The sequence below is a fragment of the Carassius auratus genome, chromosome 4 (genome assembly GCF_003368295.1).
Source record: "Carassius auratus strain Wakin chromosome 4, ASM336829v1, whole genome shotgun sequence".
Taxonomy (NCBI): domain Eukaryota; kingdom Metazoa; phylum Chordata; class Actinopteri; order Cypriniformes; family Cyprinidae; genus Carassius; species Carassius auratus.
Window position 1 is genome coordinate 7412567 of NC_039246.1, and position 72089 is coordinate 7484655.

General features: G+C 38.6%; 4 protein-coding genes and 2 long non-coding RNA genes across 10 annotated transcripts; 2 read left to right on the forward strand and 4 right to left on the reverse strand.

The window, feature by feature from the left end:
- Positions 1–694: 694 nt before the first annotated feature.
- On the reverse strand, positions 695–12644 carry LOC113057554 (uncharacterized). Of its 2 annotated transcripts, XM_026224983.1 has the most exons (10): positions 12127–12644; positions 8564–8607; positions 5349–5536; positions 4930–5041; positions 4651–4769; positions 4193–4354; positions 3848–4071; positions 3552–3711; positions 1059–1077; positions 695–1028 (listed from the first exon to the last, which is right to left on the reverse strand). In XM_026224983.1, exons 1-10 carry the CDS (start codon positions 12397–12399, stop codon positions 929–931), a joined length of 1401 nt encoding a protein of 466 aa, XP_026080768.1. In that variant the 5' UTR covers positions 12400–12644; the 3' UTR covers positions 695–928. The 2 variants fall into 2 exon arrangements, with proteins under 2 accessions (XP_026080768.1, XP_026080762.1); XM_026224977.1 differs by having other exon boundaries at positions 695–1077.
- On the forward strand, positions 3629–9748 carry LOC113057709 (uncharacterized). Of its 3 annotated transcripts, XR_003277867.1 has the most exons (8): positions 3629–3717; positions 4659–4728; positions 4955–5033; positions 5655–5792; positions 5956–6060; positions 6180–6327; positions 6425–7784; positions 8573–9748. It is a non-coding gene; the product is annotated as an uncharacterized LOC113057709 (long non-coding RNA). The 3 variants fall into 3 exon arrangements; XR_003277866.1 differs by having other exon boundaries at positions 5655–6060; XR_003277869.1 differs by lacking the exon at positions 5655–5792 and having other exon boundaries at positions 8573–9747.
- On the reverse strand, positions 6054–8500 carry LOC113057474 (uncharacterized). The gene is made up of 2 exons (XM_026224905.1): positions 8302–8500; positions 6054–7941 (listed from the first exon to the last, which is right to left on the reverse strand). The coding sequence occupies exons 1-2, from the start codon at positions 8324–8326 to the stop codon at positions 6125–6127; spliced, it is 1842 nt and encodes a 613-aa protein (XP_026080690.1). The 5' UTR covers positions 8327–8500; the 3' UTR covers positions 6054–6124.
- Positions 12645–13051: 407 nt separating the features above from the next.
- LOC113057725 (uncharacterized) lies at positions 13052–17808 on the forward strand. The gene is made up of 4 exons (XR_003277871.1): positions 13052–13123; positions 15532–15692; positions 16623–16712; positions 16891–17808. It is a non-coding gene; the product is annotated as an uncharacterized LOC113057725 (long non-coding RNA).
- A 1119-nt stretch (positions 17809–18927) lies between these two features.
- slco1e1 (solute carrier organic anion transporter family, member 1E1) lies at positions 18928–46610 on the reverse strand. Its single transcript, XM_026225167.1, has 16 exons — positions 46415–46610; positions 46078–46153; positions 45679–45787; positions 42127–42268; positions 32969–33101; positions 32734–32861; positions 32354–32500; positions 27893–27991; positions 27121–27351; positions 22343–22507; positions 21686–21881; positions 20881–21046; positions 20292–20476; positions 19774–19838; positions 19572–19689; positions 18928–19336 (listed from the first exon to the last, which is right to left on the reverse strand). Exons 3-16 carry the CDS (start codon positions 45781–45783, stop codon positions 19102–19104), a joined length of 2115 nt encoding a protein of 704 aa, XP_026080952.1. The 5' UTR covers positions 45784–45787; positions 46078–46153; positions 46415–46610; the 3' UTR covers positions 18928–19101.
- A 4366-nt stretch (positions 46611–50976) lies between these two features.
- On the reverse strand, positions 50977–66839 carry slco1d1 (solute carrier organic anion transporter family, member 1D1). 2 transcript variants are annotated; one of them, XM_026225247.1, is made up of 15 exons: positions 66698–66839; positions 65521–65577; positions 64006–64147; positions 63548–63680; positions 63299–63420; positions 62521–62667; positions 61103–61201; positions 60231–60482; positions 59958–60122; positions 57208–57403; positions 55542–55707; positions 54764–54948; positions 54386–54450; positions 54177–54294; positions 50977–52171 (listed from the first exon to the last, which is right to left on the reverse strand). In XM_026225247.1, exons 2-15 carry the CDS (start codon positions 65569–65571, stop codon positions 51952–51954), a joined length of 2061 nt encoding a protein of 686 aa, XP_026081032.1. In that variant the 5' UTR covers positions 65572–65577; positions 66698–66839; the 3' UTR covers positions 50977–51951. The 2 variants fall into 2 exon arrangements, with proteins under 2 accessions (XP_026081032.1, XP_026081039.1); XM_026225254.1 differs by having other exon boundaries at positions 65521–65724; positions 66698–66828.
- Positions 66840–72089: the final 5250 nt, after the last annotated feature.

A 72089-nucleotide genomic window follows, 5' to 3' on the forward strand; every position in this document is an offset into this window, starting at 1 on the left:
GTACATCCGCCCCGGCTTCGCTTTGGATCCGCGAATGAGCCGCATATCCGCTCCGGGTCCGTTTTGGACCCGGTCATATGAGCATCGTATCCGGCCCGGGTCCGTTTTGGACCCGTTCATAAAATTCTGTCTGCAATGCCACTTTTTTCCACCACACTGCCTGATAACATCCTCCTCATCCAAAATTCATGCAGTGAATCCAGTGTGTGAACGTGATTGAACTGTGCCTTGTTAAAGATGTCAGGAGAAGAAATAGCTGTGAAATCCGAGGCTTGAAGTGTCTCTGGGTTTTGGTATGTGATACATTAGGCTGCATTACATTTGGCTGACGCATTTTTAACCAAAGCGACTAACATGCTAGCCTACACAGTTTTCTTTTTAAGGCAATTCTCTCAACAATTATATATATATATATATATATATATATATATATATATATATATATATATATATATATATATATAAAATGTAGAGTACAAAAAGAGCATCAGTGAGTGCTGTTTTTAAACAGAGTGTCAGTTCTAAGTGCTAGGATCAGGAAGACTAGTTGTAAGTACTACAAGAGGAGATGTTTTCTGATTATAATGAAATTCTGGGAAATGGGAATGTGTTTTATATCTGTTAAGTTGCATCTGTTAAGCATTTACAGTTGACATGAGACATAAGTAGCAAACATACGTTTTTTTAGTATTGGAATGCAAGTCGGATTATTGAAAAGGAGCAGTAAGTTGGTTGTATTCTATCTTGCAGTTGATCGTGGGTGGGGTTTAAACACACTGGGCTCCAGGCCAATGGAATTTGTAAAGGGCATGGTCTCTGAATTGGAAAACAACATGTAGCCTGCGACAGACTATTTAAATTAAAACTGAAACAATTTGAAACAAATAAAACATTTTATTTAACAAAAGAAAACATGACCATAAGTAGCCTAATCATCTGCCTCAGCCTGGTTAGACCGGTTGGTCAGGCGCCTCCTTGCCGCACCACGGTCTGCAGCCAAGTTAAACCATCTTATGGCATAACGTTGAATGTCTGTGTCTGTGGCTGTGCGACACAAACTATTTGCACGTACAGCACCTGTAGACACAAAATGAGGTTTTAAATTCAGCATGCATTTGGTAGGCTACTTATGACTTAAGGATGGGCTGCCCAGTTATTGGCTGGAATTAATCAGTGTTGCCAGATTGGGCATCTTTTGACTTCATCGGCTGGGGAAAATAAGCCGGTGTTACAATATATTCGGTTCCCGAAATATTTGGTTCCAATGGGTGGAGCTATCATGAATACTCACGAGACCATAGCATGGGCTGGGCGACAAATACAAGTGAGTGGAACAGAAATTATTAGCGTGAGCGCCTAGTTTTGTTTTATGGATTATTTATTTCAAACTGGTATTAAAGTTGAACGAAGTTAAGCTTAACTACTCAGACATCCCAAATCTCCCGGAAGTTCCGGGAGTCTCCCGCATATTGAAAGCGGCTCCCTGAGACCCGCAAATTAGTTAAAATCTCCCAGAATCTAGACCGAGCGAGCAAAAGCGCGCATGCGAAACAGATACTGTGTTTCAAACCGTGTAGCGCGCGCACGGCAGAGAGGGAGCGAGAGACCTTGCGTGTGTGTGCTAATGTGCGTGTGTGCGAAGCGCATGTCAGACAGAGAGCATCCTGATTGGCCTGTTTCTGCAAATCAACCAATCAATTGTCAGTGTGGGCGGGCTTTTATCTCTTCTCCCGAACAAAATTAATCAATTATGTCTATCTAGAAACAGGAGCACCATGGCAGAGGGAAAGTGCCACAAAAAAAAAAAAAAGTACCCGTCTTATAGATGTAAAACATAATTACAGTCTTGCTCTAGCATTGCCCATGGCAGGTTAAATGATTGCAAAAGGCATGTTGAGGTGAGTTGACAAGTTTCATTTCATCTGCATATTATTCAGGCTAGTTGCCAAGGCTACATGAAAACAAAAATACCTCCCTGAAATGACTTTTTGCAGGTTGGGATGTCTGAGTTTACCTGAAGAATTACAGACCTGATCCTGTAGGAAGCGTTGGAAGACCTACATTAGAGGTTTAAGGTTAAATTTCTCCAAATTTTCCAAATTAGTTGTTGCTGACATTCTATGATATAGAACTGTTCGTTTCTCATGAATGACAGATTAGTATTTTTAAAAGGTGTGTGATTGCTGTTTAAATAAATATTAAATTCTTGTGTCTTTATTCTGTCTCCCAAAGTTTTCTGCATATTATTAAAATAGCCTTTAAATTATAGGCTGATTGTTTAAGTCAACATAAGACCTTGGAGTTGCATGTTGCATGCTTTGGATGTTGCTTTATACTGACTCAACTGAAAATCTTTTTGATACACAACCTTTACTTTATCAAAGGTTGTCATAAATGTTAAGCTTTCAGATGCATTAACAGTTGTTTTCTCTAGCAATGCTTTAGAACGTTGGTCAAATTAATTGATAATAATGACTAACCATTAATCATAAAAATTAGGCCTACATCTTATCAGTTTAGTAATGTTATCATTCTTATGTAATCTTTTTGTAAACAAGTGAACACAAAAACACTGGTGTAGAAGGCATGGGTATACAAAAATTAAGGAAAGGTACATTTATAAATACATATTTGAATAATATAGTAAATATTTTATTGGTCCTGCTTTATTAATTTTGTCCTTGATCCCATGTTTTTCTCTTGTCTAACACTCTCGTTTTTACAGATGAATATGAAAAAAATATGTAATTTTAAGACACTGTATCTTACTTTAAAAGTAATTTCGAGTTAATGAATGAATGCTTTAAAAAAAATCAATTTTTACACAGAAATATGTTGAGGCAGATGTTTTTGTTTATCAATTTTAAACAATCTAGATCGTATTTAGGACAGGTATAACTTCATGCATATTGTTTTACATTATAAAAATTATATATATTATATTCTTTAAATGAGAATACTTTTTAATTTGTCTTGAGCTATCATCCTATTATATAAAAGCTATTTCAATAATAGCCTACAGACAACTTTGGGAGACAGAATCAAAACACAAGAACATATTTGTAAATATTTATTTAAACATGCAATAATAGACATTTAAAAAGCTTAATCTCAGTCATTCGTGAGAAACGAACAGTTAGAAGTAGTTTAGAACAAAACACCATCTGAAGTGCTAATAATGTGTTCCACTCGCTTGTATTTGTCGCCCCGCCACGCTATGGTGTTGTGAATATTCATGGTAGCTCCACCCATTGGAATCAGATATTCCAGGAACCGAATATATTGTAACACCGGCTTAGGCGGGCAGATAAAGTTAAATTGCAGGGCAGATTGGAGTTAAATTGTTTATCTGTGACAGAATCGTTGTTGGGGCGGATTTTTTGATGAAGGGGGCGGGTTTTCGATCATGATTGGGCGTAAATCACTCAACCCAATCTGGCAACACCGTTTACAGTTTCAGCCGACCCCAGCATTGCACCGCACGCAGCTGTGTGTGGGAGCCGTTACACTTCCCTTCCCTTCCCTGCAGCTGAATACTTAAAGTGACTTACGGTACATTAGTGTCTTTGATGACATGTGACTGAATGCCCTCTTGCCATTTGCTCCCTTCCAGCTTATGGTCTTGGCCACTTCTTCTGTGAACATCCGAGAGAGGATGTTCCACGCCACTCTCTTCACATCTTGGCCACCAATCGTGGCCAAAGAAGAAATCTAAAAGTAAGTCACAAAACATCTTAAAATACAGACAAGGTATAAAGCCCTGATGTAATAACTTGTACGACAATCTTTGCCCCACCTCCACCCCAGCACTTTACCAATTAGAGTTGAGTGACTGGCAGGAGCATACCATTCTTTGTTTGGCTGCTGCATTGGCAGCGTCTTTCAGGAATGCTTCAAGCTCATCCACCGCTCCCAGTGATTCGATGGGCAGCTGAATGCATTCAGGACACTCTGGCTCTTGAGGTGTTGAGGTGTTGAGCACCCTGCTGCTCAGGTGATTGACCTTGGCCACCAGCTGGTCCTGCTGCTGCTTAATGTGCTCCAGCAGGCTTAAAATGTGGACCTGAGCAGCTGTTGAATACATAGTATTATAGAATAGTTATTCCCCCTCCATTCCATGCACTTAAGTCCCCCCGTGTCCCCCGTGGTTAAAGCCAAGGTATTATAGCTTGTAGTTACAGTTATTTCTTACCAGAGCAGGGAATGGTTTCTGGGCCATGTCTCCCACCTCTCCAGGTAGGTCTGTAGACCTGGCTTGGCTCCTCTGGCCCCCGTTGTTGCTGGTTGCAATGTGCAGGTTGAGAGAGGAGTGTTTGTGGTGGTAGTGGTTGGGGAGGGGCAGTTCTGCCAAACACTGTGTTGTTGTTGGGGGGGGGGGGGTTATATTGGTGTCAATCTTATACAACATACACAACACAGTCACACAGACTTAAGAAACATTCACAGAGGACAACTGTAAGATGACTACATATTCAGTATGCATAGAGCAGATAAAGCTAAAAACTTGCTCTTCCGTGTAGTGAGTGGGGGTCATTTTGTGGTTTGTGTATTTGTTTTTTTGTTGTGGAGAAATAGAAACACATTTAATTTATATGTATATTTTTTTCTTATTTAAAAATTATTAGGACATGAATACTCTCTGACTCTTACTTTGACAGAGCTCTGGACTATTTGCAGGGAGTTGGTGACTTGTCCCAGCAGATGACCCGAATTTGGAAATCTTTGGGGGTCGGTAGTCCTCCTCTGTATCGGTGTCACCAAAGAAATGTCTGTTTAAATTGAAAAAAAAAAAGATCTTTATCTACATGCAAATCAACATTTAACGCAGACAGAGAATGTTTGAACATGGCATTGATCTCTGTTCTGTCTTTTTAATAAAAGTATATGGTGTTAGTGTTTGTATGTGTAACATGAAGGAAAAACACTGACTTCGCTGTTGTTCTCCTTCTCCCAGGCCGTTCCTGTTCATCCTCAGTTTGGAGGTCCGAGGTGCTACATGTCAGAGCCTTCTTCAGGATTTGACGTGCCTCAATGTAAGTATCTGAAAGGTAAACATGGAGCTTGACATGAGTCTTAAAGGAACATGCCACCATTTTATGAAATTAATTATTCATGGTCTCCTCTACAGTTAGATAAGTGCGCAAAAACATTTTTGTCTCCGTGCATGCATTGTCTTAGTCCGGCAGGTGACAAAAGTTTTTGCTCACTTATCTTACTCAAGGGGAGAGTGAATAACCCAATTCCATAAAACGGTGGCATATTCTTTTAAACAGTGGTGGCAGTGGATTTGTAGGTGTAGGATTTGTAAAAACCACTTTGCCAAGAAACAACTTTGAGATTTGGCATACCAGATGATTTGATGATTCTGACATCATGTGTCTGCCAGTCTTCCTGTGGCTCCTCTCCATGTTTTACTGCCCTATTTATTCTTTCGTCACTGTTATAAGTTGGCCACGATGCACAACCATCCTCGTACCAGCTTTGGGGCACCACTGCTACGGATTTATTGGTGACAAATTCAACTACATGGAACATCCTTAATGGAGAAGACAAGAAAAGAAACAGGTGTGAATGCGCAGTTATTGTGAGTCAGAGTAAGAAGATCTAGTGGAAAAAGCTTTGAAATTTTGTTTTTATTGATTTTGATAATATAGGGGCTCATATGAAGTGTCAACTTGCACAACACTGATACTGACAGTTGACACCTGAAAGATGATTAACTTCAGCAAAGTACTTACAGCAACTTATCAGCCCGTTTTCTGATGCAGCCACTGCCAGCAAGTCAAACTTTGGTCAGTCCTGAGACCCTGATCTAAACTAGTCATGCTATGATTATGATTGGTACTAAAACAATGAACAAAAACTATCAATTAATGTTAATGTAATGAAGTAATTAACTAATTAATGTCTGAACTAATAAACTGATTGAAATGCATTTTTTGCATGTTAATGCAGGAGAGGAAAGGCCACAAAACCTTCCCTGTGGGGCAGGGCGACACATTTCCCATCCAGCTCTGAAACATTGGCAGCCTTGATGATCTCAGATTTTTCTGAAATGATGTAAATATTCAGTGTATCCGAGCTAAATGGGTAGCTAAAGAACAATGACTTCCTTCTATATTCCTTATATATTGCATAAATGCCCCCCCCCAATGCATTCCACAATATTTTGGATGCAGACAATGTCATTTCCAAGCCTGAAGATGTTATCACCAGTCGATGTTCTGAGAGTCCACTTCTCAGTGGACATCTCGCCATACTGTGCCTTGATGGCCATCCCCCCAACAATAGGGCCCACAAAATGCTGCCGTCTTAAAGTGCTGCCAGGTAATGTAACCTCCCGAATTTTTACTTCTGACAGACGACGAATGATCTGTGCTAAAGGATATTCTGGTTTTCTAACCAGTTTTTTTATCTTCTGCAGATAATTTTCATATGGGAAGGCAGAGAAGGAGTCAAGGTGACCATGCTGCTGAACTTCACCTGCCAGATGGGTTATGCAGTGTACATTATACACAACGTTGTGTCTCCCATAAAGTGTAGCAAAGTGCTGCACAAACGACTTCAGTAAAGTGTCAGCGTAATCAGTGAGGTAGGAAAATGTTGGGCTTGCTAAGATGGAGATACCAGAGAAGAGAAGCATAAAATTCTGATACAGGTCTTTGTCCAGAAAACTGGCCAGCATTACAGGTCCAGTGTACAAAAGAAACTGCCTTAGCTCAGTAGCCTTCCAGCGATCCAATTCTCTAAGAGATCGCGGCTTTCTGGCAAACTCTACCGGAATATAAGGCCTCATGGATACCAATTTAGCGGACATTTGTTCAACTATAGTTGCAGGGACACGGACAGTCAGAGGACCACGAAGCCACATATTGAGCAAGCGCCTAACGATACCTAAGCACACAAGGTGCATGTAATCTAGGGGAAACTGTGACACCATGCCAACCCCAGTACCCTCAAATGCATGTGGCCCCTCATGGTGATGTATCTCATCTAACCTGTCATTGAAAGACTCATCCGTCCTTAGTGCATAATCTTTACATGGAAAACTCATTCGGCTCTGTTCATGTCTACCAGGGTTTGTGCATTTATCGCAGGCGTGGTAGGCATTGTGACTTTTGGTGTGTTTCACAAATGCTCTTGCCGGTGTGTCACAAATTACTGTATCAAGTTTAAGGGTCAAAGTCTTTCCCACGAAACAGAAACCCTTTTCCAGATGAACTAATTCTCTGGTGAAGTCTTCGAGGAATTCTTTTGCTGATGAAGGTTTTTTTTCTCCAGAGTATAATGCGATCACTACAGGCTCTTTCATAGGGACACTGAGCAGGAGACCCAGGATGGGCCACAGCTGAACACTTGAGCTTTTAAATAATGGTAGCCCATCTATGTTTATTTGTAGCCTCAAGGTTAAGCCATCAGTTAGCGTGTGTGCATACCCGCGGAGTGTAGCACTAAGTGAATGGATGATGCCAAAATAGTAGTATTTTCCCCCTGCCTTCTCTTGAATGGAATATTTAGTTGTTGTCCTAAGGAGGGTCCTGCCATCCTTTGGAAGATCAGGATGGGAGAGGCAAAGGATGCCTAGTAGGGCAGTCAGAGCAACCAATGAAATTCCAAAGTGTCTGGCCCAGTCCGCAATCTTGTCAGATAAGGACATCTCATAGATCTCATCTTCAGGTTCGGAACTATCACTGCCACTAGCTAAGAGACCCTCAGTATAGTCTGACTCAAACTCCATGCCACCTTCCTCTTCATGAAAGACTGTTCCTGCTTCAATACCTGAGGTATCATTTGCACAACTGAGACAATCTTCTAACAATTCTACACTGTCATTGTCATTTTCATGCCTGTCATTTAGCCCTGTATCTGTGTCCATGTCAGTCAGACTGAGATAGTCATTCTCATCCCTAATTTGTTCAAGTCGTTTTCCCACATCTACACGTGTCCTCCGTCTTATGGTGGAGCTGGAAACTGGCACAGTCTTTCTGTTCATTTCCTCTAAAGAAACATTTCATTCAGACAACAACCAGTGAGGGGTTAAACAACCAGATTTTTAAATGCTGCTTCAAGTAATTTGGAGTCCATCAGCCCATATCCCTGTTCTTTGAAGCTACCGAGTGCTGCCGGTAGATAGAAGAACAACAGCATTTGGTACAACGTAAACCGAATTTTGCAAACTGCCAGCTAACGCTAACAGATGGGGGCATAAGAAAACTTTACTTTCTTGCTCTACATTACTAGTCAGAGCATCATCAAACTGGTGTTGTCATTAACTAGACAAGACATGAGGATTCTGTAAAAAAAAAAAACCAGTCCAATAGACCATTTCAAGAGAGTTGCATTATCAGCATAGTTGTTCCCACAAGGCTTCTGTTTTAACATTCCATATGTTATCTTAATGCAGAGGAAGTAGATTGGGAACAAAATAGAACATTCAAGCATTGTTTTTGTTTATCTTGTTGAAAGGGTCTATATCAACACCTTAGCATTTAACCGTGATGTCACTATTTATGCTTCTACAATGAAACAATGCAACTGGTGATATATCCTAAATGTAACTTACTTCACACAGGTGGAACAGTCCTCAGCCCAAGATCCAATAACAAGCTGCAAAGAAAACAGAATTATGTTATGTCAATAAATAGAAAATAATAATAAAGGCTGCAAGTGACATCACTAGCGGAAGCACAAGTGTCTTGGAGTGCAAGTATGAGAATGCATTGGAATTTGGAGAAAGAAAATGTAATAACAAAATACTTGGAAGTGTGTTTAAAGAAAAATTATTCTATGATATCAAAAAGCCAACAAAAATAAAGATAACAGATAATCAAGTTACATTAACAAAGACTAGTTGTAGCTATCTTAAATGGCCAATTTTACCCAAGGTAAAAGAAATTCAGTTCAAATTAATAAATAATATTTATCCTGCTGCTGAAACCCTAAGGAAAAGGTTTAATTTTGAAGTTAATCTGTGTGTTTTTTGTATGACAGAACACGAAACAATTGAACACCTTTTTTTCTCTTGTTCAGTCACAATGGGGTTTTGGAAGGATGTTTATCGATGGTTAAATATTGGGATCAATAACTCTTTATTTAACAAATTTCGGATGGTTTGTCAAAAAAGGTATCTAAAATGGTGAACATTATTTCATGATGGGAAAGTATCATATACACAAAAATAAGTGGAATAACAGCAAGCCCAACATAAACTGTTTTAAGAACGAAATTAAAAATTATATAGCATCTCTAAAGGTGTTATTGGAAGAAAACCAGTCCATAAACGAGTTATATGAAACTATGTCAGAGTCTCTTGCTCTTTGAGTTTACAGTCCTATGTTCTTAAACACGCTTGGAGCATTTATGTTGTTTTGTCAGCCCCTATAATTATTTTTTATTTTATTTTTATTTGTATTTTTTATTTTTCTTACTTTATATGATGTGAGTTTGTACTGTTTTAAATACAGAAACACCGGCAATGGCGTTCGTGGTCGGGAAAAAAAACCTTGGGAATATTCCCAGACCCTTTCAGCGCACGATGACTGCTAGATAAACCCGACATTAGAAGAAATGCTAAATCCCATTTACATCGAGTGGAGAATATCATCACCTTCCTAAAATAATTGCCCAAGTCATTTTTTCAGGTTTCTCAGAAAACACAAAAAAACTGAACCTAACTTCAGAGGCCGAGTAGATTTTCGTTCTTCTTGATGCAACTGCCATCTTTGGTCCGTGTATCTTTTGGTCATTCGATTTTCTATTTAAAAATAAATAAAGATAAATGAGAAACGGTTTGATTTTCGTTTTTTGTTTTGTTTACGGAAAACTAACGGAAAACGAAAATTTAGCTGGATTTTTCGTATTTTTGTTTGTGGGTAAAAAATGAGATTATGCTTTAATATTTGTCTGAATGTGTGGGCGGCGCTGAAACGCCCCTTTCATCCCTTCTGTACTGCACCGACAAGCAGCAACCGCAAACTGAGAGAAGCAGCAGACAGCAGAGTTGATTAATCCTGCGAATTCTTTGCTAGTGGTGCTTGCAAGCTTATATATATATATATATATATATATATATATATATATATATATGAATGGTAAATGTTTTTTTTTTTTTTTTGACCAAACAGAAATTAATTTATTCAATGACATTTGAATTTTACTGTAAGATCTACAATGACATGAAATGTGCAGATTTTATTTAGCCTTCTAATTTTATTCTATGCCTGTTTTCATTTGCTATACAAACAACAGCAACTGAAGCTTTATCTTGTAGAGTGTAGTCTGCTGCACTTCTCCGATCGGCGGATCCTGATCCACAGCTTCCATCCCGATAACAAGAGAAAAGAGCTTCAGCTCCGTCAGTTTGGGTCGTAAGACACCCTAAATAACATGTAAACTCAACAGGATTTGCTTTCTGCCATCTCGGTCTACATTAACTTCTTTCTGAAACGTCAGAAATGAACCAGGCTCATGCATCAGACGAACCATGTCTAGCTGGACATGTCTACTTTTAAAATAAGCCATTTAAATAGAATAATAATAACAATAATTTTATATTTAGGCCTATGTAATTCAAATGAAACCAACCAGAGGTGCTGTGTTTCCCGTCTGAACTCATTATCTGTAATGATGTCACACCATATTCGGTCATCTACAGAATTGGTGAATTCAGTTCATAATTCTAAGTAGCCTGTAGCCTATAATTAAAACATTTAAAGTAGACTAATTACGGGGAAAACTTAACTTATTTTAATATACATTTTATTATAAATGTGGGGTTGGATTTTTCCCATTTAATTTATTTTTATGAATGGCCTAGAATAAAATAAGTAGGCAAAAAATTTGTAGTAGGCATATATTTTATTCCATGTCATTGTAGATCACAGGCTAAAGTAAAATTCAAATGGTGTTTTATGAATAAAGTTGTCAAGTCTGCTTTGTCAATAACATGCAGCAGCCGGAAAAATATAATATTATTTTATTATTAATTTAATTATTTATTTATTTATTTATTATTATTATTATTATTATTTTATCTTGCAAGCACCCCTAGCAAATAATTTGCAGGATTAATAAACTCTGCCGTCTGCCGCTTCTCTCCTGGTGAAAATGAACTGAGCTGCGGTTGCTGCTTGTCGGTGCAGTACAGAAGGGATGAAAGGGGCGTTTCAGCGCCGCCCACACATTCAAACACATATTAAAGCATAATCTCATTTTTTACCCACAAACAAAAATACGAAAAATCCAGCTAAATTTTCGTTTTCCGTTTCTTAAACAAAACGAAAAAAACGAAAATCAAACCGTTTCTCATTTATCTTTATTTATTTTTAAATAGAAAATCGAATGACCAAAAGATACACGGACCCATCTTGAAAAGCTTGTAAAATTGCTTAAGTCTCTGTCTTTTGACTTAGGCAAAATAAAACGGCACACAAAAGTCACACTTTTGACATAGGCGATTATACTACAGGGGTAGAATTGCACGATCTGTTCAACTGAGGATGTGGGCAATTTTACATCATGAGAAGATGTCTTATGCAAAAAAAAAAAAACATTTTTGTCAAAAAAATGACGTAGGCAATTATTTTAGGAAGGTGATGATATGTGTTTGTACACTAATAAACCACGAAAAAACACATGGAAGCTGCAAAACCATACGGAGAAGTAGTTGGTAAGCAGGAAAGAGTGCAAAATTTTGACAAACTAACATTAATAGCCTAACGTTATGTGGTAAAGATCCGAATGAGCTCTAGCTCTTACTGCAATTCTTCCTTCTATTTATTATCCCGATATAGGCTACGTTCAGATTGTCCGTCCAAAAGAACTAACGTTAGCACCAAGCTAGCACCAAGTTACTGCAATGAATTAGACTACATACTTTCCCAAATTAAAACAAATTAACATAGGACGCCGCGATAGAGCTCGAATATGGGTAATGGGAATTAAAATCAGGCATGGGCTACTTTATGCTACACAAGCTATTCTGAAGCCTACTGCAACGGTTTATAAAATGGCAACCAAAATCCACGAACATTTTACCAAACCCTTTGACAAAGCAGGTTACACCGATAGATTATATTTCAATGACAGATATAACATTAATAAAATATATCTTAACGTTACACTTACTTGGCAGCCGAACTTCACTAGAAGGAGATCCCGACTAATTCCCACACGGCGTACGTTATCGAAGGCGCGTCCGAAGTGCGGATCCGTATGTGATTCGTTCTGGGTCCGCTGATTAAAAGCGCAGGCGGGGCCGATCTTGGAGGCGGGGCCGATCCTGTTAGCGCAGCGAAAACGAATCTGACAGTCAGGCGGATCTGGCGGCTTGAGGGCGGGTCCGCCACGGACTCCTTTGCTGTGTGGGTATGGTTGTGGTTTGATAAGTGAATGATGCATTGGTAAAACTGTAATGACACTTCTCTAAATGTGTGTTTGAACTATCCAAACAAGTCCCCCAAGGAAAGAAGGCTGGTAAATTCACTATGAAAAGAAATGAGATTTCCTTTTTCAAATACATTTATTGAGAGATACAAACTTGTGATCATGATACTACAGTTGAGCATAAAGAGTGTTATGGCTTGCACTGGTTTCCTTATGGGCTGCTGTCCTGCGCTGCGTTTCTCAAAAGCACTGTAAGTTTAAGTACACTGAAAAAAAGGAAAAGCAGTTTTACTGAATTTACTAAAACAATACACTTACAGTCTACTTAATACATTTATGTTTAAGATGGAAACATAATTTTATTGTTTAAATTCTAAATGAAATTCAACATAATCATCAAAACATGATATAATCACTTTGCAAGAAAATGTTCAAATTGTTTCAGATTTCAAACAAATTGTGTTCATGTAAAATGATTTTTTCCAGCTGTTTGATTTATTTAATTAAAATAAGCCCATGTCACACAATTACTTTGTATTTTCTTCTCAACTTAATTCCATTGTGTAGGCTATAATTAATCTAATTCAGGTTTGTGAAATAGTCGTTTGCGCGGGAGCAACGTGCGCGAGAGCGTCTGCGCATGGGCTTTGAAATCCAGATTCCAGACCACACCAGGACCGTTGGTTTGGAAAGGACACATGAGGGGACTGACTGTATTGTTTTCAAAGCTCGTTAAAAGGTAAGAATTTCAGTATCAATCCTATGATATATTATAAAAATACATTCATTGTCAGATTAAATGCAACAATAATGTTTTAAGATAACCCCACACGCTTTTAAATCATGTCGATGGTATATTTAGTCGAGTGTCGTCGCAGATTTTTTTAACGTTAAGTAAACCATAAATATTACTGGTAACATTAGTTTATCAAACTTCTACAATCCGATTAAACAATTTACAGATGGAAATCAAGTTTTCATCAGGTGAATAATAATAACATGGACTTTAGGATTTGTGTGGGGGAGGGGTTCGTAGGCAAAAGCGCTCGCTCAATGCTCTGTCAGTGCATGTCTAATAACGAATAATTGAGTTAAACACAGTGGTGGACAGTAACGGAGTAGCTTTACATTTACTTAAGTACATTTTTCAAGTATCTGTACTTTACTGGAATAGTTTTATTTTGAGTAACTTTTACTTTTACTTCACTACATTTCAAAGCATACAGTTTTAGTTTTAAATTCACTACATTTCATAAAACATATCGTTACTCCCTATAATATATCACGTGCTCCGACACGGAGAAGCGGTGTCTGATTCATCATGAACGAACCGAGTCTTTTAAAAATAAACTTTTGAATCGGATCGCGAATCGCACCAAACGATTCGTTTGCGAATTAGAATTATCCGATTGAAGCTGTTCAGGAGTCTACCACTCACTGATTCAAATGAACCGTTTAGTGCGAGTCTACAGAAGTAAGAACCGGGAGATCTTGTGAGCGTTCGTGCGTCTGATGTTGATAAAAGTAAGTTATTAATGTTGAAATTTAGGATAAATTATTGTAACTGAAAATCATATTTAGGTAAAAATTGTCCGTTGTTTGGGAACTAAATCCACTGTAAAGAGTGATCTGTTTAAGCCCACTGAAATGCTCGAGTGCAGACGATCTACACATATCAGCGTCTCTGTGTTTTAGGTAAAAAAAAAAAAAAAAACATTAACACAGATTAAATAAAATAACTCATGCATGTTCAAATTCCACGCTGCCGTAATATTAACAGTTTTATTAAAATGCTAACATGTCCTATGTGACGTCTGTTTTTATATTGTTTATCAACAGTAACCTTATTTGGATTAACTAAACGAGTAAACAGACATGAATGTTTATTCATAACCGTACTGAAATATTGTTAGCTGATGCTAACTGTCTAGCTAACAAGCTTGCTGGTGCTAACTTGAGGTAATTTTTATAAATAATGTCCAATTATTTTTATTCAACCACCTATATATATATATATATATATATATATATATATATATATATATATATATATATATAGATTACATCTGGGGAGAAAAGAAAGGATGTGATGTTCAGAACATGGTAACTAACGTTACAGTAATTATCAAAGAGGGGAAGAGATGCACCCTGTTTGGCCATGGATGTTTTTACACCACAGACAAGATTTGAGAAGGAAAAAATCATTATGAAAATATAATTATATTTTCCTTAAAATGTTCTTCCTAACTTCAGGCCTTATTATAATGTCATATATAACTGTGATGTTCTGTAAAACAACAAACTTTAAAATACTTTGTTCTTACTGGTGAAAATAAGATGGTCAACTCTGCTTTCTCTCGGGTAAATCACAGTGTAAGCTTCACAGTGATCATTACTCTCATCAGCGTAGTCCATATACACAACACAAATATATCTTGACTCCATATAGTGGTTATTTTGGAAAAATCCCAGGTATTTTGAGCAGTAGGATTCTAAAAAAAAAAAAAAATGTGCTAATATAAAATTAAATTAAGTAGCCTATATAATTGCAAACATCTATCTTTCAGTACTTTTTTACTTAAGTACATAAAAAATTTAAAAAGGAGTACTTTTACTGGAGTAATATTTTACTATACGTATCTGTACTTTTACTCAAGTACTTGATTTGTGTACTTCGTCCACCACTGGTTAAACATACAGTATGTTTTTGGTGCAGGGACCTATTTTATCAAGTAAATGAATACTCGATAGCCCCGCCCTCAACCCATAACTCACAAAAATCTCTCCCAGGCAGGTTTTAAGATTACGATATTAGGATTTCGCATCTAAGTTAATAAAATTTTTGTTGGCTAACCAACATGGTTGTCACTTTGAGATGGATATCATAATTAATATAAATGACTGCTGCAATAAAGGTTATTTTATGGTATGCTATAAATTGTTTTTTAACTGAATGTTGGTTAATTTTCTAGTATTTACCATACATTTTGGAAAAAATTAAAAAGTCTTTTTCCAAAAAGGTACATCTTAAAAGGGGGTAATATTATAAATAGCATTGTCTTTAATTTGGAAAAGTACAGTAAATTGTTACTTAAAATCATTAATTGTTGTTGTTATAACTAATTTCTGCTCGTTCTCTCTTTACAGTGACATTTGGTATTCCAAAGCCTGTTAAGACAAATTACGAGCTAAGTCAGTCAGTTAGGCAGTTAGCCTTGTCGGTGAATTAACTGATGAATACCTCTTGGCTGACTATTTGACTGGACATGTGCAGATGGTAACGTTAAAGAGATTTGTCTGCTGCAAAGGTAAGGAAGAAAAAAGTAAAAATAGCTTCAAAATAATTTTTAAAGTTTTTTGTTTGTTTCCTATAATGGAAAAGCTACTTTGATTTACAGTGATATTGTATAAATTCTTAAATTATTCCACATTTAAAAAGTGCTGTATCTAAACATGCAAACAGTTGTTGAGGGTGTGTTCACTATTGTTTTACTATTGAGTTCACTATTGAGGCACTGGACAATGACATCGGCTGTTCTTCGAATCATTTTGGGGGAGAGCAGCTGGCAGAGAGTGGTATTTCCATCTGGCTTGCCTGAATCTGTGTCTGAACTAGAAGATGCCATTAGGAGTATAACGGCTGATTGCCTGTAAAAGATCCCTTTCATACTTAACCAATAATTATATATAGTCGTAAGGTATTTTACAGTCTCCAGGCTCACATAATCTCTTACATCAACATTTGTTTAAATATTGACAGATTATAGATATAAATATATTTTAAAGGTTTACTTCTATATATAGTTGGCTAATTGCATATGATGATGCTGAATTAGCACAAACCCTCTCTTGGTGTTAAAATATTATCAAGTTTTACTATAAACATGAATTGGGAAATTAGTGATCAATAAGGCACGAACAGTTATTTTTGCTTTATTGAACTGATTTTTAAAAATGCATTGTTTGGATGTCTTGTTAGCACACTATAATTTTTTTTTGTTTGTGTGCATGTATTCACACTCTATTTTTTGTAATTGATGTTATTAGCAGTAAGTAAGTTGCATTACATTTCACATAATAAAATCAAGCTATTATCTTTATTATATTTTTCTAGACTACAACATATACATTTTTTAGGAACTTTTAGTGAATGAGACCCATTGTGCTCTTTTGTTTAATTGTGATTTGAGTAATGTCTTAAACTAACCTTTCTTTTTCTGCTTTGGCTTATTTTTAAGGATGACATTGATGCAGCTTGTGAACTTGCCATCAGAGGACTGGTTATCTATCTTAATGAGGACCCTAAAGAGCTCATTCAGGAGTATGTGGTGAGTAGTTATAGCTTAACTGATGGAATCTGCACTATGTTCAACAAGCAAAAATATTAATACATCTAAAAACCATGGTTTCATCAAATATGCACACTGCAACATAAATAAAAATAATAATAATTATATCCACTAGACATGTAGCATTAATTGTAATACATATTCATCTTTTTTCCAGTTTATTTTACAGTGTGCGATTGAGAAGACTACCATGGGCATCTTCCTGATAAAGCACACTGCAGACAATGAAGCCCATGATGTAGGCATTGTGCTAGAGGGTGTAGCAGTGCTTCAGGACCTCAACAGTGTGGATTTTGCAACTTCAATGTTGTTTGGTCTAATTTATGCTCTTAACCTGCAGTACCCCACAAAGTTGCGTTTTACATATGAAATTTACCAAAAACTCATCATGGACTTGGATGCAGGTGAACTCTCTATCAAGGCCCAATTTCAAATCTGAACTCAACCAGTGAGATGGACTGATTTTTTAATGACTTCTGTGACTACAAACAATCAACCTCTGAAAATTTCAGCAGCCTTCATGCAAGACCACCGCAGAAGGTAAACTGTGATCTTGTTGTTTAGACTGTTCCCCTTTGCCTGCTCTTGTTTCTTTATCTTTTTTTTTGTCTGAATTTGGCCCTTCTTTGGACTGGGTCAGAAGTTGATTGATTAGAGAGCTGAATCTATGACACATGGATGAACTAGCATAAATAAGATACATTGTTTAAAGTTTAGGTAAGGGTCAGATACTGTATTTTCACATTATTTTGTAATGTCTATATATAATTATCTTTGAGACGAAAGCGTTTTTCTTGAAATAAGTTCCAGGTAGGGCTGCACGATATTGGGAAAAAATAACATTGCGATATTTTATTTTTCTGCGATATATATTGCAATATGAAATCTAATCTAATTTTTTCTTACAAACAAAAATTGGGTGAGCACACTTACGTTCTTATTTTAAATGATTAAAACATCGACACCATCGTGTCAATTGATTAATATGTGCGAGGGAGAGAGAGCAAGACATTGCCCGTGGTGTTTGAAGACGATGAGCTTGCGGCCGGGGCTCTCTCTCTCTCTCGTGCATGCTCTCTCTCGTGCTCTCTCTCTCTCCCTCTCTCGTGCAAGCTCTCTCTCTCTCTCTCTCTCTCTCTCTCTCTCTCTCTCTCTCTCTCTCTCTCTCTCTCTCTCTCTCTCTCTCGTGCATGCTCTCTCTCGTGCTCTCTCTGTCTCTCTCTGCCCTGTTAAACTGACAGGACTTAAAAACACGTAAATGATAAACTTTTACTCTATGATGGTTTAGCTGTACAATTAATCGGCTAATCACATTCATCAAAAGACGGGGAGCAGCTGCCCGTACAGTTAATGAATAACGAATCAACTACGACAGCCTACATCACACATCCTGCGATGTGACTATCGTGGATTCGTACATCGCGATATCGATGCTTAAACGACACATCGTGCAGCCCTAGTTCCAGGTACTGGTGTTCTTGTGTACAGTTTTAAGGTTTCTGAGAGAAATGAAATAAATTAGTGTTACAATGTTGTATTAGTTTTTAAACACACGGTTACATGCAGTATAATGTTACTTATGTTTATGATATTGTTTAAAAAAAAAAGAAATCTTGTAAAACTTTTGAAGGTTTAAATATATTGTTGATCTACATGTTATGCATACAAAATGAACCGTCTTTGTTTTTATACTAGTCTAATTAAAACTGATGTATTTTTATTAAATTTAATCATCACAGAAGTTATTTATGCTATGCTTTTGAAAGCACAATGTTATTTAGACATGCCATTTAAATTACACATTGTTCAAATGATTAAATAAAAGGATTTACAAAAGGTTTTTGTGTTACGTGAAATGAAACATGCAACAAGAAACCATTGAAATGTATTAAAATTTAATTTTAGTGAATTTATCAAAATTATGTTAAGATAACTTGATTTCATTGCACAGAATTAACATGATTGAAGCAGATATCTGAAATAAAAAAATTATGTTAAACTAGCATAACTGAATTATGTTAGTATAACTTGAAAAGACTATGTACACATTACTTTTTGAAATTGCATAGGATTAACACAACCATATTATACTGAAACCACATAAATGCATAGGATACTTTGAACTCAAACTGAATGTGTGGAACCAATGTCCATAATTCAATTGAGTAAATCCAACAAATCTTTTTTTTCAGTGTACATCTTAGATCCATTGAAACCAATGGAGCTACGACCAACTTAGGCTTATGATGCTTTTGGGAAACCCAGCCCTGGTCATTGATTTTATTAGTAGTTCTTCGGCCATTAATTCACAGTGTCAGCACTGTCTCCTAAATTCCCTTAAATATCTACAAAAGATTATAACTCATTGCTAGCATTCAGTATTGGTGCTTTCAGTTTTTTCTCTGGGACCAGTATCAGTTTTGGATCTGTCAGGATGGCACATCTCTGGAGTCTGAAGTTCGGTTTCAATTTGATTGCTGGCTGTTTGCTGCAATGCTATGACTTCTTCTTTTCTAAACTGCTTCCGCAGAAGCACGATGACAGCAATGATGAAGAAATAGGAACATCCACTTAAACTTGTAGTCAGGCTCAAGAAGATCACTCTGAAAACAGAACATTAAGACTGCTGTACATCCAATTCGTTTTTCAAATATAAGCTTAGGAGTCAATAATTTTAAACAATAATTTTATAATATTGTTTAATAATATAAAATTTTAATAAACAATAATTTTACATGGGTGCTTAAAGACTTTAGACTGTAATTATCAGTGGCTTTTTCCTCCATTTATCTATTCTCATAAAGACAATGGTGTATAATTAAAAGCACACAAACACACCTGTACATATTTGAGTCATATATACGACAGGCTCCTCTTCCTCCGCAGTTCTTTATTCCCCATTTTAAACACGTTGAGTCAATGAGAGCTCCAAAATATACAGGAGCAGGAATCCCACCTCCAGAAAAATTTTAGACATTAATGCAGTTTATTCAATACATAATATACACTAGAATACTATTGTTTACTGTATTGCATGTACCTAGTGTTCGCATCACAAGAGTTTGAATACCCAATGCCAGTGACTTAAGCTCAGGTGTAATGCATCTGAAAGCATGTTATATACAGTAAATATTTTTAATCTTTCATCGTTTACATCTGAGAATGCATCTGAAAGTAGTTTCAATGTGTTAAAAGTTAAATGTAATAACTGAAATTAAATATTTAAATAGTACATTTTATAAAAATTTTTAAGGTTACAATTTATTTTGATGGCCCTTTTTAGAAATTATTTTGACTAAATGACATTGCAACTACATTCTATCTCTCATTAGAGTATTAGTAGAGTAATAGTTGACTGTTAGGTCAGAGTTGGTAGAATAAGTGTACTTGCAAAGTTACTTATAGCCAGTAAAATGAGTTTCAGGAAAACACCAAATACAGTATTGTTAAATGCAATAATATACATAAGAAACTTTGAGAGTACTTGCCTGTCAAAACTCACTGACACAATTCTTAAAACAAAAGACTACTAACTATTCTTTCCTGATGGTAACTGACCGTATAATGATCATGTATCCAGGAGTAGTGCCCAGTGAGTTGATGAAGGAGCTAAGAACAGATACCGCCATGTAAGAGGTGAAACTCCGGGTACATCCTGGCCCATGAGGACACTGTCCCAAAGACACAGATCTGCTGCCCTCTACTGGTGAGGGGGTTAACACACAGCTGCAGTTGTGAAAAACCTGCCACCATCAAATGCAAATGAAATTATTATTGCAAATTATAGAATGTAACATATACTTACAGTAATGCTTTAGTATAAGGAGAAATTCTCACTATTAACTACTTGCTTTTTATTTATGTATATTATTAACAAATTGGCTGTTTATTCATACTTTATAAAGCACATATTTTGCATGAGGATATTGTACATCACTAATCCCACCTAATAACCTTTCCCTTTATAACAATTACCTTTGCTGACTATTAATAAACAGCAAATTAGGAGTTTATTGAGGCAAAAGTCATAGTTAACAATCTCTTAATTGCAAGTATTGGACCTTATAATGAAGTGTGACCATGCTAACAATACACCTTGTGTGCCTAAGGTTTGGAAAAGTGCAGTTATAGATAAATCAAATTGTACCGTGTTTTTGCCTTGTCCAGTGGAGGCAGTGCATCCCGCCAAACAGGGCGACACGTATGTAATGCCACTGTCAGAGCACACTGGATCCCATTCAGATGTAGAGCAGGAACAGTCCTGGTTACACTGAGACATGAGTGAGCGCTCATCATGTAATATTGCAGGGGTCCTGAAGAGGAATTCAGAGTTTGGGGATTGTTTCCAGTTGGAGACACAATTTTCAGGCTAAAAGCCAGTGTTCATTTATAGCCGTGGTTCTCATTTTTTTTATATTAAATAGCAACACTGATTTTCTTGGTCATTACAAAATAAAGTATAAATATATTTGCATTAAGTCATTTAAAATATCCTTTTATCCAAAGCCACTAACAAGTGAGAACAATTGAAGCAATCAAATCTAACAATAACATAAGAGCAATAACATAATTGCTATTGAAATTTTTAATATGAATAATAAGAAAACAAGTAGATTCAAAGGAAAACGTATTTCATATCATATAAAACTATACACTACAGTTAATTAAACTATATATTAATGTATTGTTTATTATTTACCATCATGTCCATCTTTTATTCATGTAACCCATAAGAATACACTTGAGAGGATGGTAATTGTAACAAAACTTTAAAAACCCACATAAATTTATCATAAAACATGAGGCATGTGCTGTTCAACAAATACTCATGAGCCAAATTATAGTTTTGTGTGCAGAACAGAGAGAAAGAAAACAATACATTTCTCTTTACAATATGTAAAATTCCAACATTTTGAGAGATGCTGACTTGCAGAAGTATACAAATACTTTACCCATTGTAGGACACAGTGAGCCCTGCCACAGGCACATTGTCACACTTTGTGCCGAAATGGAAGAGGAGGAGAAGGAAGGCAGTGAAGGAGGTGATGAAGGAGAGCTGAGCTCCTGCCACGACACTTAACTTGTATCTTTTCATTAACAAACCACCCAAGAATATTCCCACAGCAACCACAGGCAGGATCAGGACACCTGGGGAACATGACATGTCTTTAGTTTCAATTAATGTCAAGCCTGACACACTTCTCTGAGTGTGTTATGCTGTATGGTTGAGATGTTCTTGGGTTCGGGGTGACAGATGAATTTGCACAAAATATGACAGAATTTTATGCAGGGCTATGGCCTTTCACATCAAAAACTAAAATATCATCGATAAGTCAATAAGGATTACCTGGAATAACATTGAAAAAAAAAAAAGTTTGTAAGAATATTAAATAATTGTTGCTAAAATGGCATTCAATTTAATTAAATTTTTGACACAAAATATTGCCATTTAGTTATTTTGGTATATTTACAAATATTATTTTTTACACAAACCCTATAGATTTCAAACCCTATTTCAAAATTGTAGGGTTTGTTCACAAGCACAACTGAAGACCAGACATTAAAAGAAACAATCAGCTGGCTCAACATTTACTTGGAAGGGTTCTTACCAATAAGGAAGTTTGCTCTTGATGCAGACTGGCCAAACTGTTGCTCCATGTATTTGGCTTTGAAGGTGAGCAAGCCGATGAAAGAGTTGAACTTCAAAACAGTCCCACACAGCAACAGGAAGTATGCAGGAGTGCACAGGAGTTTTTTCAGGGAAGGCAGGAATCCTTAACATTTACATAACAGAATATAGAGAATTAAGTGAGCTTTTTTAAAAGACTTGCTAGATTTTAACTTAAATTCACATAAAACGTACTCATCTTTGAGACCTGTATAAATAAACAATAAACAAATTGGAGTGATTCCTGCTAAAGTACTGCCATTTCTAACACAAATACAAAAATAATAATAATTCTAAATAAAATTCCTTTTGACCGGAAGAAGTGGAGGTACTGGTCTGCATATCTCTAATGATTGGAAATTTAAACCTTTACCATATTTGGATATCAAAAGCTCCTTTGAATCTCATTCAGTTACTATTAACTACCCTCTTTAAATCCATTTTGTAGTTGTTTATCGACCACAAGGACCACTAGGTAACTTTTTGGATAAATTAGATGTTCTGCCCTCCATCTTTCCTCAGGATTGTAGTCCTTTAGTTATGCTTTGAGACTTCAACATCCACCTAGGTAAACCTCAATCTGCAGACTTCCACACTCTGCTTGCCTCTTTTGATCTCAACCGAGTGTCAACTACTGCTACTCACAAATCAGGCAACCAACTGTACCTTATTTACACACAACACTGTTCCACTGATCATGGACTGGTTACTCCACTGCACACCTCGCATCACTTCCTTCTCACTTTTAACCTCAACATGGTTCCTGACACAACACATACCCCTCCACATGTCATCTTTTGATAAAACCATTGCTAGCTCTCACCTTCCCGGCTATTTGCTATGGTTTCATCTTTGCTTCCTTACCCTAATTATTAGCATATTTTGATGCTAACAGTGTGTGTGTGTGTGTGTGTGTGTGTGTGAAAGGGCGCAAATCCAAAAATACGACTGACCTTAATGTGTATCAGTCACTCCTCTCTTCCTTCTCTGCCAATGTCTCCACTGCTAAAAGGACAAACACTTATTCACATCATTCTCTTCACTCTGAGGCAGAAGTCTCCAAACTCATGTTTTCTAATCATCCTATTACTTGTCCGCTTGATCCTATTCCATCTCATATCCTTCAAGCCATTACTTCTGCTGTTGTCCCTGCACTCACTCACATCATTAACATATCTCTCCACACTGGTATTTTCCCCTCAACATTTAGACAGGATGGTATAACACCACTACTTAAGAAACCCACCCTCAACCCAGAGAGCTGCACGGGTCAGATTTTTCAAATCCGCACCCGCCCGTACCCGCAGTGCTTAAAACCGCATCCGACCCATTTTCCGACAGCAGCACTAATAAAAATCCGCACCAAACCCGGTTAAAATAGAACCGACACCCGAAATCAAATCAGTTAAGCCAATCACATTAGACACACTTTTTTCGAATTTTCGGAAATTACCGGATCGCGGGTCCGGCAGCTCACATCTTGGTGGCGCGGGAGTCCCTCAACGCACCCTTCCTGGACCCACGAGGACACCAGTGTGCATGCACGGGGAAGAGACCGGTCTCCCGAGGAGAGGCGCGTTGGGCTTTTAAACAGCGGCGGGAATGAGGCTCCATTCACATCAGGTGTGCCCCATCACACGCCGCCAGCCCTGACTCGTCCAACGCCCCTCGTCTCACACACCCACTCCAGTCGGGAGCCTGGTGAAGGGCGGCGATTTAGGACGGGGTGCCGGTGACAATCAGGGAGGAGGCAGCTGACTCGTCACATTCCCCCTCCCAAGCGACATCCCCGTCCCCAGGGCGCCACCCACACAGGAGTGCTACCATCCTCAACCAGACTCCAAACGGTCGGAGTGGGCGGGGATTCCTCTCCGGGCGGTCCTCCCTCTCGCAGCGCACCAGAACAGGGACAGAGAAACCGGGTTTTAGTGACAGCCTCAACCAACCACAGGGTAAAATGACAATGGAAAAGTCACTTACCCCTTGTGTGGCTGGGAGGCTGTCCCCAGTTTTCCTCCGTCCCAGTCTGGGTTCTCACGAACGTTTGCAAGCGAGAGGGAGTGACGTCACCAGACGTTTCCCAACTGCGCTGTCTAGGCTCCGCCTTGCCCGCATTCTCCACCAGTGTCACGGGAGGAGCACAAGACAGACACAGTGGGCGTGGCGTCAGGCCTCGGAGAGGCTTTTATTAACAGAAATCATAAAATAACACAGAGAATAAAAGTGGCCAAAGGGGGAAAGTGTCCAAAATAACAGGGAATCTGGTGTCCTCGTCGTGCTGCGGGGTTTGTGTAGGTCGGGCAGTGTTCATCGAGGAAGGGTCCAGGCAAGGGGCGGAGTCCGGCGGCCGCACGCGCTCCCCTCCTCGGCCCGGGGCGCGAGGGGCGGCGGCTTCTCCTAGCGGCCGCGTCTCTCTCGTTGGCCGCGGCGCTGGTAGGGGATAGACGGCCCGGCATCCTGGCCCGTCGGCCGTGTATACGGGTGCGGTTCCCATCCGGATTGCGGGTCCGGCAGCTCACGTCTTGGTGGCGTGGGAGTCCCTCAACACACCCTTCCTGGACCCACGAGGACACCAGTGTGCATGCACGGGGAAGAGACCGGTCTCCTGAGGAGAGGCGCGTTGGGCTTTTAAACAGCGGCGGGGATGAGGCTCCATTCACATCAGGTGTGCCCCATCACACGCCGCCAGCCCTGACTCGTCCAACGCCCCTCCTCTCACACACCCACTCCAGTCGGGAGCCTGGTGAAGGGCGGCGATTTAGGACGGGGTGCCGGTGACAATCAGGGAGGAGGCAGCTGACTCGTCACAATATATATATATAAGTGGAACATAGGCCTATTTTTAACGTTTGCACGTGACTGTTTTGAACCCGTGTTTAGACACTTGTTTCCCCTGTGTCCGACCCGATCCGTGCAGGACTCTACCTCAACACATCTCTTTTAGAGAACTACAGACCAGTTTCCCTTCTTCCTTTCATTGCAAAAACACTTGAACCAGCTGTGTTCAACCAAGTCTCTGCCTTTCTCATACAGGACAACCTCCTTGACAGCAACCAATCTGGCTTCAGAAGTGGACATTCAACCGAGACTGCCTTGCTCTCAGTTTTTGAAGCCCTAAGATTGGCAAGAGCAGAATCCAAATGTTCAATACTTATCTTGCTTGATGTGTACGCTGCTTTTGACATGGTAACCACCAGATCCTCCTGTCAACCCTACTGGCAAAGGGCATCTCAGGAACTGCACTCCAGTGGTTTGAGTCTTACCTATCAGAAAGGTCCTTCAAAGTATCTTGGAGAGGTGAGGTGTCCAGTCGCAACATCTAACTACTGGGGTGCCTCAGGGCTCAGTTTTTGGACTACTTCTCTTCTATGTCTACATGGAATCATTAGGTTCTATCATTCAGAAACATGGCTTTTTATACCACTGCTATGCTGAAGACACTCAACTCTAACTCTTATTCCGTCCTGATGATCTGACAATAGCTGCTCGCATCTCAGCTTGTCTAACAGACATTTCTTCATCACAGTTTTACCATCCAGTTAGGCACATCAGCTATAACAACTTCATAAACAACCAGAAACCTTGGAGTTATGATTGATGATCAGCTGACTTTGTCAGAACACATTGCTAAAACTGTCCGGTCCTGCAGATTTGCTTTATTCAAAATCAAGAAGATCATGCCAATTGATGACGACATGACATACAGCCAAGTATGGTGAACCATACTCAGAATTTGTGCTCTGCATTTAACCCATCCAAAGCGCACACACACAGCAGTGAACACACACACAGTGAACACACACTGCAGTGCTTAGGGAGCAGCCGGGGGTTTGGTGCCTTGCTCAAGGGCACCTAAGTCATGTTATTGCTGACCCGAGACTCAAACCCACAACTCTAGGCCACGACTTTCTTTCTGAACAAGCTGCTCAACTCCTTCTTTAAGCTTTTGTTCTGTCCAGGCTGGACTATTGCAATGCTCTCTTGGCAGGTCTTCCAGCCAGTTCTATCAAACCTTTACAATTAATCCAGAATTTTTAATGAGCCGAAAATAATGTACGTCACACATCTGTTATCAATTTACACTGGCTACCGACAGCAACTAGGATAAAATTCACAGCATTGATGTTTGCCTACAGAACCACCACTGGCTCTGCAACCCTTTGCCTAAATTCATTACTTCAGATTTATATGCCTCTAGAAGCTTGCATTCTGCAAGTGAACATCGCTTGAATCTGCCATCCCAAAGAAGCACATAGTCTTTTAAATTAAATGTTCCCTTCTGGTGGAATGACCTGCCTAACTCAGACCTTAGCCATCTTCAAGAATCGGCTAAAAATACATCTCTTCCATCTTTATTTGACCTTCTAACTCTAGCACATTCTATTATAAATCTATTCTTAAAAAAAAAACAATTAACAAAAGCAAAAAAAGACCTCTAACACTAGCTTTCTCAATTTTTTCTATTCTATCTGTTTTCTTTTTATTTATTATATTATTTAAAAAGCCCTTGCTATATGTACTGTGTTAAGCAAACTGGGACTTACAGACGATCATTGCTGTTTTGTTGATTTTAATTGCTTCCATTGTTCTAATTTGTAAGTTGCTTTGGATAAAAGGGTCTGCTAAATGACTGAATGTAAATGTAAATTTAAAAAGGAATGGGAATAGAAAGAAAGTTCAAACAATAATGGATTTGTTAAAAAGTGGGAAGGAGGTTGCCTTTTGCAATGTCAGCCAGGTTCACTGAGTGTGTGTTTTGGAGGACAGATTGCTCCTTATTGTCCTGATCCACATTAGAGTATTCATTCCCTTCCTCTCCTTGTTTGGGTAAGGACCTGGGTAGGAACCAAAAAGGAACACCAGCAAGAACTAAGACAGCAGATGACACAAAGAAGCCCAGCCACCAAGCACCCACCCAGCGTGCATCCTGTGGAGTGATGTTCACACTATCTGCAGGGGAAAGAGTACAAATACATAAATGATTTACACTACATTATAGGTCATACCTTGCAAACCACACAACTACCACCACACAATATAATATGAAAGTGAAAGTGACATGACATTCAGCCAATTATGGAGACCACATAGAATTCCTGCTCTGCATTTAACCCATCCAAAGTGCACACACACAGAGCAGTGAACACACACACGCATACTGTGAATACACACACACACACACACACACTGTGAACACACACCCAGAGCAGTGGGCAGCCATTTATGCTGTGGCGCCCGGAGAGCAGTTGGGGGTTCGATGCCTTGCTCAAGGGCACCTAAGTCGTGGTATTGAGGGTGGAGAGAGCACTGTAAATGCACTCCCTCCACCCACAATACCTGCCGGCCCGAGACTCGAACTGGCAATCCTGACTTCCCCTACACATATATAATTTATTGCTGCTAACCATAAGCTTATCCCTAAATTATTTAATATTTCAACCCTGTGATAGTAAGTTTGTAATTCAGATACTTTTAGTATTCAGATGCTTACCAACACTGACAAATCCAATATCCACATACAGTTTGGCACACATGGAACCCAGTAGGAATCCAAACATGGGACCCAGCAGCATAATGGTCTGAAGACACGCTAAACATCACAAGAGAGATTTTCATTAAACATTCCAAAAATTTAAAAAATAATAATTTGTTGCTCTGGGGTTGCTAGTGTGTGTGTGTGTGTGTGTGTGTGTGCTGTTGTTTTTGTGATATATCAGGACACAATCTGTATAATGACATGGGTATGACACAGGTATTATAAGGAGAGGGTGACTTATGAGGACATAACCCATGTCCCCATTCTTCAAAATGCTTGAATTTTTTCTTTTTTGTGAAAGTAAAAATGCACAAAGTTTCCTGTTAGGGTTAGGTGTAGGGTTGGTGTAGGGTGATATAATATACAGTTTGTTCAGTATAAAGACCATTACACCTATGGGATGTCCCCACTTTTCACAACAACAAAAAAAGTGTGTGTGTGTGTGTGTGTGTGTTTACATTTTTTAAATAAGTGTACTTATTACAGAAATTATATACTTTAACAGAATACATAGGAGTGAAAATAGAAAGTATGTTTTCATACAGAATTACATGTAAACCCTCTAGGGTCTGAGGATGTTTTGGGGCAATGGGTAAGTTTTGACATGCCCTGACATTGGTGCATTTTTCATTTGCTTATAAAAATACAAATGGCTTTTCACAGTTTAATTAGTTTGGATTTTTTGTTTGCTTCCTTTTTCCGTTGACATGGTTATTGATTTGATTTTGCCATTATGTTCCTCTTCAGGAACTTGAGCTGTGTCAAATTGCTTTGGGGAACGTGTTTAGCGTGAGTGACTCAAAATATCATATATAATCTGTTTTATAGAAGAGTGTGATGTCACGGGCGGGGTGACGTTAGCACCTAGAAAGCTATAAAGGCATGAGCCGCGTAGCTGGCATCAGCTTCGCGTATTTCAGCAAACGCTCTCTGTGTGCATGTCATTATGTCTTGTCAGTCTTATTTATTGTTGTTTGTCACTATTAGCCCCTCAAAGAGTAAGCAATAGTCAAAGAGCAAAGCTAATACAAGACATCTGAAAGGCGAATTCAGATCGTTTCAGAGCATTTCAGATTGTGTGTTCCTCGCTCCATCACGAGTGGGGATATACGGTCTGTGCACGGTCTGCCTGGGATCGAGGCACGCTGTTTCGGCTCTTGAGGGAGCCGACTGCCTGCACTGGTTCAAGCCAGTGTTGACACTTTGATCCTGGAGGACTCCTCTAGAGAGGGAGTCACACACTCACAAAATCCGTCTGTTGCTAGGAGCCCCGTTCTGGCTGGGCCGAGTATGGTTCGCAGATCTGGTCTCGCTCCTTGACGGCTCTCCATGGGAGATACCGATCAGGACAGACCTGCTCTCACAGTCTCAAGGCACGATAATTCACCCTCGCCCAGAGTTGTGGAAGCTGTGGGTGTGGCCCCTGAGGGGGCACAACTCATAGCATCTGTCTCTCAACCGAGGTTGTTGACACCATCCTCAAGCCAGAGCTCTCTCAACAAAGAAACTGTACGCCCTGAGGTGGAAACTCTTCACCTCATGGTGCAGAGACCACCAGCTTGACCCAGCAAACTGCCCAGTTGGTACAGTTCTGGAGTTTCTACAGGCCAGGCTCTCTGAAGGTTTGACCCACTCCACCTTGAAGGTTTACGTGGCGGCCATTGAGGCCTACCATGCCCTTCTTGATGGTCAGTCTTTGGGAAGACACCCCTTAGATACACGTTTCCTCCACGGTGTGCTGAGGTTGAGACCTACAGTATGGTCCCGTATTCCCTCATGGGACTTGGTTTTGTTGTTAGAGGCTCTTTGCAAATCTCCATTCGAGCCGATTAAAGATATCTCAGACAGACATCTGACTCTTAAAACCGCCTTTCTGTTGGTCATTACCTCTCTGAGGAGAGTAGGAGATTTACAGGCCCTCTCAGTGGCCCCTACCTATCTTGATTTTGCACCTGACATGACCAAAGTGTTCATATACCCTTCAGCGGGATATGTTCCTAAAGTTCCCTCTGTCACACCACAACCTGTAGTGCTGCAGGCCTTCTGTCCTCCTCCCTTTCGGGAGCCCGACCAAGAGAAGCTAAATTGTATGTGTCTAGTTCGAGCGCTGGATGCATACGTCAACAGAGCTGCCATGTGGAGAAAAACAGACCAATTGCATGCATGCTATGGTCCCCCCAAGAGGGGTTTTCCTGCTTTTAAGCAGACTATTAGTCGTAGGATAGTTGAGACTATCAACGCCACCTATGAGTCCTCTGGTTGTCCCCCGCTGTCGGGAGCCAAGGCTCACTCCACACGTGGTATGGCGGCCTCCAAGGCCTTCCTAGCAGGTGTTTCCATGCTGGACATCTGCAATGCTGCGGGTTGGTCCATGCCTTTTACTTTTGCAAGATTGTATGGCTTAGACATGCCAGACACTCCAGGCGCTTCAGTCATCTCGTCCTAAGCTGTGCTCTTCGGATACACCCTATCTTGGATCATATGGAAATAACCTAGTTTAACAGTTTTGTTTAAACCTCTCTAAATTGATTTATCTAAACACAAAAAAGCATATGAAGTTCTTGTGGTCATATACTGTATGCATTGTGTACTTGTATAGCGTACAGCACCTGTATAGTGTCCAGCACCTGGTCACATTGTGCGCTGACAATAACTTGCTCCTTAACATCAGTAAGACCAAGGAGCTCATTGTGGACCTCAGGAAGAAAAAAGAAAGCACGCATGACCCCATCCACATTAACGGGATGGTTGTTGAACGTGTCTCCAGCTTCAACATCCTGGGAACCACCATCTCTGAGGAACTGTCCTGGGCCACAAACATCTCCAGTCTGGTCAAGAAGGCTCACCAGCGCCTTTTCTTCCTCAGGACACTGAAGAAGAACTAGCTGTCTCCATGTCTCATCCATCCTGGTGAACTTCTACCGGTGTGCGATTGAGAGTATCCTGACCAGTTGCATCACAGTCTGGTATGGGAACTGCTCAGTGGCTGACCGCAAGGCACTTCAGAGGGTGGTGAAAACTGCCCAACGCATCAGAGGGACACCACTTCCTGCTCTTGAGGACATCCAGAGGAAACGCTGTCTACGTCGAGCTCGCAGCATTCTCAAGGACTCCTCTCACCCTGACCATGGACTGTTTAACCTCCTGCCCTCCTGGAGGCGCTTCAGGAGCCTCCGGACAAGGACCACAAGATTCAGGAACAGCTTTTTCCATGAAGCTGTCTCCTTGCTGAACTCTGCCCTCTGACACCCCTCAACACCCCCCACACCACACACACAGACTCCTCCCCCTCTTCAACACTCTGACTGATTTATTTATTTATTCACAACAGCAAAAAACAGTAACTTGTTATTACTTGCACTACTGTCTGTTCATCCAGGAACATTGAATAATCCATTTGCACACTGTAATATTTTCTATGCACTTTACTGTCAATTGCAATAGTGTAATTATGTTCATATGTTCATAGTTCTGCCTATTGTGTACATAGACTTTTACATAATCCATCTGTATAGTATGTTCATAGTGCACCTATCTGTATATCATGCTAATAGTATTTAAAATCTGTAAATTATGTCCATAATACTTATCTGTATAGTTATTGTACATATTATAGACCTTGTATATTCTATATTTACTGCTTATTGCACTTCTTGTTAGATGCTAACTGCATTTCATTGCCTTGTACCTACATGTGCAGTGACAATAAAGTTGAATCTAATCTAATCTAATCTATTTATACACAATACTTAAGATCCTTAATAATGATACTTAATATTTTGAGACCAAATTTCTTATTATATTATATTATATTATATTATATTATATTATATTATATTATATTATATTATATTATATTATATTATATTATATTATATTATATTATATTATGTGTTTAATGCATTTACATCCAATGTAATTACATGTAACTGTCATATAACTGTATATATTCATTGTTTTAAAGAAGAGTGCAATTGAATGTGTAGCTAATTAAGTTTTAAAAAGAATAACACCAAAAAATGTTAATTTACTATGATATTATTACAAAGTGCACTGAAAAGTTTACTTAAGTGTATTATCTATAAATGCACTTAAGTTGGCTTTAATTTAATAAATATTACATCATCTGCAGGCACATTTTTGAAGTACACTGCAACAAAGTTAGGCAAACTTCTTTTTTCACAAGGGTTGCTAAGCACATTAGACATATTGGAAACTTTATGTTTTATTTACTGTATGTATTAACACAATAGCTGTTACTCAGTTAGAGCTATAAAGTTGATGTGGGCAACATAATCTTTTTTTTTTTGTGTGTGTGTGTGGATGTAATTTATACTTTATGATGTAATTCACTAGAATTTCTGACCTAGAGGTCCTAGAGTGTAGGGGACTAAAAGGAATTCAAATTTGACTCACAAATGTAAAATGCTGAGTTTTCCGCTTTTGCAAAGTCATCAATATAAGATATGCCAAGAGGTGTGACTGGTGTCTCTCCGATTCCTCTGAGAGCATTACCCAATAACACATAGATCCACATATTAGATCCAGGATCCTTCACACAATCTAGGGGTTAAAGTGGCAGAATTCATGTCTATGAAGCACTTAAAACTTTCAGTATGCATTTTTGATTACCTTGATCAACTCTGTTTTGAAAGATTGTTTAAAGAAGCAATATTTTCACTGTGAGTAGTGAGTTTAACACAAGTTTAACACTTGTTCAAATACCGAAAGCTAAAAATGTTCTTCTTCCTGAAAGTCTATCAAGCAATGGGGTACTTTAAATGAGGAGTAGTTACCTGTTCCATTGTTATTAGAAGGCTGAATGTGCACATTTGAGTAGTCATTTGAAACCATGGGATACTGACAAGGAGATATACTAAACGTCTTGTTTAGAGAGCCTTGTACTACTGTGTCATATTTGTACCTGAAAGAGTTAAACCAACACAAAGAGAGAAAGAAACATGAGCAACTTTGTAACAAATGGGAAACTAGCTAAATGTGGATAGATAATATGCATATACATGAACCTACCGCCCCATGAAAAAGTGTGGCAGCCCAGTAACAGCTGAGCCAATGGCCATGAGGAAACAACCCATCCCTATGAGTCGCGGCCTGTGTAGTCTTGCCCCAAAATGACTAACCATTGCCAGAAAGAGCAAGTTACCTGCAGAAAGTCATTCAGAGAATTAAGTCAATCAGGAAAATACACAGAGCATGCAAGCTTATAGTATGTTAACGTGGAACAGACAAACCATGGTCTATTCACAGATTATTTATTGCAATCCAGGCTCACTGGAAAATCATGTCTGTGGTGACATTTCGATTTTAGCTGGCTTCTGCAGATTTGGAGCTCTTTTATCATTACTTGTGTTTTGCAAATTTGGAGCTCTTTTATCACTACTTGTGTTTCACAGGACTCATACCAGAGTGTTCTGCATTGCAAGCGCAATGTATCTGGTTATCTGCCTCTGGAATCATAATTTATGTGATAATGTTTTACTCTGCAACTAGTGTTCTTTACAGTTCAAAACTGCAGTAAATTGTATAGTATACAGGTGCATCTCAATAAATTAGAATGTTGTGGAAAAGTTCATTTATTTCAGTAATTCAGAATTTTAAATAAATTCAGTGCATACAGAATGAAATAGTTGGAGTCTTTGGTTCATTTAATTGTGATGATTTTTGCTCACATTCAACTAAAACCCACCAATTCACGATCTCAACAAATAAGAATATGGTGACATGTCAATCAGCTAATCAACTCAAAACACCTGCATTAGTTTCCTTAAAAATGGTATCTCGGTTTGGTTCACTAGACAACACAATCATGGGGAAGACTCCTGATCTGACCATTGTCCAGAAGACAATCATTCACAAGAAGGGTAAGCCACAAATATTCATTGCCAAAGTTGGCTTTTCACAGAATGCTGTATCCAAGCATGTTAACAAAAAGTTGAGTGGAAGGAAAAAGTGAAGAAGAAAAAGATGCACAACCAACTGAGAGAACTGCAACCTTAAGAGGAATGTCAAGAAAATATCGATTCAAGAATTTGAGTGAAATTCACAAGGAATGGACTGAGGCTGGGGTCAGGGCATAAATAGCCACCACACACAGACGTGTCAAGGAATTTGCTGAACCACAGACAACGTCAGAGGCGTCTTACCTGGGCTAAGGAGAAGAAGAACTGGACTGTTGCCTAGTGGTCCAAAGTCCTCTTTTCAGATGAGAGCAAGTTTTGTATTTCATTTGGAAACCAAGATCCTAGAGTCTGGAGGAAGGGTGGAGAAGCTCATAGCCTAAGTTGCTTGAAGTCCAGTGTTAGCTTTCCACAGTCTGTGATTATTTGGGGTGCAATGTCATCTGCTGGTGTTGGTCCATTGTATTTTTTGAAAACCAAACTTACTGAAACAGTTTACTGTAACGCCACGCCAGCAGAGGGAGCCCTCGCCTGAGTATTGACTGGTGCCGCTCCCTCTGCTTCTACTATCACTTCCTGTTTGGCAGCCATTTAAGCATGGCCAGGCCGAAACATGATTTGCGAAGTATTGCCAGTTCTACTGCCTTACCAAGCGTTTTTCCATTGTCTGATTTGATTACACTGTGTTTGACTTTTTGCCTGTTTCTCTGGATTTTTGCCTTTGGATTGCCCCTTTTGCTTGTTTGCTGGTTGGATTGTTTTCTATGATTTTGACCCCTTTGCCTGTGACCTCGACTCTGATTTCTGCTTCACGATTGGGATGGTTGAACTGTTTTTTAAATAAACTTCTGCAAATGGATTCTAACACAGCTTCGGCTTCACCTTCATTACAGAATACTTCGCCTCCTATGAATCCAGCGGAAGTTTCCCAGCTTCAAGCTGCTTTTGCTTATCAAGGTGAAATGCTCAAGAATTACCAGGATCAACTCAACAAACTTCAGGCTGCAAATGAACACCTAACCCATTATATACGATCACTTCCCTCTCCAACACCACAGACGGTAAGACTGGCTATGCCAGAGAAGTTTGACGGTTCAGCTGAACAATGCCGGGGTTTTATTCGTCAAGTGGAGATTTTATTTGCTAACCAGGAAGAACAGTTTCACTCAGGTGAAAAGAAATGTGCTTTTCTAATGTCACTGCTCTCTGGTAAAGCAATCGATTGGGCTGCAGCAGTCTGGGAGACGGATCATTTGTTTCGTTCCTCCTATACCTATTTTATTCAACAATTATGAGATGTGTTTGAATATCCCGCTGGGGGCAAAGATATTTCCAAACAATTGCTTCATCTATCTCAAGACAATCGCACCGCTGCAGATTATGCTATTGAGTTTAGAACCCTCGCTGCACAAAGTGGCTGGAATGATGTCTCATTAAAGGCTGTGTTTCGACAAAGTCTGAACCTCGACCTACAAACTGAACTGGCCTGCAAAGGGGAAAACTGTTCTTTGAATGAATATATCACTCTTGCTATCAAGATCGATAATCTTATGAGGAATGCTCCCAAGAGGAAGATATCACACTCCAGTGCTACAGTCACACCCCAGCTTTCCCATGTTCCCCAACCCATGTCAATGCTTAGCCAGGAGCCCATGCAGCTGGGTTTTTCAAGACTCACGGAAGAGGAGAGAAATCGACGACGACAACTCAATCTGTGCTACTACTGTGGTGAAACAGGCCACCACAGCATAACATGTCCACACAAAGCCCGGAAAAACACCAAGATAACTACCCGGGTGAGTGTTGAACAATTTTCTCTCCTTCCTACCAAATCATTGACTTTTCCAGTTCGACTATATACTGAAAGTACTTCCATTGATTTAACAGCGCTAATCGATTCTGGAGCTGCCCTAAATCTCATCCACAATGACATCATTAGCAAGTTCAACCTTCCCACGCAACCCTGTGTGCCATCCATCAAGATTAGTGCTGTTAACAACACCCTCATAGGAGATGGCATCAACCACCAAACACAACCACTACAACTCCATGTTGGACTTTTCCATCAAGAGGCCATCTCATTCTATGTCATTGACTCCCCAAGATATGATATTATCCTTGGATACCCCTGGTTAGCTGTTCATGACCCAGTTTTCTCCTGGCATCATGGTGAGTTAACCCATTGGTCTGAATTCTGCCAAAACCAGTGTATGCACTCCACCATAATCAAGCCCTGTTTAACGACCACTATTGAAAGCCCAAACACCACTCAAAATACTAAAATTCCATCCTGTTACAAAGAATTCTCTGAAGTTTTCAGTAAAATCAAAGCCACACAGTTACCACCTCACCGACCATGGGACTGTGCTATTGATTTGTTGCCCAATGCCATGCCTCCTAAGAGCAAGGTTTACCCTTTGTCACGTAACGAGACTCAAGCCATGGAAGAATACATTGAAGAAGCCATGAACTCTGGATTTATCCGTCCCTCAACCTCTCCAGCGGCTGCAGGGTTTTTCTTTGTAGAAAAGAAAGATGGAGGCTTACGGCCATGCATAGACTACAGAGGGCTAAATAATGTAACTATCAAGTTCCGTTACCCCCTTCCACTGGTTCCATCTGCACTGGAACAACTACGTGAAGCAAGGGTTTACACGAAGCTGGACCTCAGAAGTGCGTACAACTTGATCCGCATTCGTGAAGGTGATGAATGGAAAACTGCCTTCCTCACCACTAGGGGGCACTATGAGTATTTGGTCATGCCGTATGGACTTGCTAATGCCCCAGCAGTCTTCCAATCTTTTATCAATGAAATATTCAGAGATCTCTTGAACCAATATGTGATAGCATACATAGATGACATACTGATTTACTCCAAGACAGAATCTGAACACATCCAACATGTCAAGACAGTACTCTCCCGCCTGCTGGATAATCAACTATACATCAAGGCAGAGAAATGTGAGTTTCATGTCAAGCAAACGTCCTTTCTTGGGTACAACATCAGTTACCAGGGTGTGGAGATGGATAACTCCAAGGTCAGAGCAGTCACCGACTGGCCACAACCCACTACAGTCAAGGAACTACAACGTTTCCTTGGTTTTGCAAACTTTTACCGGCGGTTCATTCGTAATTACAGTCTGATTGCATCCCCCCTAACATCACTGTTAAAAGGCAAACCATCCAAACTTAAATTGACTCAGGAAGCTATCCAGGCATTCACCAAACTCAAGTATAGTTTCACAACGGCCCCAATCCTCAAGCACCCTGATCCTAATCTACCTTTTGTGTTAGAAGTGGATGCATCTGATTGTGGAATTGGAGCCGTCCTTTCTCAACGTCATGGTCAGCCTGGCAAGCTCTACCCCTGTGCATTCTTCTCAAGGAAATTGACTTCTGCTGAGTGCAACTATGATGTAGGCAATAAAGAACTGTTGTCCATGAAAGCAGCTATTGAAGAATGGAGACACTGGCTTGAGGCAGCAGTCCACCCATTCCAAGTAATCACCGACCACAAAAACCTGGAATATATCAAGAGTGCCAAACGCCTGAATCCACGTCAAGCCCGTTGGTCTTTATTTTTTAAAGACCGTTGGTCTTTATTTTTTATTCTTTATTTTTATATTTATTGGTCTTTACTCTTCCTTCCAGTTTACAGTCACCTACAGACCTGGCAGCAAAAACAGTAAGGCTGATGCTCTATCTAGATGTCACGATCCTCCCGTAGACAATGTCACACCTGAATCTATCCTCCCACCATCTGTTATCATTGCTCCAGTAACCTGGGACATTATGGAAGAGATCCAGCGGGCCCATCAACAAGAACCACCACCCGCAAATTGTCCCCTGAATAAGTGCTTTGTGCCTCAAGGTTTGCGTCTCCGAGTTATGCAATGGGTTCACACCACTTTGAGCTCAGGACATCCTGGAATTTCACGCACTCTCCATCTGCTTCAGAACTCTTTCTGGTGGCCTTCAATGACCAAGGATGTTGTAACCTATGTCAAGTCCTGTCAAATCTGCGCTCAATCCAAGACACCCAAAGAACTACCCTCTGGCCTCCTTCAGCCGTTACCCATTCCACAGCGTCCTTGGTCCCACTTGTCCAGAGACTTTGTAACAGACCTGCCTCTCTCCTCTGGTTTCACCACCATACTAGTAATCATTGATCGCTTCTCTAAAGCCTGCCGTCTGATCCCTCTCAAAAGTCTTCCCACTGCCATGGAAACGGCTCAAGCCCTATTTCACCATGTCTTCAGAGTTTATGGCTTACCTGAGGATATTGTGTCGGATAGAGGACCTCAGTTTACCTCTCAGGTTTGGAAAGCTTTTTGTAAACAACTTGACATCAACATAAGCCTTACATCAGGATACCATCCACAATCAAACGGCCAAGTGGAGAGGTTGAACCAGGAAATTGGCAGGTATCTCAGAACATATTGCAGCCGTGAACAGAACCGATGGGCAGAATTTCTTCCATGGGCTGAGTATGCCCAAAACTCCCTGACCCACTCCTCCACTGGCTTGACCCCTTTCCAATGTGTCTTGGGATACCAACCCCCCTTGTTTCCGTGGTCTGGTGAACCCTCAACAGTACCTGCAGTTGATGACTGGATCAGACGTAGTGAGAGGGTGTGGGACAGTGCTCATGTTCGTCTGCAGAGAGCCGTCAGAACCCAAGAATTCCAGGCTAACAGACGACGTCGCCCACACCCTCCCTACCAACCAGGACAACGTGTCTGGCTTTCTACGAGAGACCTCAAACTGCGGCTACCTAGCAGAAAACTCAGCCCAAGGTATGTTGGACCTTTCAAAATAATAAAACAGATTAATGAGGTCACATACCAGCTTGAACTTCCCGTTAACTACCGTATCCCCCCATCCTTCCATGTCTCGCTCCTCAAACCGGTCCATCCGGATGCTGACCCCAATGCTGAGAACCAAGAGCCACCGCCACCACTGGACATAAATGGATCACCTGTATACAAGGTGAAGGAATTGCTGGACTCAAGACGCAGAGGGGGTCAGCTCCAATACCTGGTGGACTGGGAGGGCTATGGACCTGAAGAGAGATCATGGGTAGCCGCCTCCGACATCCTGGATCCATCACTCATCGAGGATTTCCATCAAGCCAGACCCGATCGTCCAGCACCCCGACTAAGGGGACGTCCCCGTCGAGCGCCAGGAGGCGCTCCTAGGGGGGGGGATCCTGTAATGCCACGCCAGCAGAGGGAGCCCTCGCCTGAGTATTGACTGGTGCCGCTCCCTCTGCTTCTACTATCACTTCCTGTTTGGCAGCCATTTAAGCATGGCCAGGCCGAAACATGATTTGCGAAGTATTGCCAGTTCTACTGCCTTACCAAGCGTTTTTCCATTGTCTGATTTGATTACACTGTGTTTGACTTTTTGCCTGTTTCTCTGGATTTTTGCCTTTGGATTGTCCCTTTTGCTTGTTTGCTGGTTGGATTGTTTTCTATGATTTTGACCCCTTTGCCTGTGACCTCGACTCTGATTTCTGCTTCACGATTTGGATGGTTGAACTGTTTTTTAAATAAACTTCTGCAAATGGATTCTAACACAGCTTCGGCTTCACCTTCATTACATTTACCAAGAAATTTGAGCACTTCATGCTTCCTTCTGCTGACCAGCTTTTTGAAGATGCTGATTTCATTTTCCAGCAGGATTTGGCCCCTGCCCACACTGTCAAAAGCACCAAAAGTTGGTTAAATGACCATGGTGTAATTTACTGGCCAGCAAATTCACCAGACATGAACCCCATAGAGAATCTAAGGGGTACTGTCAAGAGGAAAATGAGAAACAAGAGACCAAAAGAAAATACACATGAGTTGAAGGCCACTGTCAAAGAAACCTGGGCTTCCATACAATCTCAGAAGTGCCACAAACTGATCACCTCCATGCCTTGCGGGATTTAGGCAATAATTAAAGCAAAATGAGCCCCTACCAAGTATTGAGTACATGAACTGTAAATTAACATACTTTCCAGAAGGCCAACAATTCACTAAAAAGTTTATGAAGTAGTCTTATATGTTGAGATATGTTGAATTGGTGGGGTTTTGTTAAATGTGATCCAAAATCATCACAATTAAAAGAACCAAAGACATAAACTACTTTTCAGTCTGTGTGCATTGAATTTATTTAATATACAAGTTTCACAGTTTGAGTTGAATTACTGAAATTAACTTTTTCCACGACATTCAAATTTATTGAGATGCACCTGTATATCGGGACATTTATTTATTTATTTTATGTTTTTTTTTTTTTTTTTTTGAGTTTTGCAAAAAATAAGTAGTGGCACATTCTTCTAATAAGCCTATGTTGATAATTTGGACAAAAATTTACTATAGAAAAAATGCTCTAGTGAGACTGCTCGAATGCAAAGCAGTGTTGGTTGCAGTTAGATAATGTTGCAGTAAATCTACAACCAAAATAAAACATCTTAAAATTTTTAGAAGATACTTGATATGTTTTCTTCACAAGTAGTGGAGTCCATGTGGCAGAAGTATGGCCAAGAATAAGTTGATCTTTCGACCCACTGTCCCCTCTGTTAGTGGTGGATACCATGGTGCAGGCATGGCTGAGGCTACATCTGTAAGCCTTGATTGTTTTACTCCTGGGAGTTCTAATGAAGAAATATGGGGATGGAGTATGCCTGCTAAGTTTTGGCCAGACAGGTTTAATTAGCGTATCTAGTGTCTCTCCTGGAAGGCTCTTCTTGGGAAATTCCAACCCGGAGGGACCTCCTGACCCATTCCTGCGGGGTCAATATTTCAGCTCCAACCTGAGAAATGGAAAGTCTGGCTCTGGCTCCTGAGGGATAGTAGCTCATTTATTCTGACCTCTCGACTGAGGTTGTTGATACCATTCAACCTTAGACAGTATGTTTTTAAGTAGCATCTCTGTGCATCTTGGTGTGAAGGGATACAGCAGGGATAGGAATCATCCCAGAGTGCTGCTTGCCTTCAGAGTTTAGCTCCAGGTCAAGTCAAGTCACCTTTATTTATATAGCGCTTTTAAGAATACAGATTGTGACAAAGCAACTAAATAGCATTAAATAGAAAAATAGTGTATCAATAAAGCAATAAGGCAGTTCATTATTGAATTCAGCGATGTCAACATCCAGCTCAGTTCAGTTTAAATAGTATCTGTGCAATCAAGTTGTCAAATGGAAATTAATTAATAATTAATAATTCCAAACCTAATCAAACACCTGAACAAGCTAATCATTGTCTTCAGGATTGCTAACGCTACAGGCAGGTGAGTTTTTTAAGGGTTGGAGCTAAACTCTGCAGGACAGCGGCACTTCAGGACATATGTTTCCTATCCTTGGGATACAGGGTAAATGTAAACCTCATTGCTCAGGCCAATAGTATTAAAGCGATCAATTCTTTGTCTGCTTTGTGGGGTGCAACCGAGGTTCCGCTGCCTCCAAACACACCAATATCACATTGGTTTTCAGATGTAATTTCACTTGTCCATTAGACACGCCATATTTCACTGGTGTCAGACACCACTCTACTCGTAATGTGGTTGCTTCACAGGTGTTATCAAGAGGAGCACATTTGAAGGATGTTAGTGCTGTAGAAGGATGGTCCTTTCCACAAACATTCATAAGATTTTATAATGTGGATGTGCATTCAACCGCAGGAACTCAAGTCCTTTAAGGTTGTTTCATTGCTGAACCCCAGTGCTTGTATAGTAGCCTAATATTCACAGAGTATGCATCCTTTCAGTATGTGTGGGTATTAAAAGTTATCAACAATTTCCACTTGAAAGGGAATGTCTCAGGGTTATATATATAATTCAGTTTCTTGAGAAGGGAATTAAATGCTATGTTGCATTGCTGTTGCCATAGTGTTAATTCTGACGCAGCATCTTTGTTCCCTAAGGAACATTTATATGTCCTTGGATTTAATTTGATAAAAAGATACTGTGACAACTATAATCCTTGAACCTTCTGAAAACATTCACATTCTAACTTGCCATGTATGTGAACTGTTTGCAGCTTCTAAGTCAAATAAAATTAGTGTCTGGCTCTTTCTTATTTCTAAGTGTTTGAAGAAAAATATAGGATAGGTACATGATGGCAAAGGTTATCTGAAGTATTTCTCTGATTGCATGCATGTTGCCACATGGACTTTCGTCATAACTTTTTAAGGGGCAAAACACCAAAGTCTGAGAACTTTGTCAATAAACCATTTTTGCAGTAAGGAAGGAATTTTTGTTGAGGCATTTTTTGACCTATATACGAACCCATCTCAAAACTTCCATCAATGAGCCCCACAACAGAGCTGGAAAGGTCAAATCTCCTCTCAATCTGAGTGATGGTGCTTTTCATGTAGGTCCCACACAGAGTTTTGGAGAAGTAGGCGAAGGAAAGGGCCACAATAAAAATCTTGAAGAAAAGTTACAATGAAAAGAGAAGCAATGATTCTAATTAGTAAAAAAATAAAAAATTATATATATATATATATATATATATATATATATATATATATATATATATATATATATATATATATATATATATATAAATTAAACCATGGTGTTTAATGATAATGAAATCATGATATAATGATAATGGTATTTACAGTTCGCTTGGTACTATTTTCAAAAATGAGGTGTTCATTTTCACAACTCTTAGTACAAAAATCCAAAGTGATCACACTTGTAACACAGCTAGTCATTCTTTCAAAACCTGATCTCATGCTTTAATTCAGTTGCATGCTTTCATTCCATATAATCATTGTTTCAAACACAAGATTATTATAATATGTAATGAGAACATTTGGTTAAATCACCGAAACACAACAGTATGATCTTCTTTCAGTTTAGTACTTTTAACATTCAGTTCATGCAACAGCAAAAAAATGCAAGATACTGGTTTCAAATCGGCCTTAGAAGTGCTGAAATTAATATGCTACAGTACTATAAAAGACAGATTACACAGTTTTCACATTAGGCAATACACTTTTATATACCAATATATTTTATACATTACCCAACATTTACATAATCTATAATTTCCAAAATAGACATCCTATGTGTAATCAAGTGAAGGATCAATGAAGACATCCTCTACAATAATTTGGCCAAATTAGTTTTTATTTTTCAGATATAATTGTAGGTAATTGTAAACATAGGTATACTTTCTATAATGAAATTTAACTAAATGAGAAGAAAACATAACATTTAGCGCACACATTACATTAATTTGGATCAAGCCTTTCTTGAGCATTTGGCCATAGATTCTCATCCACATCACAATGAATGTTATCATTGTTCAAGCACCTTGGAAAAAACCTTTTGGTGTGGCGAATCCATGCTTGACATTGGTCTACACTAATGTGATCACATGCATCATCCATGGACTGAAGGAGGGTAGCACACTCAAGGGGTTGGTGATCATAGACCTTCCACCTCCATGCTGAAAAAGATTCCTCAGTAGGGTTGAGGAAGGGAGAGTATGGAGGCAGGTAGAGGGTCATGAATCAGGGATGGGCCTGAAACCATGCTTGAACTACCTCTGCGTGGTGGAACCTGACATTGTCCCACACAATTACACAGGTGACCCCTTCACCTAGACAGGCTAACTCAATAAGATGTGCAACATTATAGGAGCCAAGTAATGGCCTACGTCCTACAACACCATCTTCAGAGATAGCTGCTCACATGGAGATGTTTCCTCCACATTGTCCAGGCACTTGGACAGTGGCCCGTTGGCCGATGATGTTCCGTCCACGGCGATGAGTTTTGGCCAGGCTAAAACCCGCTTTATCAACAAAAATGTACTTGTGATGGATCATATCAGCATCAAGCACCATAACCCTCTAAAAATATATATTTTGATTAGGTCTTTTTACAGTGTTGTTCCAATATACATATGACGTAAGTGATGCATCAAATACAACAGTAATACAATATATAGTGCTGTACCTGGACATACTCAGCCCTTAGTTGTTTCATTATTCATTATGTCATTATTTCTCTCAAAATTCACCAGGTAAATTTGTTTCATTGATACCTTGTGCCTCTTTAAAAGGCATCCTATTGTTGGTAGGCTGATGGATGCCACATCGGCAAAGGTGTCATTGTTCTCTTCAATTGCCTGCTTTATTTCTGACAGCCGTATATCATTCCAGGCCCTCACCATTTCTACCACTGCCCAATTTTGCTGGTCAGTCAGCTTTCGGCCACGGCCACCGCTATGGGGTTTTCTGTCAATTCTAAGCATAGAACAGACTATCCTGTCAATAGAACATACTGTACAAATACTGCAAAATGTCTGATGAATTTACATGCATTGCAATTTACTTAAATGTAATAGTATAGTATACATCCTCCACACGGTTTTCTTGGCAAAAAGTTTGGATGATAGACCTGACAGTTGATCTTTCTAGATTTGGATGAACTAATCTGGCAGCCTCTGCCATAGTAAGGCCTCGGTTCACCATATGGTCAACGATGATGGCCCGGACTTCATTAGAGACAACAGTTCTGCCTCCCACTCTCTGATGACTACCCCTTTGACGGCCCCATGCCCACCTCTCTGACCTCTCTATTGGGGCCCATGCCCACCTCTCTGACCTCTCTATTGGGGCCCATGCCCACCTCTCTGACCGCTCTGTTGGGGCCCGTGCCCACCTCTCTGACCTCTCTGTTGGGGCCCGTGCCCACCTCTCTGACCTCTCTGTTGGGGCCCGTGCCCACCTCTCTGACCTCTCTGTTGGGGCCCATGCCCACCTCTCTGACCTCTCTGTTGGGGCCCATGCCCACCTCTCTGACCGCTCTGTTGGGGCCCGTGCCCACCTCTCTGATCGCTCTGTTTGGGGCCCGTGCCCACCTCTCTGACCTCTCTGTTGGGGCCCATGCCCACCTCTTTGACCTCTCTGTTGAGGCCCGTGCCCACCTCTCTGACCTCTCTGTTGGGGCCCGTGCCCACCTCTCTGATCTCTCTGTTGGGGCCCGTGCCCACCTCTCTGACCTCTCTGTTGGGGCCCATGCCCACCTCTCTGACCGCTCTGTTGGGGCCCGTGCCCACCTCTCTGACCGCTCTGTTGGGGCCCATGCCCACCTCTCTGACCTCTCTGTTGGGGCCCATGCCCACCTCTTTGACCTCTCTGTTGGGATCCACCTCTCTGAAAGATCCCTTGTCCACAAGCTTTTTGTATTCCTTGGTGTCTATCCTGCTCCATGTTGAAAGAAATTGCCAGTGTTTACACCCCCAGTTTTACCTACTGACCAATTGTGGTTACCACTATGTGAAATCAATTAGCAATAAGGAGTATTCATCATGTGTGGTTACACATAATTTATATGTTCCTACAAACACGCATTTTTATTTCTGTAGTTCTCAAAATCGATATACTTTATATTGCTGACAAACCAATTTAAAATCTATAGGTTTACCAAACAGTTCAGTGATTAACCATTTAAGATCAGTTGGATTAAATAATAGACAAAATACTGAATGAGAAGAGATGCAAATCAAAAGTTTGATAGTAAGAGATTTATGAAAGGTGGTTACTGTGAATGAAACATTTATAAAGATGAAACACTTATTTTGTGTAGTGAAAAGGATACTTTGTGGTTTTGTGTATTGTACTAACACAATCGAAAATATGCTGAAATATTTAAAAAAAGGGCACTTTTGATGATCTGTTGTGATATTAGTACTATGAGTTGTGAAAATGTACACCTTGCTTGTGAAAATAGTACCAAAGCGAATAAAAAAAAAAACCTGTAATGATAATGATAAAATGAAAAAAAAAATAATTTAATAAGCATTTAGTAAAGCAAACATACCTTTAGACTGGACCACCAGGGGTCCTTTGGGGCCTCTTTTCCTGGAATGCAAAAATTTTGCTGGCTGGTCGACTTTCCATTGTCCTCTGCAGTAGGTTCAGACATTTTGCTGTCATGATATTTAAAAAATAAAAATAAGAAAGATATATATATATATATATGCTGCTGAAAGAGAGCCTGTTTTGTCAATTATTTTGAAAATAAAAAACACAGAACACAACTTTTTTTTTTCCTGAGACATCTTATTTAGATTTGAGTTTGTTACTCTATTTTGATAGATAGATAGATAGATAGATAGATAGATAGATAGATAGATAGATAGATAGATAGATAGATAGATAGATAGATAGATAGATAGATAGATAGAGTACATACATAAATACATAAAACCTAACTCACCTTACATATATATAAGAAAAATAAATCTTCCAATCCTTGCTGCAGGCAAAGGTTAGCTTCTGTTTTACTGCCCCATCTCAAGAATGGTCAAATTGGATTACAAATGCAAAAATCTTAATTATTATTATTGTATATATATATATATATATATATATATATATATATATATATATATATATATATATATATATATATATATATATATATATATACACACACACACACACACACACACACAAAGACTTAAAAAAGAAAGTTATGCCTAAAAGAAACAAGGAAAAGCAAAGCAAACCTCATGTAACAGAGAAAGCCTTTTTCATGTGTTTGCATGACTTACTCTGATAATCCTCTCAGATTTAGTTTGGTTTAATCTCCCCTCCCAGTCAGAAACTCTTCAAGCAGCCTTTCATTTAAGGCAGAAGAAATTTACCGCTATAGGTGGTTCTGGGAAAACAAAGGAACAAAGAGAAACAAATCATGTGCCAAAGTGTGCTGTACCTGACATGGGCAGAGGGAGTATCCTCCCTCTTGGAGGGAAGAAATATATCTCTAGGTCTCTGCAGAAGCCTGGTGGTTTATTCTCAAAGCTCATGCAAACAAAAGCTCGGCGCATTACTATTCCAACAACGTACCAGCTCAAGGGACACCCACAGCTCAATACATGCTGCTGAAAGAGACTGGTTTTGCCCCAAGAAAAGCTCAGTTCCTGATATTTAACAGCCTTCATTCTCATATACATATTTATATTTTACATAGTGTAGCATTTATTTATTTTGTTTGTTTGTTTAAAAAAAAATAGGGGGTACCAGTGGAAGTTTCGAATCCCTATATAAATAGTAGATGATTAATAAAATATATCCCAATATAGCTAGAAATAAACAAAAAGTGTATTCTTAAGAATCTTTTCTTTTTTCTTTTTTTTTTTTTTTTTTTTTGGCTGCTTTAGATTTCCGTCTGGATTAACTCATTAGATATAAATTAAGACAATTAACAGAGAGTGCATTATAAATGACTATATGTTCAGGGGTTCACTGAAAGTGTTGAAAGTAAAACCATGAAGACTTTTTAATACTTCATTAAAACATTCTAATCACGCTTGATTTTTGGATATGCTCCAAAGCAGCAGGAACTGTGATATTGTGTCCTCATTAAAAAGCTTTGAGAATGGTCTGAAACAGCAGGCAAACCTCACTCTAGTCTAATCTAGTCAAGTTGTGGCCCTGCTGCAGTTAAGGGCTGAAGCCAGAGGAATGTCCTATTAATATATTTAGCTGAATCAGCGTTATTGTAGTGTTTTAGCATGATTTTTCATTCATTCATTCATGAATGTCATGAATGAGTGTCAGTTATTTTAGTTCAGTATAGACCTGTTAAAATGGGAATGGGAACCAAAAATGGGAATCTTTCTTTCTTTATTATTTTATGGTTTTAGTTAAACCATAATAATCCTGGGCAGTGTGTGACTAAAGTCGGCCTGTTCCACCAAGCAGCTTTGCTTTTAGACAACTGAGGATTAAGATTTAATAATGGACACATTCCTGGACAGAAATATAAATATTTGTTATTTTTTTATATATTTTTTTTCTGTTTGTTTATTTTATAGGCTGTTAAAACTTTTTAGTATCCACAAGCATCATCATTTTGAATGATTATTAATTTGTTGGAGATTGTGGAAGGATTACTTGTAAAAAAAATTATAAAATAAAAAAGTACTATGCAATGTCACACAAAGGCCAGTTGCAGCAACAGCAAAAATGAGGTCAGTGGGGCCTACTGACTGCAGTTAATTTAAGACCAAAAAACAAACAAACAAACAAACAAAAACCCTGTGAATGCTGAAACTGCAAAAACTCAAAACAGAGCAACCGATTAAAGTATATGAAAAAAAAAAAAAACATTGGAACAAACTCAGGGCTATATTCCAGAGCAAACTAATCAATGAAAAGAGGCACAGTATGAGATTTTTCAGAACTGAATTACCATGGAAACCCACTAAAAACATAGGAAACAAAAATAAGCACAGATAACTTGTGACATACAGTATACTGTACATTTACACGTTTCACATACATATGAACAAATGAAAATGCCATCTGGATAAATTAATTTGACATAAATTAAGATAATTAACAGAGGTGCATTATATAACTTTATATTCAAAGCATTCATTTTTGTTTTATTATTCCTAATAATTATAACTATTCCTAAAATTTGAATGTTTCAGTTTTATATAGTAAACCCATCACAGTGGGGACACCTTTATTTTTTATATCTTTAATGATAGTCCTGTTACATTTGGAATGTTCCAGGTCGAATGTTAAAGGGATACTCCACCGTGTTTTCATATTAAACTATGTTTTTCCCTTGTGTTGTTTTTTTTTTTTATGTTTTTCACGCCAAAGTGATTGAGTGCACGCACTGAGACGAGAGAGGTATGTATCAACTCGTCTTAGGTAAGGGAAAAACATAGTTTAATATGAAAACACGGTGGAGTATCCCTTTAAGAGGTTGAAGATTAGGTCAAAATTGCCTAACCCCATTTTATGTTTAGTCAGTATTGTGCTTTGCGTATTTTTGTGGTATGCGTATTTGGCATGCTGTCCGGGGAAGGGCACCGAGCTCGGGAATGGTCCGAACCTAGAGTACCCCCAAAAAGCAAATGAACAAGAGGACAGCCACCAGATTAAGGATGCCCCCCAAAATAGCATTGAGTACTGTCAGGGGCTGATTTTATTTTTCTGAGAAGTCATCTCATTGACAGGCCGGAAGAACCTACATACTCCAGTGGGAGCGACTTAAGTTTTGGAAGGGTAGGCCCTACCGGTTGCAGGTACTGGATTATGTGGTTAGGGGCCCCCGGTCGGTAGGGCTCGAGCTGATGCTCAACGGAAGCTTGGAACAGTGAGCCCTACTGGCCGATGAGGGGGGGTTGTATAGCTCGACCGAGAGGGCCTGAGTCGCATCGACTGGGTGATAAGCCCCTGCTATTCAGTGGGCAAAGGGCAAAGGCTGACTGAGAGGACCCATGAAGCCTCCGACTGGAGATTAAGACTCAGGACAATGGATGTCTGGGTCCTCTCAGTTTGGCAGATAAAAATGTTTTTGGGCTGACTGACAAGAACACTCTTGCGACATCAGATGGGAGGTCAATACTTACGGCATCAGATGGATGAGACTCACTTGCGGGCAGCAAGTATTGAACTCTCGCCAAAGTGTGAAGGGAGCACATGCATCAGCAAGCCTCGCCGGATGGGGAGAGGAAAAGAAAACCCATGCTGGGAGGCTCTCGCTCCGTCCGATGGGGTATCAACTCAGAACATTGAACGAGTACGCCTCGCCAGGCGGGGAAAAGATGTGAGGATAGCGTAGAGAGTTTAGACAGTATTTGACGGGAGGTTCAGACACATAGGACGGTTAAGACACTGGTGTGGCAGTGGAGAAAAACAGATAGAGGCTCCTGCGGGAGCGGACACTGCTGGGATGGCTGGAGTAAGGAAGGGCTGTTATAGATGGACAGGGGGATGTTAAAGAGGGTTGGCTATGGTAGATCACAACTTTGAGTGTATGGGGATGGGCTGGCGTTAGAGGGGTTGGCTGAGGAGGGTTCGGTGAGCTTCTTTGATATGGAATCGGTCTGACCGCTAATAGGTCTTGGTGCCCTCTGCCTTCTGACAAAATCTGTGCCCTGATGGTTAGGGATGGTTAGGGTGTGGCGGAACATAGAGAAGTAAAGGGGAGCATGAGAGGAGGAGGAGCTTGAGCCGCATGCAGAGTTTGCTTTGGCTGCTGTAGTTGTTGGCTGCGGGAAAAGTAGAATGGTTAGTAACATTTGATCGGGCAATCTAAAAATTCCTGGGTAGCTTACGGTGTTGCCAGCTTAGCAATTAGTTGCCTGATTTGACAATTCTTCAAGCCTTGTCCGCATTAGTACGTTCCTGTTGGAAAAGCATCTTTTCCTCTCGTTTTGGCCTTCTGGCCTTTTTAAACGGCCTCCAGAGGGGATACATTTGGAATGCAGTTTTCATGTTGTAGTATGGACTGTGGAAACAGAGGCTTTTGAAGACGAAGAAGCATGTTTAGTCTTGTAAAACATTGTACCAATAGACATGATTATAGCAGTAACATTAATTTGCAGATATGTGCTATTCACTTTCAAGCGGTTTCTGAAGATATTTACCTTGCATACTTTTCGTATTACAGTCCTAAAAAGACAGCAGAAATTTTACTCACACTTGCTCTCCTGCGGCAAAACACAAGGATAGTTGTGTTTTACATAAATTCTGAGTGATCACTCCAGTAAATGGTGAAATATGTCCCGATAAATTGGTTCTGTCGACCAATTTAATTGCATGAAAGTTATGTCTGTATTATCTCAGTGAGGTCTAAACATGCAACAGGCAACTGTAATGTCTTCAGACATTTCAGTGTGGAAGACGACTCTGGAAAAAAATGCCTTGGCTTCATAGTTAAAAATGGCATTGTCATACAACAGAATTATGTCATAACGTCATTTAACAAACTTTAGCCACGAAACCTGAAAAGTGAAAAGTGAAAGGCTGAGCAGCGGCGGGAAGCGAGAGAGGCTTGCTTCGGTGAGGCGAGCTCGGGCTTTGCGCGGTCTATTGGCCACAATGTGTGGCTTGGCGAGAAGTGCAGCTGGCGGGGTAGGAGTGATCATGGGGCCGGCAAAAAGCAGGTAAGTCAGCAGTATTTATACTATGGTATCGATTACTCGGTTGTGGTCCACCGGTGTTGATTAGGCTAAGTATCTGATGCGCTCGTCCTGAACCTTGTTACTAAAACCTCATGTGTAGAAAACATCACTAACTATCAAGACTACTATTTAAAAAAAAGGTATATTATGGTATGACAATAATGAAGAAAGACAACACAGACAAGTTCTTCTACATGTAAAACTTTTATTATTTCAAGAAAATTTTATAAAAATGAATGCTTAAATTTGTATAAAGTAATGGTGTGCCCATGCATATTGGCTGATGTTGCTATTAAAAAGAATGTTTTTACTAATCTTTTACTTTGTTTACTTCATAGGGGTTTTAAGTATCATAAATCATCAGTTCATAAGTAATTTTTCCAAACACACCATTGTTCCATGTACTTTACAAACAGTTACTTTCAGTTGCCTTCAGTTCCACCCAGAAATTCACTATGCTTTACAAAACAACACACACACACACACACACACACACACACACACACACACACACACACACACACATATATATATATATATATATATATATATATGAAAAACAAAGTGTGAAGATATATGTGACCACAAACTATATCATTATGACATGACAAGAAATTCATATGAAACAGTGAGCTTACAATGTTCTGACATGATAGCATATAATATTATGTAACAATGTTCAGCTCTAATGAACCATGTTATGCATAAGTAACATTTTCTTTGAGTATAATACATTACTTTCTAGTTCTGATACTACTTAAATGCTATTCTTTAAATGTGTAAAAAATAACAAATACAAATATATGTATATCTAATCAGTAAATGTACAAATTATCACAGTTTCATGGCCAAAACCTTTACATTTTACATGGATATGGAAATCTCCTTTGACACTTTAAGAGTTCAGATGTAAAAGCCTCTAAGAGCCATCTGAAATTTTGTCCAAAGAATAGCATTTTTATCAGGCTCCTATATTTATGTTCAGCTATTTCAATGTTACTGCATAGAAAATGACCTATGCATTGCCATTACAGTAAAATTACTGAATCTAAACATAGAAGCCTGATAAAATGCTAGTTTTAGATGAAAATTTCAGATGGCATTTTTTTGCATTTGAACTTTTTGGTGCAATACACACATTTGAATTTGAAAGCATAACTTTAGATAGTGGTCTCCTGGTCTGGGTTTTCACTGCATTTTACAATGGCTGAAGACACATTCCCATTGCCAACAGAAACATCATTGGCATCCTGTTCTGGAGCTTTTAATTGGTTCTTTAGTGCAAGTTTCTTTTCACGATGAGACAGTCTAATGTACACGACTCCCCACAATATGTAGGACAAGGAATACAGGCCATATATAAGACCCAAGAAAGCATTTCTGCAGGACAAGAAAAAGAAAGAATCTTTATGAAAGTTTGTAGCTTTGTAGACTTCATGTCTACAAAATGTCAACATGGTAGTAATTAAATATTTTCTAGAACAAAGGGTTTTAAATAAGGCATATACACACACACACACAGACAGATAAGCATGTATATATATATATATATATATATATATATATATATATATATATATATATATATATATATATACATGCTTACATACAGAAAAGTAACATTTTGAGTTGATGGTGGTGCTAGTGAACATGAACAAGAGACCCTCAAACGAATTATTCCAGTCATTCATTAACAAAACACTTTTGCAACAGCAACAAAAAAAACTAAGGTATGATACAACTTTGGGGTTTTACCCCGTAAAAAGTTGTGACGAAAGTCCATGTGGCAACGTGCATGTATCTGACTTCAGATAACCTTTGCCATCATGACCTATCCTATATTTTTCTTCAAACACTAAGAAATAAGATAGGGCTATTCACTAATTGTATTGCAATTGCTAGCAGGCAACATTTCATTTACATGGCAAGTTAGAATCTGAATGATTTCAGGAGGATCAAGGATTACAGTAGCTTTTCATCAAGTTAAATGTAAGGACATATAAATGTGATGCGATCTGGAAAAACTCATCGGCTGTTGCACTGGGATGTTTTCAGGAAATTCGAAAAATAGGTTAATATGTACATTTTTGGTCAAAATTAGGGTTTCATTAATTATTATTCTATGCCATCTTGTCTATCATCTCTGAAAATATCTTGGCAAAATTAACTTGTTTACTGCAGAAAAATACTGATTTACTGTAGCAAGCAGAAAAGACTGTGTCTTTCTCTCATGTTAAGAACACGCTGTGGTGGGGCTTTCTCTTAACACCACTAAAACAGTTAATTTATCAAAATAAATCATGTAACATAGTCCTGAGACTATGCTTATGATAAACAACAGAAAATGTGTACTCTTCAGGGTAACATTACACTGTTTGTGTAATGACGGAGTATAGTGCTCCTGAAAGACAACGTTCATTAAAGCGTTAGTTCACCCAAATATTTAACTTTGCTTCCTTTGCTTCTGTTAACAAACGTTGATTTTCACGAGACTCACCAGCGCATGTGCAAAGCTGACCTCATACGTCATTCCCCCAGAACTGCTTCATTTACAATTGTGAGCACAAGCTAGATTAAAGTGATTATTATGATTTGATTATGGACATTTTTCTTAGAAAAACGAATTTTCCCACTGGAGAAACCACTTTTCCCACTTTTTTGAATGGATGAGCTTTTCATTAAACCAAAGGAGTGCATCAAACAGACTTCATGGTGAGTAATTTATGGCTTAATTTTTTTCTTTTTTGGCTGATTCTATCTCACTTTAAACCTGTTTTTCTCAAAATTCCATTCAGGAAAATCTTAGCTATCTGCCGACTTCAGACAGCCATACCTTTCACCATGATTTGGGTTTTCCTATAGATCACATCACACATGTACCATTGTTACAATACATAACTACTATGGCTCTGCGGCTCTGTGGCTCATTTACACCATGAACGATAACTATATAGATAAGCATCCACACCAGTGGACATTATCTTCTGTTTATTCTAAGTGCATGCGCATCTGCCGCTTTAAATTCTCAATCTTGTTACAGCAAAGTTGATTCTGATTGGCTGTTAATGTTTTTATCGTTCAGCTGAAATTAAAATAGTTTTGAAAGTGATTCCAGTAATATTGTTTCTCTGTGCCTTTGTGATTGTGTTGCGGACTCTGCCATTCTTTTATATTGAGAACAATTTTTAGAACTATATCTTTATTGTTATCTTTATACTTAATGATCTTGGTGTGAACAGGCCTTAATACAGACATTACTCAGATATACTGGACTATCTAGAAAATACAAAAATAATAATATTAATTGTATGATTAACGCCATTATTTTGGAAAACTGTGAATGAAAATGTTGAATTTCTGCAAATGCCAGTGTAAGTTTACTAACCTGAAGGAACCAGAATCATAGATACGACACGCTCCTCTCCCTCCACATTGTTTTGTGCCCCATTTCAAACAGGCCCTGTCAATAAGGGCTCCGAAGTAGACTGGAGGGGGAATGCCACCTAGAAAAGTTTCTCAGGTCAACTAAAAATACTTATTTTTTTCTTTTGTTGTTTATTAATCTTGTGTAGAGAAAGGAAAAGATCTTCTTACCCAGAGTCCGAACAATCAAAGTATAAATACCAAGAGCCAAAGACTTTAGTTCTGGATTTATGGATCTAAGAAAAGAGCAGTCATTAGGACATATATTCATTTTTAAACCTAATATTAAAAAAACGGCCTTCTCACATAACATACATTAAGACAAAATTTTAAGACAAAACAGTGTGGGATTATATTAGTACTCGACTTAAGTCAGAATAAACCACTTCATATTCCAATAAAGAAACATATTTTTGTGTCATAAGGATGAACAGGCACAAAGAATGACCAGCATACTGTATTACATAGGATTCTATAAAGACATTTAAGTGTTTCAAATGTGTTTTTTGTTTGTTTGTTCGTTTTTTGCACTTTTGGGAGATTCATTACCTGAGCAGAATAATGTAACCTGGTGTAGCCCCACAAGCCGAGAGAAAGGCACCAATGACTGTCACTCCCATGTACAGCTTAAACATGAAGTCACAATCACTCTTGCGAGGGCATTGGCCCAGCACTGCTGACATGTTTGCATACGGGAAAGGCGAATCTCCAATACAGGTGCAGTTGTGGAATACCTTTGAAAAGAGTCAGATTGTGTCAACTACTACAATACCAGCAAAATGCAGTAGGGTCTAAATGTCTGACAGTACGATACATACGAAATTTTGGGCTTTTTTAGGATTTTGGACATTTCAATAAAGAACTTTAGGTTAAACAAATATTTAACACTGATTCCAGGTCAGTAATCAAATGCAAGCAAACCATGTTCGCATGTTTTTTTGTTTTGTTTTTTTTTTTGTACAAAAGGTCAGATTTCATTGAAGTGTACAACATGCTCTTTGGAACATTAGTAAATCATGCTGGCATTACATTAATCCTCAAGTTTACTTAAACTGGTCCAAGGCAGTTCAAGATCTGCTGTCAAAAGGGGCACAAAGTAAATACCGAAACATATTGAAAATGAAATATATTTTTCATTACAAATTTCTACTCAAATTGTTATTATGACAACATAATGTCATTTTAATTATTTATTAATTTTTTATTTCATTTTAAAAAATGTTGGTAAAAAAATAAATTAAAATAGATGCATCACTGGCGGTCTCAGATTTTTGGCCCTAATGATTTAAGGAAAATAATATCTAGATGTCTGAAAAGAATAGCTTACCATATTCTTGCCGTCACCAGTGGAGCTTTGGCAGCCAGCAAGGCAGGGGGAGGCATAGGTCAAGCCATTGCTGGCACATATGGGATCCCAATGTTTGAGAGAGCAGGAGCAACCCATGTTACATGGAGAAATTAGTGTATTCTGCTGATAGGACACCTGAGGAACCCTATTAGAAATACACATAATAATTAAACCACTTAAAATTAAGTTGATTTACACTTAATGGCGTTAAAAACGAATTTGGCATCTAAGACCCAAACAGACCCAAATCTCTCTCTCTCTCTCTCTCTCTCTCTCTCTCTCTCTTTCTATATATATATATATATATATATATATATATATGTTAGGGGTGTAACGGTTCACAAAATTCACGGTTCGGTTCGATACGATACACTGATGTCACGGTTCGGTTCGGTTCGGTTCGGTTCGATTCGATACGTTTTAGATACAGCAAAATGTAAAAACATCTCAACTTTTCAGAATGCCGCAAGCGCACCGCGGGTCATGTGACAAGAACCAACCAATCAGCTTCATCCTTTCCCGTAACAACGTTGAGAGCTCAGCCAAGATGAAGGAACAGCTGATCATAGTTGTATATGGATTGCAATTTTGAAATAAATTCAGTAGCAGAGCTACTGCAAGCGATTTTTAGAGCTGCAAATCCATTTATCCTTCGCTGAAATTTCCGCGTCTCATGGAGAGAGCACGTCATTGTTGCTTAGCAAAGACAGACGACTCATGAGCGCTTCTGCCCGAGCGCTTTGGAAAGGAGGAGAAAGACGCGCTTAGCGTTTTCCATGCGTTTTTAGGCACGATATGTGAACGGCCCCTAAGGTGCTCGCTCACTCAGCACGCGCTGAAGGCTCGTTGCAAAATGTCTAATGCATTTAACAGACCAGAAATATAAGATCCTAAAATAACCAACAGGTCTGGTGTTTGGGTTGGATTCCCTGTAAGCTATAGTGTCTAAATGCTGCAGGGATAGTTTGCTGCGTGCATGTTTCTCCTTTTTTTCGTCTTTTCCCAGATAGTACTGACGCATATATCCCAGATATTCCCGCTGGTTTTTTTTTTGTTTTTTGTTTTTTGTAATCCCGCTGGTGTACCCTGTCATGTTGCAGATGCGACATACCGTTGTTTTTTTATCCACCACTCTCTTGCCATCACCATTATAGCTTAAAGGGAATCCAAAGTGCACCCAAACACCAGACCTGTTGGTTATTGGAGGATCTTCTCATTTCTAGTCTGTTAAACGCATTGGCTATTTTGCAACGAGCCTTCAGCGTGTACTGAGTGAGCGAGCGCCTGCTGAGTAGCCTAACATAAACATATAAGATGGTGTTTTTTTCTTCTTCGGGAGTGTCAGGGGCGTTGCCTGTTACGTTGTCTGGGTTATTGGGCTACCTTGTTGAACGCATATCATTATATTTCTTTCTCTCTCTTTTTTTTTTTTTTTTCAAATATAATTAATTACTCCAACGAACCGTTCGGTATACATAATGCGTACCGCGTACCGAACCGAAAGCGTCGTACCGAACGGTTCAATACGAATACGCGTATTACACCCCTAATATATATATATATATATATATATATACATATACATATACACACACACACACACATAAACAGCAAAACTGTAATACTATTTTTTTGAAGTGTTTACCCTTGATATGACAATGTAAGTCCTGGCACTTGTGTGTTGTCACACTGCAGGAAATACTGAATAAGCAGTGTAGAGAAAGCCAGAAGAGATGTTCCAATGCAGATCTTGGTTGCTCCGAGGACATTCAGTTTGAACTTCTTCATTATAAACCCACCTGTGACAATTCCCAAAGCCACAGCTGGTAGATTCATAATGCCTGGAAAGACCACAGATGGTTACCATTTTTTATTTATATAATTTATTTGATTACATACATTTTTATATTTAGAAATTTAAATGCATGTTTTTAGTCACAACATAATAATTTTTTTTTTTTTTTGAAATACACTTTAAAAAGATTTGAAACATTCTGTAAATTCGTGAATTGTATTGAACATGATTCTGCCTTCTGAACAGTGACAGAGTTGACAGAGCATAGTTTAGTGCTGCGATTCCCAGTGGGGGCTTCAGCACAAAAGAGCAGTTTCCCTAAGAGTGGAAGATGGGAAGTGCATCATTTTAATGATGTTGTCTTGTCTGTGTGTTTTTGGATGCAGTGGTTTCCTAACCATCTCTGATGGTCAAGATCACAGTCTCTTTGGCCCTAACATGCTGAGACAATGTATGTAGATTTCCAAAAGGAAGAAGGGACAAGAATTATCACAAGATGACTACTCGGATAAGCTTCCCCCTTCTGGGATGGTTGCAAAATCAGAGTCTGATTCTGAGTTGAAAACCATGCTTTCCGAGGCAGCTAAGAACATCAGGCTTTAGCATCCACTAAACCTAAGCTGTCCAGATAGTGGCAATCGAGAGGTGGAGTGTATTGCTCTTTCCCAGGAGGTGGTGACAGCAATGCTCCTTCCCCCAGAGGAAGCATTTTGTTGCCTTTCTTTTACTCGATGCAGTCTGGCAGTCAGCAACATTTGTTTGCCTTACCCCCAGCCTTGTCCTCCCTATTTCCAACAGGCCAAAAGCTTACACCTCAAGGAAAAACTGCTTCCTCACGTGTCTCTAGCCAGTCCCTCATGGGATCCAGAAAGCCAGGAAAGTGCAATCCCCCACTTTGGGATGCATTGTCTCCTGAGTTGGGCCCCAGTACTCCCCCTTGCTGTCAGTTGCATCTATTGTTCCTTTGGTGGCGCTCGTAAGGAGTCTGGGAGTCTAGCGACGTAATAAAGCCTGCTCCACACAAGCACTCTTTCGAGATGTTGATGCAAAAGTGCATTCTCACATGCATACTGCCCCAAGGTTGTTTTGCAGTGTCAGGCTTCTTGATATTGCATTAATACAGACCCTTTCTTCGGTTTTCTTTTGAGTCCTCAAATAGTACAAAGTCATTTGCATTGTACCTTTCTTTCTGCATCTTCACCAAAATAGCTAAGGATGCCCTTTCCCCATTAAGGATCGTGAGCATTCAATATTCTCAACTATGTTGACAACTGGCTCATTCTAGCTCACTCTTGAGATCTGTTGTGGTCTTTGGGTCAACTGGAAGAAGAGCAAGCTCTCCCAAATGCAGAACAACTCTTTTCTCAGTACGGATTTGGACTCTGTCATCATGATTGCGTGTCTCATGAACAAGCATGCGCAGTTAGTACTGAACTCCTAGACGGGACACGGAAGACTTAAGTGGACTGTGACATGGGGTGATAGCCACTATCACTTATGTCAGGGACCCCTCTACTTGGCAGGCTTATGCCCTGAAAGTGGAATCTGTTCCCTGAGTTGTGTTCTTCTTGCTGAGAAGTCCCTCAGAGATGCCCAATCAGTGTTGTCCCACTCAACCTTGAAAATGTATGTTGCTGTTATCACAGCACATCACAATGGAGTGGATGAAAGGTCTGTAGGAACAACCTGATCATCAGGTTCCTGAGAGGTACAAAAAGGTTAAATCCTCCTAGGCTGTGCCTTGTCCTCTCTTAGGATCTTATTTGGGGATCTCATTTCTGGACTGCAAATAGCTCTCTTTGGGCTGCTAAAGTCAGTTGAGCTTATAATCCTGTCTCTGAGGACAGCACTCCTTACCATGATCATATCACATTATCTTGAGACCCCAGCCAAGAGTTCCCACTATTTCTTTCTGGGAACTTCCAAGTGCTACCTTTGGAGGGGGCAGACCCAATCATTACATTGCTGAGTCCTGCTCACACTCTGAGCAGCTTTTTGTCAGCCTTAGGGGTCAGCAGAAGGGAAATGCTCTCGCTGAACAGAAGTTGACCTGCTGGCTAGTGGATGCCATCACTTTGACACAAGACACAAGGCAAGCCATGCCCACTAGGAGTAAGGGCCAACTCCATGGTGGTTTCCATAGGGACCCTATATTGTACCTCAGTAAGTAGATGTATTGTCAAATGTGACTGACTGAAAAGAAATGTCTTTTTTAAGCATTTAAACCTCATTCCCTATAGCAGGGAACAGAGAAGATACAAAGCCACTCCCTGACAGGATTCTGCCACAATCCTGAACTACACCGCTGAATGGCCAGGGCACTCTACCCCTCAGCACAAGCCTGAATGTTTCAAACAATATTCATTTTCTGTAATAGGGCTATAAATGCATTTTATAATATATAAAACGTTATGTTTGCTAATATAAAGTAGTAACAGATATTTACAAACTTGGGACTTTTTTTGTTAAAATATTTTTTTATATACATGAATAAGAGGGACAAAACTGACACTTATTTTGTAGAATGACATCCCTATGTGTTTTCAAACTGAAAATGTATATTAGACAGACAAAAATAAATGCAATAAATGTAAACCTACCTATCAAAAATATGGCCCTCGATGCTGACTGGCCATAAATTTGCTCCATAAACTTTGGCTTAAATGTGATCATTCCTATAAAACCATTGACTTGCACAAATGCAGTACATACAAGGAGCAAGTAAATTGTGTTGCTGAAGAGTTTTTTCAGTGATGGTAGAAAATCTAGAAAATATCAAGAAGACAATTGTATGTAAGTTCAAGAGTCATGTACGATCAATTTTTCGACCAAATGTCATGAGTGAAAATTTGTATATTTAATGAAATGCACACCTTTAGCCAGAGCTGCCATGGTGACCGGAACTGGTTTGTCGGGAGCATCACTGTGCTTGTTGTCGGGAATGAAATGGTCCTGCTCACCCTCATTAGATTTTTTTTCAGTTTCAGTCTCACCCTGCTTAGGAAGAGACTTGGGAAGGAACCAAAATGGAATTCCAGCAAGTAACATCACTCCACCAGTTAACAAAAAGCCAAGCCACCAGGCACCAACCCAACGTGAGTCTTTGTGGTTGATGGAAATGGTATCTAAAAAAAAATAAAATAAAAATAAAAACATATACATTGTGTTCATTAATCAGCCAAAATAATATAATTGGAAATCCCAACAAACAGTATGAACGAAGACCCGTTATGTCAAAGGGTAACAGGGTTAGCCAGTTAAATAAAGGACTAGTTATCATAAAGTCATCTCATTCATTACCAATGATGATGTACACTAACTTCAGTTAATGATGTGTTACTGCAGATCTTATGATATGAAATCTTCTTTGATAAACAGAGAGCTTTTTCAAACTTTAACTTTTGAACCTACTTAGTAGAAGTCAAGTGAACTGAGCCAATCGATTAGACTAAAAGACAAACATTCACTTTTAACATAATTCACATGCAATAACTATGACATGGTAAAGCTGAAAGTACAAAGGCTACTTTGTATATATCAAATATGCTAAGAAACGTTGCTGGGAATGTTTCCTAGAACTGTACAAAATATAATCATTTTTGTTTTTAATATATTTTCTTCCCATATTTTCTAACCATGAGCCTAGGGATAATCATATGTAAGATCAATGTAGAGCAAAGAGTCATTATCAGTTAATGGTTAAAAAAATAGGTTTGCAATAGTCCCTGGTTAAACAGGTGAATACCTAAGTCCACTGCTCCTATGTCCACATACAGCTTGGCACAGAAAGATCCTAACATGAATCCAAACATGGGGCCCATTATTCCCACAGTCTGTATGAGAGCTGAAAAAAAAAACACACACAAAATAAAAAAACTACAAAAATGAACTCGGACATCCATCTTATTAAGAGAAAGAGTAGGAGAGAACATGTCCAAATCATATTTCACTGAAAATTACTATAAAATATTTTTCTTTATTTTTCTTTTTGCATGACATTATATTCATGACAATTAAGCCCCACCTCCCCCCATCAGACATCCTAATTCTCATTTTCTTATTAACATGATGAAAAATGTAAATACATTTAATGACACTTTGTAACATTCAAAATATCAACTTTAAATTTAATATTGAATAACACACTACTGTTAAAATTATAATCAAGTACTTTAGACATGCTTAAAGGGATAGTTTACCCATAAATTAAAATAGAATGTTTATCTGGATACCCCCAGTGCATCCAAGACTTTGTTTCTTCAATAGAACACAAACAGTGATTTTTAAGTCAAATCTTTGCGGTCTGTCAGCCATACAATTTAAGTGGGTGGGATCATGGCTTTGAGAGTCACAAAACATACACAAACAAAACCAAATTAAACCCTGTAGCTCGTGATGATACACTGATGTGTAAAGACACAAAACGATCGGGGTGTGCAAGAAATAGAACAGTATTTATATTGTTTTTTTTTACTTGTAAGTTTCACCACAATGTCTGAACTGTCCTGAGTTTGTTTGGGTCTTCTTCTTCTTTTTTATGCTTTATGGCGAATCGCAGACTTATAAGTGCATTAATGCCACCCATTTCTCCGCCGTAAAGCATAAAGAAGAAGAAGACGCATCACACACAGGCTGAAGAAGAAGACGCAAAGAAAAATCTGTATATCAATATCAATATAAATACCGTTCAATTTCTTGTACAGACCGATCATTTTGTGTCTTTACACATCAGTGTATCATTACTAGCTGCAGAGTTTAATTTGGGTTTTGTTTGTGTATGTTTTATGACTCTCAAAGACGTGATTCCCATCCATTTACATTATATGGCTGACATAATCTCCATTTATATTCTTCTGAAGAAACAAAGTCACTTACATCTAGGATGCCCTGGGGGTAAGCATATAAACATCTCATTTTTATTTTTGGGTGAACTATTCGTGTAAGTATGTTAAAAGACTGCACTTTAAAGTACAATGAAAGTTACTTTTCAGTGTGTTAAGAAACAGTAATGAAAGTGCATTCTTTAAGTGAATACAATTGGCAAAGTGAAACTGGTGCGTTTTGACATCTAATGGGGTTAGAGTGCAACTAGTAAGACAGTAATAGGCTTCAATGTATGCCAGAATTGGTAATGCAATGATTAAAACTCATAATCAATCATACCCATGTAAAGAGCAGTGTTTTCCTCCCTTGAAAAATCATCTAGATAAGACAACCCAAGAGGCATGACGGGTGTCTCTCCTACCCCACGGAGCATGTTCCCAAGAAACACATAGATCCACAAGGAAGAACTGGCTGCTTTCTCACATTCTACAAAAACAAAAGCACCTCAAATGAACAACTGCACACACAACTGTGTAATACACTACAATATCGCCATCTCAATGACAGAACAAAGTCTATTTTTGTCAATTTCAAGTGTCTCAATTACATAAAAAGCAATCCAACCCAATACATTAGGCTTCCCAAAGTTCAAAGTTCTGATATGGGGAATTGTGGGTAGCACAATCATATTACAAGCCAAACATGACAAATGATTCCACAACTTAACTTGTGAGTTATGTTTTCTCTAAATGATTGTCATTTCTTATGAATGTGTGAGGCAGTTTTAAAGTTAATCTTACAATAAAATGTATATATCTGGGTTATCACCCAGAAATGAGAAGAGTAAATAGGAACATTTTATTGTGCAAATTTAAAATGATTATATGAGGTGCAATATCTCCCAAACATTTCAACATTGTATTATCTCATGTTTCTGTTATTATATTTTCTATAGGATTTTTTGGAAGAAGAAATTTAATTGGAGAGGATATTGATCTAATCCTGTGAACGCCATCAGCTTATTATTAATGCAAACAAACAAACAAAAAATATATATTAGCCTTAATATATTATCTGAGGTCATTCTGAGGGTCAGGTTCAGGGTTGAACAACTTACCTGCTTGAGTTTCCAATGTGGGAATTTCATCTTGTGCAAGACTCCCATTGGTTAAACATGGTAGAATACGCTCTGTACCATTAGAGGAAGAGAAATGTGACACTGTTGTCTCATATTTGTACCTGTGGAAAACAAACAGATATTTGTTATATATTATTTGTCTTATAATTGGAATCTAGAAACATATCCTTATTGGCACAAATATGGTAACTAAAGGGGTTTAAAGAGTAGCTGGCCAGTTAAACTTACAGTCCTTGGAAGAAATGTGGTGACGCAGTTATGAAGGATCCCAAGGCCATAATTAAACATCCAGCTCCTATTAGTCGTGGTCTATGAAGCTTAGCGCCAAAGTAACTCACAAAAGCTATTACCAACAGATTACCTGAAACGAAACAAAAAATGGCATGCTAAATTGTGCTGAAAATGTAGATTTTGAGAAGATTAATTGCAATGTCATTTCATATGAAAATACAATGTGATTTAGAAGGAAAAGTATTATTTTTAGAAGAAAAAAAAAATTATGAAGCCCCCCCCCCACCACCACCATTAACACCTACCTATGGACCATAAGAAGATTTACCAGTGATATAATACACATTTTCCACCAGTTCACCAAAATGCAAAATACTACTTATAAATTGCCATGCGTTTTTTGCTTTCTGTTTCAATTAGACCCTTAAAAATATATCTTTTTTTTTTTTTCTCACCAACTTCAAAACTTCCATCAATTAATCCAATCAGTGAGCTGGGAATGTCAAAACGTCTCTCAATCTGCGTGATAGAGCTCTTCATGTAGCTGCCCTGAAATGCTTTGGCAAAGTACACAAAACACATGGCAGCCAAAAACATCTGAAAAAGACACACACACAAACGTGGTTAACAATTCATGCAACTAAAACCCACTATGATTTTATACACAAAACTATATTTTTACAAAGTCACTATTTTAATGCTATTTTGAGTGGTCCCTAACATGTTGTTAATCTTTTTTTAGGGTATTCAGAGGGGTCTTAAATTTGCTGTTTTGAGACATTCCATAATAATGGCTTGGTATGGTATTTCAAACCCAATCTTTGTATGCGAAGCATGAATAGATCATATGAAAACATGCTAATAAGATTTACATACTAATGTACCAATTCACCAAAACATGAAAAATATATGAATTTCTATTATTTTTTATTTTATATTTTTTTAATGTTAATTAATATATTTGTTATCAATTCAGTACTTATTCAACACTACACAAGACAAATGGGATTAGCAGTGACACATTACACAGAGGTTTAACCCACATTTTGCCAAGTAGTAAAACCATTTTCACACTATTTGTACTAGAATCAGATTACCATTGCATGTTCATGTTACACAAGTTAACTATTAAAGTTGTAGTTTGGGTCAAAATCCATGCAATTGATTGGTTTACACGAAAGGAAGTACACTGATTACGAACTGCCACTAAAACTGTGACTTTGTAGAGACTCATTTTCTTTAGGCGATAAGGTCAGGAGATTTCCTAGTAGAATATTGCTTTGGAATGGGAAGATCCCAATGGATTGAGAAATATTTGTGCAGTTTAGTAACCTTTTTTTTTTTTTTTGAACCTCATTGATTTTTGTTGCGTGGGAATATTCTTTTGGGAAGGTCAAACATTGTAATAACATGGAGGTAGGTAAATGATGAAATACATTCATATAAATATTTGTGAAAACTGGATGTATCTGAATGTTTAATGGTTTTATTTTATTTATGTATTCATTTTTTTTATTGGTACACTGAATACAATACATGTAGTGGCCACAAAAATGTTTTTGACACTGAAGCCTCATTTAATGCATGAATTAGGCAAAACAATAAAGCCAGTTTCCATCAAGATCAAACAGGTGTCCATAATAAGCACAGGTTGTTAATAGCATTGTTCACTAATATTGAAAACCAGAAATGGTCCAAATGTAAAATGTCAATATATATGCAATTTTTAACATTTACAGTGTCATGATATTTTTTTCTTTACAGCCAAATGTTTTTATTTTTAACATGCAATGACATTTGCACATTTGCACAAATTTTAGAAGATCAGCTGAAACTGTGCAGAGAAAGTCAATAGAAAGTAATTGCATAGTGATGGGATTAAATGAGCTGTTATCACGTTCATGTCTTTGATCATAATGGGCCAATGTAAATAAAAAACTTAAAAGCAGGAGAAGATAAGTCAAAATTACCTTTAATTTGGAGCAGCATGGCTCTTGTGCCGTCTTCTTTTCCACACTCATGATGCCCTGGAAACAATACGAATGACAGATCACAGAACAGTGCAGAGCGTGTGAACTCCAAGATTATTATGTACAGCATCAAGTTATTGTCGTGCAAACAGCAGTGTCCATTGTTCACGGGAGTAAGAAAACATCATCTGAGGGGAAAGACCCCTGAGGGTGGAGCAGAGAGTGGATTCAGAAATTGCACCACATTTCCTGCAAGAGGAAGGTGGTTTAAAAAAAAAAAAAAAATCAAAGTTTTCAAGAATTATGGACAGCAAGACAAACTTTGATGATGTTGGTTTGATGCTGTAGACAATGAAACGTAATGTGGGGAAGGTTCTTTTTTTTTTTTTAGAAAGTAACAAAAGAAAATATGTTTAAAAAGAAATAAATAAATAGCTGTTTTGGCAAAGTTTGGCAAAATAAATTAAGTGTTGATTTAGGCTAAAAGAGAACAGGGCTTGTTGTTACAAAAAAGGTTTTGAGCACAATAAAATTATACAGATATAAAGTCAGGCAAAGAACAACAATATAATGAAATTTACTATATTGAATAAAAAATTTATCAATATTGATTGGTTGCATGAATGTCGGTTTGGGGAAAGTTATCATTGAAATTTAATTTAATTTATTTATTATCTAAATTGTATATATATATATATATATATATATATATATATATATATATATATATATATATATATATATATATATATATATATACATACATATATATACATATATATACATACATATATATACATATATATACATATATATATATAAGATAGATAATGTAAGCAAAATAATGGTTTGTCATTTCTATGTATGCTACCTTTTGTATTTTATATAAAAACACAACTCTTTATTTTTAATGGAAATCACATAATAAACCGTATAATGCCAGACTGGCCAATGTATCCCCTTAAAGCATGTGACAAGCTTTTACAGAAAAGTAATAAATAAATAAAACTAAAAATATTCACAGATGTGACAAAATGCCCAGATCTTGTGCATAGTATAACAGAATACAATGCATGTTAATACAGCTAAATCATCTCTTCAACACATGAAAACAGGATCTTTTAATAAACAAAATTACAAACAATCAGAGTGTAAGAGCTAGAGAAATCAAACATACCTGTGCTGTTGCCTGTGTCCCTCAGAATGGATGGAGGACTCTGGCCCTTTGCTCACAGGTAAGGCTTTATCATTGAGTGTTATAACATCTCCTCTAATCAGTAACCAAACAATCATGTCTATCTGGTTGATCATGTTAACAGATCACTTCTCTATAGCAAGGAAGGGGGGCTGGGGTTTCTCAGTGGTACAGAGGACAGAGCAGACCAATGCTGTCTCATATATGCTTCGGACAAACAGAGACAGAATGCTGCAGGGAAAAGGGAGTCCCTGGAAACTGTGTGTGTAGTTTATTGAACAGTGAAAACTTTTGCTCTAGTTCATGAGACTGTGAAGTCACGCTTCACTCCAATTGAAATAATAAATAAATAAATAAATAAATAAAAATAAGTTAAGATTACAATGATGTTATTATTATTGTTGTTATTGTTATTATTATCCTGGAAAAAAATATATTTTTTTCCAGGTTAATGCAAAAGCAAATACCGTTTAAAATGAAAAACACAAGTGTCAAATTTATTTCTGAATTAAATTCAAGATCATTTTGAATTATGAATGCATAAATAGGAACACAAATCCTATGAGGTCTTGACACACCTGATTTAAGGTTACAAGTTTGATTTGGACATGAAATCACATTCAGAGAAGAAATATGGCATTATTCATATGTGGTATCATCAGAAAATATAAAACAGTTCAAACTGAAGTTATAATTGAAACATATTGCACATAATTGTGGTAGATTAATGCAAAACTAAAGAAAATAGTGAGTATTATTTAAACAGGAAAAAAGCATTGATTTTGGCACAGACAGATGACTGAAAATCAATAAAGCTGATTCACTTTTAAAACAAGATAAAAAGTACAAATGGCAGAAATGTGTTTGGCTTGAAACTAAATCATCCTGAACATCAGCAGCTAATTACACACACACCGAAGGTGATCACATGTAACATTAACTAACATTTTCATTCATTTGTATGTCAGGTCAACTTAACCTTTAACCAAGAATTCACAATCTGTGTGACATGTCTGTATGTGAAGTGGGTCAGAGGGATTTTACTGCAAGTCAGTGTGATTTTTCACATTTCATAACTTCTCCTAACAGCACTGGTGACTCTGTTCAGGCTGTAGCATCTCGTTAGTATGAGCCCACATGCAAGACAACACAAAGCATAAAGTATTGAACTCAGGGGCCACATATGCAAATGTTAAATTGACTTTGTCCACTAAGACTAAAAGACGTGATTCAGTAACACAGAGCTAAAGGTTTGTAATATATATATATATATATATATATATATATATATATATATATATATATATATATATATATATATATATATATATATATATATATATATATAATGAGGCTAAATTCATCCGAGACATATATGTGTATGTATGTATGTGTGTGTGTATATACAGCATACCCCCAAAATGTGCATTTGGGGTTATCATCTCAAATGTGACTTAAAAATCTCCACCTTCTTCTCCATATTTATTCCTTCATATATAAATTATTCCTAGTCAAAACAAATTTATTTTATAATTTCCTTTAGCACAAAATGTGTGGTCCATTAATTTTAAATAAAAAGAGTTTTCTGATGTAGGGTTTTGCACTATGCATGGCGTTATTTAAGATGCAAATAATTTGCCAATAATTTGCATGTATTGAAACATTACTGACAATACCCTCTAGTGGCCAAAAGGCTTTTTGTCAGGGAAGGAATTTTTGGCAGTTTCTTCTTTGATACTACAACATCCAGCTTAGTGTTTGTTTAACAATATGTCTATAAATTAATCATGACTAAAATATTCTGGTTTATTTGAAAATAATCAGGTTGTAAAATCACGTTCTGCAAAATCAGATATTGGGATTGCCTGTAGTGTGTCACACACTGGCCCTCGACTTCCTGTGTGCAGTCATCATTTATAAGGTTCATCCTCATCAATCTGGCAGTGCAATGTAACATTACCTACATAAAGTGAAATGGCAGTCAGCAACATACTTAAATCATGACTCGGCAAACAAAATATATTTATATAATAATCACTATATCATTTGAATTTCAAATAAGTGAGTTATTTTGAATTTTTTAGTTCAGTCAGGCCACGGCGGCATAGGCTGCCACCAGCTGATGCGGTCAGCTGTCAAATCTCGCCAATCACTACCATTCTCCTATTAGACACGGGACATACTGTATATACGTGGCACCATTGCTTGATAAATATGCTCAAATGGCTCACAAGGCTCAAACTGCTTGCGAGAGCTATCACTCGCTCAGGAACTAATCAGACGGCGAATCTACCTCCATATGAAGAGTAAAATCAGGATTTTTTTTACGTCGTGAACTTAAGCGAATTGGCCGTGTTGTTTGTCAAGTGATAGACTGAAAGTGATATGAGAATGACATTCATATTCAAGTTGTGCTTTCACCTTTAAGTCATCTCTGGATGTCTTCAAGAAGCTAAGCAAAGTCTTTCATTTTATTGTCTAGTGCTATGTTGGCAAATATGCTTCAGACCTTGCTAATTTTCCAAGCTAATTGTTCAGTTTTGTGTGCTAGGCATGCTATATCATTACCACACCGGTAACACTACCAGTTAAATATACCCAGAGCCTCATTAATCTGTTGTCATTGCTGTCAAAATGAATGGGCTGCTGCTTCAGGCTCATCTATTAGGGATGCTTTCATTAAACTTATTGACTATTTCCAACACGTTGGGTTTAAATCAGTGATCTGCTGTTGCTCAAGCTAGTGTATCGATAAAGTGCTTGATACTAAATGTACAGATCATAAATTTTGCTCATATCAGTGCTAAAACGTTATCCGAACAAGGGCTAATGCTGTTGCCTAAATTCTAGTATTGACCACATGCCGTACTACGTTAAAGGGACATGCTGATCTCTTTAGCTGTAGCTTTGGCTTTAGCTGCACCCTTCACTACTTCTATTCTTCTGTAAGGGGATGCTTCCCCACTCTATGCACTTTCTATGCAAGGTCTTTGCTTAAAGCTATCAGGGTATTGGGACTGCTTGCTTGTTGAGGCTTATCTAGTGTCCAGTATCATGGCTAGTCCTGCCTTGAAATTTAATGCAGTGTTTTCAAGGTTAAAATAAAATGCTTGGATTTAGATAAGTGCTAGAAAATGCAGTGCATTGGGTCATAATAATTTGCTTTCATACTGGATGGTTAATTATGTTTTCATAAAATAAGCAGCTCCGCTTGAGTCTGCGCGTGTGGATGTAATGTGCTCTTTATTAACGCGCGACCTCCGGTAGAAGAGAGGGGAGAAAAATAAATAAATAAAAACACCTTACCGGAGGTTGCTGTTTCAGTCAGCAATGGCTCGAAATGACAAATTATGTAAACTGAGAACGAAATATGAGTAGCCCTGTTAAGTCTGTTTGGTTGTTTTTGTTTTGTTTTGTTTTCATGGGAGAATGTGCGCTTTGAGCATAAAGGTAAACAATTTTCCCTGCTCAGTTACACTACATCTTAAGACTTTCGAAAAATGTAAAGAGAAAACTTAAAAATGAAGGAAAATTATTGTGGTATACATTTAATATTGACTTGCAATGTGTAACAGGTAAAATAAAATTGTAATGTATTTTGCCAAAATGTTTGTTCATGTTGTAAAATAATTCTGAGATTCATTGAATATAATGTGTTAAGTACATCTGAAAGAAAAGGATATGGGGACACCTACAGGCGAGTATGATAACAATTGAGTTAAGTCGGCCATATTCTCTTCAGTTTTATGAAGCTGTTGAGGAGAATGGTAGGTGGAAAATCTCTCTCCGGTCGAACTGAAATAAAATGTTGTCAGGCATGATTTTTTTTATCTTTAAGGTCAAAATGTGTACTAAAAGGGTTTTATTTCATGTTTGAGTCATAAGAGACATAGAGTAGAGAATAATTGCAGTTATATGAAACTCAATGTCAAGCACGTTAGGAGCACATGGTATTTCTATCTTTGTATTTTCTCGTTATTTTTACACTTATTTATTTTTGACAGTTACGTGACCGGATGAGCTGTTTGGTGTCATTTCACATATTCTCAGGTATGATGTACTAATGTTTGTATGATGCTATGTTTTCTGTGTTTGGGAAAAAAAGAATGAGCTCTTAATTACAAAGATATTGATTTATTGTCTGTTGAATTGATAAATCAGTTTTATGAAGCTGTTGAGGAGAATGTTACGTGACCGGATGAGCTGTACTTAATCTGTTTGGTGTCATTTCACATATTCTCAGATATTTAGACTCAGTAAACGTGCGATTGATGAGCTCAGCCTTTGTCTCTGTGTGGTCCTTTCCGGGAGGGTAGAGAGAATGAACCAGTGAGAGGGGTTACAATGGTGCCGTGACCCGGATGGGAGTGAGGTTTAGGGGGGTGAGTGTAACGGAGGCCAGCGAGTAGTGCTGTGCAGGTAAACCTCACTCCCCGATCTCAAGAGACGCACTAGCGACTGACGCTAGTGGCTGTAGCCATTTAGCCTCCTTGTTAGTGCGTCCGCCTCCCATGCCGGAAGACCCGGGTTCGAGCCCTGCTCGGAGCGAGTGTGAGGAGCGTCAGAGAGGACCTGGGTGAGAGGGGTTACATTGGTGCCGTGACCCGGATGGGAGTGAGGTTTAGGGGGGTGAGTGTAACGGAGGCCAGCGAGTAGTGCTGTGCAGGTAAACCTCACTCCCCGATCTCAAGAGACGCACTAGTGACTGACGCTAGTGGCTGTAGCCATTTAGCCTCCTTGTTAATGCGTCCGCCTCCCATGCCGGAAGACACGGGTTCAAGACCCGCTCAGTGCGAGGAGCGTCAGAGAGGACCCGGGTGAGAGGGGTTACAAATGCATACAATCTTTATTCAGGGTTCCCTAGCATCAGGGTAGGTATTATTGGCATTATAATTAATCACAAACATTGTTGAACGCTACAGTTGTGTTCAGATCATGCTCTCACTGGACTAGACTCTCTCAAATATCGTCATTATAAACAGAGGAAATGACATAAACAATATTTAATTTGTGGTGTAGTCCGCAAGATGCAGTGGAATCATCAGTCATTAATCAGGAATGTTTGTTGCTTGGTTCTGTACGTTTTAAATCCCGAATGGATTAACCATCTTGTTTTATGCTACTAAAATTACCTAATGAAGGATGTATGAATATGATGTGTCATCCCCCTACCAAAAATGTAATCGTCATTAATCGTCTTTGTGACAAATTCTAAGGACATTCAAATGTTAGGACATTTATACAAACTGTTGTACTGGTCCAAATGTGCCACATGCTGGCAATTTGCTGATTTTTGTTTAGAATAATGCAAATTGTTAATGTGCCTCAAAGATCCAAATGATTTACAAAGTAAGTTGTATCTGTGTGGTATCTG

Bases quoted from the DNA above. Each gene is read 5' to 3' on its own strand.
- LOC113057474 (XM_026224905.1), bottom strand. From the start codon at position 8,326: ATGGTCTATTGGACTGGTTTTTTTT. The intron at 7,942-8,301 runs TTTTACAGAATC...GACGGAGGACAC, and splicing joins CTATTGGACTGGTTTTTTTT to GTGTAGATGTGGGAAAACGA.
- slco1e1 (XM_026225167.1), bottom strand. From the start codon at position 45,783: ATGTCTGAACCTACTGCAGAGGACAATGGAAAGTCGACCAGCCAGCAA. The intron at 42,269-45,678 runs GTATGTTTGCTT...CTTTTCTTCAAG, and splicing joins CCTGGTGGTCCAGTCTAAAG to ATTTTTATTGTGGCCCTTTC. The intron at 27,352-27,892 runs GTAAGCATCTGA...TTTCCCCTGCAG, and splicing joins TATTGGATTTGTCAGTGTTG to ATAGTGTGAACATCACTCCA.
- slco1d1 (XM_026225247.1), bottom strand. From the start codon at position 65,571: ATGAGTGTGGAAAAGAAGACGGCACAAGAGCCATGCTGCTCCAAATTA. The intron at 62,668-63,298 runs GTAAGTTGTTCA...TTGTTTTTGTAG, and splicing joins CACATTGGAAACTCAAGCAG to AATGTGAGAAAGCAGCCAGT. The intron at 55,708-57,207 runs GTAAACACTTCA...TATTTCTAATAG, and splicing joins CTTACATTGTCATATCAAGG to GGTTCCTCAGGTGTCCTATC.
- LOC113057554 (XM_026224977.1), bottom strand. From the start codon at position 12,399: ATGCATCATTCACTTATCAAACCACAACCATACCCACACAGCAAAGGA. The intron at 4,355-4,650 runs GTAAGAGTCAGA...ACAACAACACAG, and splicing joins TAGTCCAGAGCTCTGTCAAA to TGTTTGGCAGAACTGCCCCT. The intron at 3,712-3,847 runs GTATGCTCCTGC...ACTTACTTTTAG, and splicing joins CAGCAGCCAAACAAAGAATG to ATTTCTTCTTTGGCCACGAT.